A 72,089-nucleotide genomic window follows, 5' to 3' on the forward strand; every position below is an offset into this window, starting at 1 on the left:
TGAGCGCGAAGCGGCCGCCTGCTTCTCAGCCCTCCTAGGCTTCCCGCATGAACAGCTGATTCGCCGGAAGCCGGGGGGTGGGGCAGAGAAGCAGAGCGGGGCAGTGCGTTCAGGGGAGGAGGTGGAGTGGAGGTGAGCTGGGGCTGTGCTTGGGGCGTGGAGCTGCTGGTGGGTGCTCTGCACCCACCAAATTTTCCCTGTGGGTGCTCCAGCCCCAGAGCCCCCATGGAGTTGGAACCTAAGGCACCACTTTTAATGTGATCAGTGGTGGGAGCGGCTGCTCCCCCGCTCCCCCCTAGCTACGCTCCCCCGCCCCTAGGAGCCAGAGGGACCTGCCGGATGCTTCCTGGGAGCTGCCCCAGGTAAGCACCGCCGGGACTCCCCACCTCGCCCCCCGGCAGGTCCCTCTGGCTCTTAGGGGTGGGGTGGGCACTCACTACAGTGGCCCACGAGACCCTCCTGCCCAGTTCTGGGGGCCGTCAGGGGACAGGGGAGCGGGATGGATGGGGTAGGGGTCCAGGGCAGGGCGTCAAGGAACGCGGGGGGTTGGATGGGGCAGGAGTCCCCGGGGGCCGGAGGTGGGCCACGACCTCCTCGTGGGGTGAGGAGGGAACCGATTGTTAAGATTTTGGCAGCTCATCACTGATAGTATGCATTCACAATTTACCATAGTGGCTGGAGAGCTGACAGTCTTTGCATTAAATATGAAGGTTGGATCTTCTTCCTTTGTTTCTAGCATTCAGATGAATAATCTGAAAAGTTAACAAGTAATTCTCCCAGGTAGCCCTCCATTATGGCAGCTAAAGTCAGGAAAGATTGTTCAATATAAAGTTTATCAGTTGCATTATTTAAGACCAAAATCTGTCACACACATGAACTGCAATTTCAGATGAATTTTTAGAAGACTGTGAACATCAAGTTTCTGTCAAATGACTATTTAATGTTGATGAATTCTACCTACAATCACAGTAAGGAACCTGATTTTTTTGTGGTTTCTGAATGAAGTTTTGAACATCATATCTGGAAAATTCTCAATAGCTCATATCCTTTGAAGATTATTGCTAGACTTCAATTATCTTTATTTTAGCAGACTGTGAACAGCTCATTACTGAATTCCATTTCCATTGGGCTGGATCCCTGCAATACTGTGTTTGCTTGTCTACAAACACATTTAGTTTTAAACTTCAATTTCCTCCTATTTTCACTGCAAAGGAGTTATTAGTAAATTGAACCATAATGCACCATTATTTAGCACCTATACACTACTTGCCTTTGTAGGCAAGGATAGACTTTAGACTCTGCTAAGGAAGAATTTAAAAAGATTGTCATCTAAATAGAACAAAATAGCTATTGGTTAGCATCAAAACTTTTAAAGGTTTCAGAGTAACAGCCGTGTTAGTCTGTATTCGCAAAAAGAAAAGGAGGACTTGTGGCACCTTAGAGACTAACCAATTTATTTGAGCATGAGCTTTCGTGAGCTACAGCTCACTTCATCGGATGCATACTGTGGAAATTGCAGAAGACATTATATACACAGACACCATGAAACAATACCTCCTCCCACCCCACTCTCCTGCTGGTAATAGCTTATCTAAAGTGATCATCAAGTTGGGCCATTTCCAGCACAAATCCAGGTTTTCTCACCCTCCGCCCCCCCACAGACAAACTCACTCTCTTGCTGGTAATAGCCCATCCAAAGTGACCACTGTCTTCACAATGTGTATGATAATCAAGGTGGGCCATTTCCTGCAGAAATCATGATCACTTTAGATAAGCTATTACCAGCAGGAGAGTGGTGTGGGAGGAGGTATTGTTTCATGGTGTCTGTGTATATAATGTCTTCTGCAATTTCCACAGTATGCATCCGATGAAGTGAGCTGTAGCTCACGAAAGCTCATGCTCAAATAAATTGGTTAGTCTCTAAGGTGCCACAAGTCCTCCTTTTCTTTTTGCGAAAACTTTTAAAAAATCTTTTTATCTACCTGTTTTTGCCCAAAACATAAAATTAAAATGGTTCTAGATTTTTAAAGCAGATTGTGGATTAATCATTCAGTCCCTATTTAATATCAATGGATCTAATCCAATGATTACAATTAAACATGTCCTTATGTACTCTACTGGATCAGGATTTTAAAGCAAAATCCAGGTAAAGCACCTCATGAGATATTTTGGCTCACTACTTAATCTAAAAATGCTGTCTTTACACAATCCAGATATCCTTTCTGTGGACAGATACATTGCCCTTGGCATCCCTAGGCAGAAGTGCAATGTTGTCTTGTAGGCAATCCATGGTTACAGTTCACATTTAATATAACATTCAAAAGAGACTTTTAAAAAAATATCATTTTTTGCATTTTTTTTTGTGTCCTCTTACTTTTTGCCTGAATACTAATTTCTGTTTAATAAAAAATGCTTACCCCTTTAACTCAAAGGCATTTGGTTGAAAGGAAGCGACCAGCAGGTGGTTCACATAAAATTTCATTAGCCTCTCTTTTTGTACATCTTTGAATAAATTGCCTCATTTCTATGCAAATTGACATAGACCCTGTTTCCTGGCTAATTTTAGTCTAACATAATGTATATTTTAAAACACAATATCTAATTCTCCAAGATTTATGCAGCATGAAGAATTCATAATGAGTAAGAAGATACCCACCGTTACATAATCCTATTTAGATGCACACACAAAATGGGGCAACAGTTCAAATATGGAAAGTATGGAACTACCATCTGTGTGGAGAAAACTTTAGAAATCTTCATGAAAGAAATGGGTTTCAAGGACAGATATGTGAAGAACATGTTATAAAATAAGTTTCTCTGATGCAAACAAAAAACCATAAAGAACCAAAGAAATACCACCATAAACACAAAAATATAGTTAAACCAGAAAGCTAACCATGAACAAGGCCAAACACAACAACCAACGCAACTACAGGAGATCTTATAGATACTAGTGTTTAAGGGCTAAAAGCTCCCTTGGCCCAGGAAACATGTCTCCAGGCCAGAGAAGCAGAACCCCATGCAGAAATGCAATATTTCTTCCCCAATGCAATATTTCTTCCTCAATGCAAAAAGAAATGCAATATTTCTTCCTCAATCTCTCTTTACAATCAACTTCTATATGAATAAATGGAAGGTGTGGACACAGTCTGAGAGAGGGTGAAGTTGTACACACCCTGCTTCACTATTGAGGGTAGTGATGGTAGTGATAGGAAGGGGGTCAGTGAGACAGGCTGAGTATGTTTGGGACAGTGGGAGATGAAGCCAAAGGCTATAGAGGTATAGGGTGGACCAAGATGTCATATTTGCCATGAATATGGGGTAAATGAAGAAGGGGAGAAATTAGCTAAGATGGGGTGGGAGGAGCAACTTCAGTGATGGTGAGGGTGATGTTTGGTGATTCTTAAACATAAGTTCTAGGTTCCATGACACTTTACAATAGGAAGTGATACTGAGATGTGGAATTTGTATTCAACAGTAGTAACTCAAAAATTGAGATTGTAAGGCCTTTGCTTCTCTTCTTTGACTATCATTCATTATGTATATGTATAGTGCCTAGCACAAGGAGGCCCTGAAATGGGCTTAAGATGCTACCACAATAAATAACATGTTACTGTCTTGTGTGAAGAATTATCTAGTGTTCCATTAAACTCCTTCAGAAAGACAGACTCCCACTGTAGATAAATGACACTTTAAGGTGATCCCTATTGTATTTAATGTCACATAGCTTTTATAGTCAACAATTTTGACAGAATTTTTTGTTATAAAGTTTTAATGAGATAGACGCAAAAGGCCAAACGTTGCACTGAGTTGGAGTACATATGCTCCCGTTGAATTCACTGGGGTTGCACAAAGTATATGGCAGGGCAAAATTTGCTCCAGTGTTTAATTTTTTTTTCCAAATTTGTTTTATGAAGACACTTTGCTTGGAAGCTGCAGCATGACAATGAAGGTTAAATAATGTAGGAATTAGGAAATATGAGCTGCACATACCACTTCTGGGGAAGGATTAAGAGTCCGATCCAAGGCATCCATAGTGCTAGCGAGAACCCTAACCAAACTACACCAGATCCAAACCAAAGTGAAAGACCTGACATAAACCAAACCAAATGCTCTAGTTCTGAACCCCCTAGAATTCCAAAACCTAGGACCCACCCCCAGATCCAAATGTTGCATTTTAAGTCTATCTCTGCTGAAAACATGGTATGGCTAACAAAATATAAGAAAGGCCATTAAATGTAAATAGACACCGAATATGTCACATGTCAAAATGTGGGTTAGTTATTACAGAAAGAAATGGTAAATAGTTTGTCTGAGGTCAGGAACTAGAATAAAGTTTTGATCAATAGCATGCCAGATTTGATTCTATCATTTCACTATTCATGGCTCTGCTACTACATACAACAGCCAGGTGAGAGTTCAGAACAGCTGAGTTAATAAAGAGAGAGATTTTTTTTAAAATATATGACAGTCTTGCTGCTCTTAAGGTTTCTCTTGAATCATGTAACAAGAGATAATTTAAGAATACAAATTAATGACAGAATTATTAGCTTAAGGAATTGAAGGTTCGTGTTGTACAAATTCTTGTCTAGCTGCCTCTCTGTTAAATATGACAAATGGTAAAACTTAAAAGTGTGTGAGCAGCTGTTCATTATTCTATTTGTAATCTGTGGCATTTATTTTTACAAGATATTTGCAAGATATTTTTAAAACAATTAACAGAACAGCCTTTTAGCCAAGCAGTGTCATACATATGTATATTAAAAGGGAAAAGATTCACTCTTGCTTGACTTCAACTACCTTCTGTGGTGAGACTCACTATTTTTATTTAACATTTTTCGTAAATACAGATTATGAGAAAATTGCCATTTTAATCCATATGAACAAATTGTATATTCACAGTGGAGATGGGCCTGATCTATAAAATTCAAATGTACTCCTAGAACAGGATTTTAAATGCTCACAATTCAGAGGGTGAATCCCAGTGGCAAAACCTTAGTGTCGCAGGTTCTAATCCATTTAGGGCTGGTCAGAATTTTTCACATGAAAAAAATTTCCTGTTGGATAATGTGATTCTGTCAAAACTGATTTTTGTTGTGGGAAAATGTTGATTTATGTGAAATTAATTTATTTTTTCCAGGAATCAATCAGGAAAATTGAATGTTTTTGTTATGTCTATTCAAAATGAGAATTACTTTTTGGACTGTTGAATCATTTCATTTTGATAAAAATTGTCAACATTTTCTGTTTTTATATTTTGGATTCAATCTTTTCAGAATTTTCATTGAAAATATAGATATTTTGATTTTCTATTGCAAATTGCAGAGTTCAAATTTGGTTAATTTTTCGAAGACAGAAACAGCTTTAATGCGTCCTCTTCCCTGTGCAGTGGGCATTCTTGGTCTTAGAAGAAGTGTGATTAGAATGCATCTCTGGCTGAATTTTGTGCCTCTGGCCACTTGAAATTGTGTCCTCAGTATTGGTGTAGTGAAGGGAAGGTGTGGGGTGGCAAAATTCCACCTATGCCCCCCCAATCCTATATCAGCTGAACCCAAGGATCTGAACAAAGATGTTTAGATATAGGGCCAAAAGTTTTTAAAGGCCTCTAATTTTTCATCTGATAATTAATTAAGAGGTCCCTCTAATTTGTAAATGTGAAACACATTTGAATCTGCATTTCAAGTTGTTACAGGTTACATTTTCAAAATTAGCCTCGAAGTTTGGGTACCCCTATTCTTGGATATCTATTAGTAAAAGCCTAGGGATTGATTTGCAGCGCTGCTGAACATTCTTAATGAACATTCTAATCTGAGAATGTTGGACACCCAAAAATGAAGGTAACTATTCTATCTTCATATACTCAAGGTGTAACCCAATAATATTGCGTGCACATATCCAAAGACAGAACTTGGTACATAGCTTTTATTTCTACATTTTGTTCTTACAATGAGTCTTATGCTACCTTTCATACACAGATCCTGCATTGTAGTAATTTCTTTCATATGCAGTGCCATTGACCACTTTACTGATTGAATGGCAGTACTGAAGAATAATCAACGTTCAGTTGAAATTCCAGGATCCTAACAGTTAATAACTGATAGACAGCAATTGTGGAACTTTGGAAATATATCAACTATCAGGTAAACCATTTTCATGGTTCTCCATCCAATCATGCTATTTAACATTAGCAGTAGGGGCCCTAGCGTTTCAGACAAATATTGATTATTTGTCAGATTATGTTAATATGGTCAGTGTTATGGCAGATAAATATTTGTACTGCAGAATAACACTTGACAGCAAATACATGCATTTTGTTTAAGACATAAATGTCAATGAATTCATTTTTGGTGATTGACAAGGAAGTATACAGATCAATAAGATGCACCCTTCTCTAGCCATACTGGAAATGCAAGATACAGTATGTGATCAAATTGTCATTTTGTAATCAAGTCTCATTTGAAATCAGGAGAACTGAACCCTATATTTATGACTCAGATTCATTAGAGTTAAAATGAAGCTCTAGTTAATAATTTATCTCTTTGCATTATGGTACATTCAATTTAAGTATATTAAATGGTTCTTTAAAGACAGTTATCTATTTTAGCCATAAACATCTGCAATTACATTGATTCTATAACCTCCTTTAAAAGCTTGTTCCATTGCCTATTATTTCTATTTTTAAAAATCTATTAAATGAATGCAATCATTCATACTTAATATTCTTCTAACAGGTTTTTGAATTTTTGTAAGGGAATTCTTACGTACATATTTTGAAAGAAAAATATTTCAGAAATGATTGTCCAATGGTGGACCATACAGGAGGTGGACCATTCCAAAATGCACGAGGCGCTGGTGCATCTGGAGCCCTGTCTTCCTGTGTATGCTGTTCACTAAATAATGAGGGAGCTTGCCTCATTGCCTATACAGTATTGCATAATCTGGGCTATTTATTTCATTCATTAACTATGATGAATGAGGCAAGGTACAAAGTGAACAAAACCATGCTTTATTTATTTTACACCAGCTAACATGCACAGTGAATGAAAGATGGCTGCACGTCTGACCTCTAATCCTATTTTTTAGTTCCTCAGGAGGATTGTAGTGGCTTTGAACTAGAGATGGGGGAGTAACTGATTTTCAGTTTGTGGCAAGTCTGAAAAATTGAAAAAAAAATTGAATTAAACCCAATCTGAAATTGCTCTGATTTTGGTGAATTGAAAAAGTCCACAGCAAGTCTATTCTAGAGAAGGGGTTTGAACCTGAGCCTTCTACATCCCCAGCGAGTGTCCTAACTACCCTAATGTTGAAGAGGGAGAGACAACAGCACCACCACTTCCTACAGCCATTTTGTGACTGGCTGAAACTATTCATGTCAAATTTGCAATTAGTTTTGGGTCAACAAAAACTTTATTTTTCAATGAGTTATTTGTCTGAATTTTTTCCCCAAATTTTACTTTGTTTGGAGAGTGAGGGGGGGATCCCAGCTATAGTCTATTTCAACAATTATTTACATATCATCACTAGTTTTAATATTATCCTTTAATGTATTTGTGGTTCAAACTACATATCAAAACAGTGGATTCATATTTTTTTCCGATCCATCTTCCAAATAATTGAAAATACCAACTGGTATTGGACCTTGAACAGACTGTTGTGGGATACCATTCAGTGTCTTCTATGTATCCATGTTCTTTTTGGATTCCATCAATGAGTGCCTCCTCCCAATTTAACATATAATTAAATAATATTTATTCTCCATATATTTATATTTATGGAGCAGGGACTCTCTTACTCTGTGTCTACACAGCACCAAACATAGTGTTGCCAAGACCTTGACCAAGGACTATTGATGACAATAATGTTAAAAATAACTGTTGTGTCTTTTGCTCTTTACACAACAATATTAGTATGAAGAAGTCACTTGTGTATGATGGGTCCACATAACTATGTTTACTAAATATGCAAAACATGCAAATACTAGTTACATAGATATACTGTTGTTCTGGCTAGCTTCTAAAACATACAACACTGTGAATACCACAAGAGGTCTCACAAACTATTTAAAAGGATACTACCCAATTCCTATAAAATACAATAATAATAATTTTTGTCCCAGGTATGTCTATTTTCTGACAATTCTGTCTAAGCCACATTTTAAAATTTCCCTCATAAAAAGTTCCTCTTTAAAGTTAAGGCTTTCTAGTTCCCTGGTGTCATCCATTTTTCAAGGTCAGTTTCTGGCCTGCTGCTCTATAAACACACAGCCTTAATTTAAAAGGGGTTTGGGCTTCCAATAAGCGGTGAGTATGGAGTTACTATGATGCTGCCCAGCTCTGCCTCTTCCCATATAGGTGAAGTCCATGATTTTGTCCTCCACTGCCATATTGGAGAAAGGGTGACAGGTGAGAGTGGTAGTGGGAGGCAGTGTCCTCGAATGGCTAATATAAAGAGTTTTTCCTAATTCTAGGTAGGTGGGGGGCCGTAGGGGGAAATCCTAAAATTATGGTGCAGATCCTCAACTGGCATAAATTTGTACAGCTCCATTGATGCAGCAGAGGTTCTGGCAAAATGAGTTGTATTTGTCTCCTTAGTTCTCATTAAAATGAAATACATCAATTTTGGAGCTGAAAACATGTATGCAATTTAGGAAATATTTTACCATGAATACATAAGTAAATGGAAACACTGCCATATTCCTAAGTATATTATTGCAAATGTGTTGGTAATATTTTAAATGATTATTTAAAGGGGACTTTGATTTTACGCTTCATAACGAGTCTTGCATTGGAGGAATTTACTATGAATTTTATGGAGTTAGAACTCACCATTCTGCAAATTATTATTTGTGTTTAGTCTATCTAGGAACCCTCCTGGAAAGAATGTCTTTGATTTCTATAGATGATACAAAATAGAACCATACAACTATTCCAGTTCTTGAAGAAAGATGTTAGTTTAACTTGGTGTATTAGTGACTTAGCAATACCTCTTTTGGCAAAAGAACAGATACATTAATTACATTAAATCCTTTTTAGAAAAGAGTTGTACTTTATTACGTGTCCTACAGTAGTTAGCAGAAAAGGTATTAAACATTTAGTGCACTAATTATCAAATGTGATCACCAGTTAATAGGGAACTCAGAGTGGAAAAGAAGTAAAGTAGCATAATCATTAGAGTACATACACACACTAATGACAGCTTCTGTGAGAAGCCAGAAGTCTTAAAAAATTTAAGAAATTATGAAACATGACAAATCAAGATGCAGTTCACAGAGATTAGTTTCACAGGGAAAAAAGCTAGAATGGTTGTAATGGTAATAAAAAAAAGTCACAAAAACGTGCCTAATCCTGTATATTGCAGAAATAAACAAGACAAATTTATTCAGCAATCAGATGGATCACTGATGCCTCCTTGGTGGCTTACTATATTTATCTATTCATTTGACTTACAATGAGCACTTTGTAGCTCTCTATGAGCACTACATCAGAACTTTCCAACACATGGAGCATAACCTGCATGTTGCTTGTAAGGCATGGCCTGCTGGGTCACAGCCCACCAGCTGAGACTATAGAGAAAAAATATCCATCAAAATCCAGTGGTTGCTTGGATCTAGCATGAGTATAAGCAGAGGGAGTAGGGATCATTTAGCTCCCTTCCCTCTGCTCCTGTTGCAGCTCACTCCTGCTCCATAAGCAAACGCTTTTTATAGAATTTGAATCCAACTTTTTCTGGAATACATAGGGGTATTGCTCAAGGGTGCCAATTAATTTCCACAGAAACAAAGAATAAGCTCTAAACTATGCAGGTCACAGATGATAATGGGATTTCCTATGGCAAAAAAAATTAAATTTCTCCAAAATCAACTGGAGGCTATGGCAGTCTTGGGGCATAGGTGAAATACACTACATGTGAGAGGTAAGCATTATCAGGCAGCTGCCTTCTGTATGAGCTGAAGTATCTGAGTGAACTTTAAATGTAGCTCTAGGAAGAATGCATTGCAATGAACTACTGTAACCTGGTTAGCGTATATACCTGCGGTAAAGTCTATATTCTAGAGATTAACTGTCACAACCTCCGAATCAAGCACAGATGGCAAACAAGCAATCTCAACCATTGCTTCTACCAATACATCCCGAAACAGCTGAGGATCAGACTCCTAAGTTGTCAACATAATTAACAAAATTGTTCAGACACTACAAATTATTTTGCAAACACTTATGCATATGCATAACTTTATACATGGGAGTAATTCACCTTCCTCTGCAGCATGGGGCACGGGTCACTTGCTGGAGGATTCTCTGAAACTTGACATCTTTGAACCACGATTTGAGGACTTCAATAGCTCAGACATAAGTTAGGAGTTTGTTACAGAAGTTGGTGGGTGAGATTCCGTGGGCTGTGTTGTGCAGGAGGTCAGACTAGACGATCATAATGGTCCCTTCTGACCTTAAAGTCTATGATTCTATGAATTCTGATGTATGTAAAGTTAAGCATTGGCATAAATGTTGGCAGGATTGAAGCCGTATTAAAGTATTTTCGCAGATCTAAATACATCAGCACAGACACCTTGAACTTCACCCACTGCCAGAAAGAGATCGATCAAACTGACTAATCAAACCAGCATAATTACTGTTTCAAAACCAAACATGAAAACGAGTTTGAAGAAGTCAAGCGAATAAAGCTCAAGGGAATCTTTACTTTGCAACAACCTTCTCGATAATCTTCCCTAAGAAAGGGGGATGTGCAACAAGAGGAATGTAATCCAAGTGGTTTTATAAGTGTAGCAATACAAAAACTGATTATCTATGTTTAGAAGAAAATACAGTTCCTTCCATTATACGAAAATACCAGATTATTAAAATAGATTTGTTTATATTTATCTAAAAGCTTAAAGGATTTTAAAAGGTACATTGTGACTTTTTCACGAAAATTTAACAGATCTTCTGATAATGATGAAATTAATATGTAGTTTAAATAGATTATCCTTTTGTTTTGTTCTGTTTTCACTGAGATTCAAGTTCTTTTAAACCTAATGATTTCAGTAGTTGAATCATATTTCCATAAGCTAAGTATCCTCACACCTTCTTGTCAACTGTCTAAATGGGCCATCTTGATTATCACTACAAAAGTTTTTTTTCTCCTGATGATAATAGCTCATCTTAACTAATTAGCCTCTCACAGTCTGTATGGTAACTTCCAACTTATCTGTATATATATTGTGACAGGGCAAGGCCAGATGGCTATAGAAAAGTAGTGGGAGATAGATACATTAGCTCCAGGCTAAACAAATCCCCGGTACCAGGATAAGTGAAATGCCAGCTGCTCCAGGTCAATTAAGACACCTGGGGCCAATTAAGAACTTTCCAGAAGGCAGGGAGAATGCTAGATTGATTGGGACAACTGAAGCCAATCAGGGGCTGGCTGAAACTAGTTAAAAGCCTCCCAGTTAGTCAGGTAAGGGTGCATGTCCGGAGCTGTGGGAGGAAGTTGCGCTGTTGGAGAGGCTGAGTAGTACACACCATATCAGGCACAAGGAAGGAGGCCCTGAGGTAAGGGTGAAGTGGAGCTTGAGGAAGTGAGGGCTGCTGTGGGGGAAGTAGCCCAGGGAATTGTACTTGTCATGTTTCTAAAAGGTCAGCTACCATAGCTGATACTATTAGGGTCCCCGGGCTGGAGCCCGGAGTAGAGGGTGGGCCTGAGCTTCCCCCCTCACCCCCCCGCACCTTTGCCTCCTGATTAATCACTGAGACTGGGAGACAACAGAGACTGTGCAAGGAAGGATAACTTCTCCTTACCTCCCTCGCTGGCTTATGATGAAAATGGCTCAGTAGACTGTGACCCTTGTCTCTAGAGAGAGAAGGGTTACGTGGAGGGTCACAGTGAGCCTCTGAGGCTAGCGAAATCTGCCAGGAAACGTGGGACCCACGGCAGCAAGGACAGAGCTTTGTCACTATATATATATATATATATATATATATATATATATATATATATATATATATATATATATATCTTATGATATGTTCCATTCTATGCATCCGATGAAGTGAGCTGTAGCTCATGAAAGCTTATGCTCTAATAAATTTGTTAGTCTCTAAGGTGCCACAAGTACTCCTGTTCTTTTTGTGGATACAGACTAACACAGCTGCTACTCTGAAACCAGTAGTTGAGTCAGCTGCCTCATTAAACCAACTTCTTAGCTCAGATCATTTTAGGGTTTGCCAAGAGCATTCCTACTCAGCTGTGTCAGATTTGGCATCTATGGGTTCAGCTCTATGGGTTCAGCTAGAACAGGGACTATTCCTACACACCTCTATCACTTTAGATGGGATTGTCCAATATATAGAATCTTGTCCCTAGTCAGGCAAGTTGTCATAGGGAAGTAACTGTTTGTGCTCAAGTCTCACCACTGGACAAGTAAAACATTAGGATTGGCGTGCAAAGTGATTTTACTGAACACAAAATTAGATGGCAGGAGTACGTTGCTGGTGGCTAGGTCAGGTCAACATTTTTATTTTTTTGAAAATTTTCATTGACACCTCACCTTTTTATTTCAGATTTTGAAACAAGGGCTAAAACTTTCAAAGAATTGTTCGAATTTTTAATTGCTTTTTAAACCAACACTACTGGATGTGTTTGAGTGCTGAGGCCTAAATGAGCTGTTCCATGGTTGCCTTGTCAGAGACTTGGGAGCGGACCAGAAATCTGGCCCAAATGAAAATCCATGCCGCTCGAAGTGTAAATCTCTGTTAGGTTCTGTAATCTCTGTAAATCTCTCTAGGGCTCTCAATCAATCACAGTTCACTCAGTGATTAGTTCAAAACAAATTAATCACAATAAAAAAAATAAACATGATTAATTGCAGTTTTGATTGCCCTGTTAGTACTAATTACTGTTAAACATGGGAGACCAGAATTGCACCCAGCATTCCAGATGAGGTCTCACAAGCTAAGTTCCCTTGAAGCTGCATGGCCATGCGTATTAAGCCCCACACAGGTGCTCATGGCTGCCGCGGGGAGAGATGCCGCTCCTCACCGGCCCCAGCACAGATCTGCTGTAGGGGTGGGAGATGCCCCTCCTCACAGGCCCCGGTATGGACTTGCCACAGCTGAGATAGAGGCACCTCTCACAGCTGGCCCGAGCATGGACCTGCCCCGGACTTGCTGCAGCCAGGGTAGAGGAGCCCCTCCCTCAGCCTCGCCCAGACCCCGGAGCTGCCGGAGAGAGGAGCCCTTCCCTCGGCCCACCCCAGCACCACAGGAGTTACCGTAGCCAGGAAGAGGTGACTCTCCCCTAGCCGTAAGCTGCTGCAGTGAGAGAGAACCGGGGGAAGTCCTCTCCTCCCACTGCAGCCCCTAGGCAGTCTGCGCCCAAACCCCTCATCCCCAGCCCCACACCAGAGCCCTCACCCCCTGCACCCAACCCTCTGCCCTAGCCCTGAGCCCCCTCCCACACTCCAAACCCCTCATCACCAGCCCCACCCCAGAGCCTTGACCCCTAGATGGAGCCCTCACCCCCTGCACTCAACATTCTGCCCCAGCCCTGAGCCCCCTCCCTCACCCCAAACCCCTCCCTCTAATCCCTGACCCCACTCCAGAGCTCACACTCCCAGCCAGAGCCCTCATCCCCCTCACAAACCCCAACCCTCTGCCCCATCCCTGAGCCCCTCCCACACTCCAAACCCCTCAGCTCCACCCCCACCACATGAATTTTGTTACCTGCACCAATATTTGTTCACATAACAAAATTTATTCCACACATGGAGGTAAAAAATTAGAGATAACACTGCTCACAAGTGCCTTGTTCAGTGGTACCAACACTTCCCTATCTCAACTGGAAATACCTTGCCTGATGCATCCTAGGATAAAATTAGCCTTTTTCACATCTGCATCACATTGGCATCTCACAGTCATCAACCAATACACCCAGGTCTTACTCCTCCTCTTTTACTTCCAACTGATAAGTCTCCATGACCTTTCACTTTGCACTAGGGCTGACAATTAAGGATGAATTCACAGCTTGATTAACACGTAAACTTTTTTCATGAGTTAATTACACTCCAGAATCAGCGGGGAGACTGGAGCCTCAGACACAGCAGTCTGGGTGTGGGGAGGGCTGAAGCCCTGGACATGGAGCTCATGGTCAGCTGGGAAGCTGAAGCCCCAGCCTTGGAGTTCTGGGGAGGGGGGGTCTGGAGTCCCTACCCCCGTGCCTCAAGTAGGGCTGAAGCCTGGAGACCTGAGAGGGGCTGAAGGCTGGAACCCCAGTCCTGAGCAGGGCTGAAGTATACAGACACAAGGGGGACTGAAACCCCGAGCCCTGGAGGCAGGGGGTAAGGGGGCTAACACCCAGGGCTCCATGCCTCGAGGGGGGTTGAAGGCCAGAGCCCCTCACCCTGATGGGGGCTGAAGCCCTCATCCCAGGATCTCTTGAGGCAGTGGGGGAGATGAAGGTTGGAGCCCTGCAGGAGGATGAAGTCCAGAGCACAGTGCCCCAAGTGGGGGCAGGTGAAGCCCCAAGCCCCACAGGGCTGAAGGTAGGGGATCACAATTTTTCGGGGAGGGGGTCATGATTTTTTTTAAAGTGAAAATGGGGTTACAAGTGCAAAAACTTTGAGAAACACTGCTCTGAAGTTTTTTTGAATGCAGTTATGTAAAAAAAAACCCTAAAACCTACATTTGTAAGGTGCACTGTCACAATAAAGATATTGCACTATAGCACTTGTATGAGGTGAAATACTTTCTTTTGTTAACCTTTTTTACAGTATAAATATTTGTAATAAAAATAATGTAGAGTGAGCACTGTACACTTGGTATTCTGTGTTATAATTGTAATCAACATTGTGATGCTGCGCCCCATATTCTTCATAAAATATGGTTATAATATGAACATGGCATAACTAAGACAAGTTTTATATGAGATGGGTCATGTAAGGTATCATTGGAAAGGTTATGTTTTACTGAATATGATTATCCTCTTTGTATACATGTATTGTTTCTGTATCGGAAGTAAGGAATATTGACTGTGTAACAATTACAACTGTGTGTGTACTTGGGGGAATGCCCACCAGACAGTAGACAATCAGCCTGAATGGGCCATTTAAGAAGGACGATAGAACTCTGAAGTTACTAATCTCCCACTTTCCTGAGAAGCTTCCTGGGATGTTGCTTTGACGCTGCAGGGTCATGTCATGATGTCACCTGGTATGGAGTACCACCTTGGACACTGCTGATATTTTCCCACTGGAAACAAAGGAGTCCCACCTGATATAAATTCTATTTTAGGCTGGGAAGTGAGTCAATCAGCGCTCTTCTCCATTTGCTTCCCCGCCCAAGAAGGAAGGACCTGAAGAGAAAAAGGAACAGAGCTGGGGAAAGAGACAGGAGTCTAGCCTGTGAAGAGAAATAACTGGAACTCTAAGCTGCAGAAACTCTGCATCCTGCGTAAAACAACAATTAGGGTGAGAAATTACTAATTGTAATGTGTTTCTTTAGTGAATTAAACTTAGTTTGCGTGTTTTGTTTTATTTGCTCAGTAATCTGCTTTGTTCTGTTTACTTATTCCTTATAATCACTTAAAATTTACCTTTTTTGGTTAATAAATGTATTTCTTCTTTATACTAAAACCTAGTTTGTGCAATTTATATGTGGGGGGGGCAAAAAGTTGTGCATATCTTCCTCCACATTGAGGGAGGGGGTGATTTTTATAAGCTTGCATGGTAGAGATCTCTCTATACAGCGCAAGACAATGTAATTTTGGGTTTATGCTCCAGAATATGTGTACACAGGAGAACTGGGCATTCCCCTAGCTCAGCCCTCCCACAGAAAGCTAATAGCAGACTCTGTGTGATTCCGCAGCTGGGTGTGTCCCTACCTATGCGTCTGCTGGAAAGGGGCTTGAGAGCTGGTCACAGCAGCACAAAGTGAGGGAAACCCAGGCTGGTAGACCAGGTGGGCTCAGTGGGCCCCAGAATGTCTGGTGGCACCCCAAAAGGGGGGTCCAAACCATCACAAATATATTTGAAGCTTTGCCTTTACCTAGCACCTTCCTACAAAGGATCTCAAAACACTTCACAAACATGAATAAATTTAGCCTCTGCCCTTGACAATTTGGCAACTAGAGTCTACTGAATGGAATGGGCACAGAGGAGACTAAGCACTTAAGCAGAAGGAGCACTGCTACCTCTGCAACCTCTTCACTGCTTCTCTGCACCTTAGGCCCCAAGCACTGCAAATATTTGGGGACTTGACTAGAGACATCAGGGCTCTATTTATATGTACCCAAATACCACAACTTTGGGGTATATTTGGATCCACATAAAATCTGAATGGACATCAACAGTAAATAAACTGCAATAATGCCCATATTTTCCAAAGAGATTTTCAGTGCTCAACTTGAGGCATCTTAAAGGGGCCTGATGTTCAGAAAGTGCTGATCACCTAGGCTCAGAACCTCAAAGGCATCTAAATGGTCCAACTTTCACTGGGAGTTAGACTCCTAAGTAATTTTAAGGAACTGGGTCCTTCCCTATAAAATTCAGGCTCCTTTAAGAGAATTGAAATGGGGTACCCTAAAAATAAGGTGCCCAATAGTACTTGTTTTTTAGAAGTTAGACCTAAATTCTGAGGAGTACATTCTATTTTGAAACGTAACTAATTAGCAGTATTCCAAAGTATTATTAGTAACAGCCATTATTTTAATTTGACATTATCCTTTGAGATGTTCCTACCTATCGACACAACTCCAGTCTTAGAGGTAGATGACTCCCCTGGTCTGAGCTGAGGCACATTGTCATGGAGGCACAAGGAAGCTTGTATGACTGCAGCCTCTGTTGAACCTTTGATGTGGATAAACAGAAGACTTCAGACCTGTCAGCATAACACCTCTTCCACGTACTAAATTCCCTAATTAAAAAAAAAACAAAACCAGTGACTTCACAAACAGAAGATAAATGCCTAGAAAATAGCTTCCCTACATATTTTAGTTTCTCTGACCCATTTTACAGGAAGACAATGACTCCATGTGAAGTAGATCTTTAGTATTTCTGTCATGCTGATTAATGTAATTGGAGAAATATGGCCAAGCCTTGCCTTAGGAAGAAGCAAGTACAACCTTAATGAGTTTCCTTGATAAACAGCTAGCTTAAATAAAATAGGAACACAATTAAGTTTATTCAAATGTAAGACTAAATCCGAATGCTATAAACTATTGTTCAATGCACTGAAGTGTGAAGAATATGCTTTTATGCTGGCTGCAAAAAACATACATTTTTAACATGAAAGGTCTGGGATTGAATAAAGAAAGGAAGTTAAACAGATAAAAATAACTACTGCTGTTGGGTGTGGTTTTTTTTACTAACATGCATAATATAAAAATGTGAATGCACATGCATGCTAGAACACTTAGATATGAAATGATTTCTGCAAAAAATATTGTAAAAATCTCAAATGAATTATATGGCCAACTAAGTCCCTGATCCTCCAAGTGATGTCATGTGGGTGAACATCTCTACAGATATGATTTCAGCACAGCAGGAGGCATGAAATAGCTCTTATAGAAAGCAACAATGAAACAGATGAAAAGTTGATCATTGAACTAAAGACACAGAAATCCTTTTTACAGGCCAGTTTTGAAGACAAATGGAAAAAAATGTGCAGGAAACTCCCTGAGGTAATTAGGAGACAACCGTCTTCATCAAAGACCCATGGGTATACATGTAATGTCACCTTGATATGATAATGCACTCTAACACCTGAAAGATACATGAAGCATGCACAAGGTAATGCCTAGACATGGAAGCTGATTCTATTAGAGGGACTTAAAAAGCAGCTCCAGGACACAGCAAGAGTTAGTTAATTGATATCTGGGCAGCAAGAGCTGCTGGCAGGCCAGCCAAAGAGTGTTGAGAGAGGATCGCTTTTTAAGACATGCAAACTATTTACTTTTTTTCTCTTAGTTGGGAATGCCTTATCATGTTTAGCTTACGACAGGTGCAATTCTAGATATGTTCAGTAAATCATGTCTATATCTTTAATTCCATTAGCTCTATATTTTAATACACCTTGGTTTGGTTAACTTGGTACATCTTGGTTTGGGTAACTTTGCATAGATATCCCAAGAGAAACTATGAACTCCAGAGTTTCTGAAATCTGCATACCTCTTCTGATCTTATTTATATTTCTTTTATCATTGATAAATTTCAAGGCCAGAAGGGATTGCTGTGATCACCTAGTCTGACCTCATGTAAAACAGTCCAAAGAACCACCCCAAAAATAATTCCTAGAACATATATATTTTTGAAAAAAATCCAGTCTTGATTTAAACCTTGCTAGTGATGGAGAATCCGTCACAAACCTTGATGAATTGTTCCAGTGGTTAATTACTCCCGCTGTTGAAAATGTATGCCTTATTTCCAGTCTGCATTTATCTAGCTTCAACTTCCAGCCACTGGATCATGTTAAACCTTTCTCTCCTAGACTGAAAATCCATTTATTAAATATTTCTTCCCCATGCAGGTACTTATAGACTCTAATCAAGTTAAACCTTCTCTTTGTTAAACTAAATAGATTGATCTTCTTAAGTTATGTTTTCTAATCCTTTAATAATTCTCATGGCTCTTCTCTGAATGCTTTTCTATCATGTGATATCAAATCTGGGAAAAGAAACAATACCATATAATTTAAATGATGAGGCATCAATAATTCTGGATTTGGCCGTGGCTTTATGCAGTTGCACAGGAAGGTATGGGAGAAAGGTGTCAAATATCACCCCTGCATGGCCATGTGAGACCTTTTCACATTGCAGCTGTGAATGGGGAGGAAAGAGCATGGACTCTTTGTCCAGTAATTCTCCATCCTGAGCAAGTGACCAGTGTTCAAAAAGAACAGGAGTACTTGTGGCACCTTAGAGACTAACAAATTTATTAGAGCATAAGCTTTCGTGGGCTACAGCCCACTTCATTGGATGCATAGAATGGAACATATAGTAAGAAGATATATATGTATATACATACTGAGAAGGGGAAACAAAGGGTCTGTCTGTCTGTGTGATGCTTTTGCCAGGAACAAATCAGGAATGCAGCCTTACAACTCCTGTAAAGTTAGTAAGTAATCTAACTAGAACATGCTTTAGATTTTCTTTTGTTTAATGGCTGGTAAAATAAGCTGTGTCTTTTTGTAACTTAAGGTTTTGCCTAGAGGGATTCTCTATGTTTTGAATCTGATTACCCTGTAAGGTATTTAGCATCCTGATTTTACAGAGGTGATTCTTTTACTTTTTCTTTACTTAAAATTATTCAAGAACCTGATTGATTTTTCATTGTTCTTAAGATCCAAAGGTTTGGGTTTGTGTTCACCTGTACCAATGGGTGAGGATTCTTATCAAGCCTTCCCCAGGAAAGGCGGTGTAGGGCTTGGAGGGATATTTTGGGGGAAGACGTCTCCAAGTGGCTTTTTCCCTGTTCTTTGTTTAAAACACTTGGTGGTGGCAGCATACAGCTCAAGGACAAGGCAAAGTTTGTACCTTGGGGAAGTTTTGAACTTAAGCTGATAAGAATAAGCTTAGGGGATCTTTCATGCAGGTCCCCACATCTGTACCCTAGAGTTCAGAGTGGGGAAGCAACCTTGACATGGTGGCAGAGCGGTGGGATCATTTTGAACCAGAAGCACAGCAGGATTTTAAAAGGTTTTGTAAAAGGTGATTGCAGCTGTAGATTCTGTCTCTCTGCCTGGGGGACAGAGCAGCAGGCATAACAAAAGGATTTTTCTGTAGGCTGAGAAAACTATGAGAGAAAAAAGGTATCAGGTTACAGCATAGCACCATTTTACAAGCCAGGTTTCTTTTTGTTTTGTTTTCTTTCTAACTCTTGGGTGTAAAGTTAGTTAAAAACAGAGAGGTTAGGATGACAGAATGCAAAGTTCAACAGAAACTGGAATGAGCCAGATTTGAGGCTGAGGAGAGACAAAAGGTACGTGAAAGATGGATAGAATTCAGACAGATGGAAATGGAGGCAAAAGAAAAAGAAATGGAGGCAAAAGAAAATCTAACACATGTTCTAGCTAAATTACTTACTAACTTTACAGGAGTTGTAAGACTGCATTCTTGATCTGTTCCCAGCAAAACCATCACACAGACAGACCCTTTGTTCCCACCTCCTCCAGATTTGAAAGTATCTTGTCCCCTCATTGGTCATTTTGGGTCAGGTGCCAGCGAAGTTACCTTAGCTTCTTGACCCTTTACAGGTGAAAGGGTTTTGCCTCTGGCCAGGAGGGATTTTATAGCACTGTATACAGAAAGGTGGTTACCCTTCCCTTTATAGTTATGACATGCCCCTCAAATCACAGATAGTGTGAAACACTGGCTGTGATTTCTTCCTGGAGCTCTAGGAGAAAACAGAGTTAATAAGTCTAAATATACTAGTAACTGTATAAAGACTAACAATATTTTCCACATCTTAAGGACGATTTGGACCAGTTGATTCTGGGAAACTTTCACAGGAGAGTGCACCAGCCACTTTGTTAGAAGCTCCTGAAATGTGTTGTGTGTCAAAATCAAAATCTTGGAGAGCTAAACTCCACCAAATAAGTTTTTTTGTTATTTCCCTTGGTGGTATGAAGCCACTATAGCGCAGAATGGTCAGTTTGCAGGTGGAAATGCCTTCCCCAAATGTATGGGCATAGCTTTTCCAGAGCGTAGACAATGGCGTAACATTCCTTTTCACTGATTGACCAGTGGCTTTCCCTCTCAGACAGCTTCTTGCTGAGAAACATGACAGGATGGAACTCTTGATTCAGTCCTTCCTGCACTAAAATTGCTCCCACACCATGCTCGGACGCATCTGTGGTTACTAGGAACAGTTTGTCAAAGTCTGGAGCCCTTAGCACAGGGTCAGACATGAGTGTTGCTTTAAGCTGGTTAAAGGCCTCCTGGCACTCTTCAGTGACTGAACGGGCATACCACTCCATTGACACAGGTAATGCTCACCCAATTAGAGCCCAACCTTACCGGGTGTCTCTTCAAGCTAAAACTGCTATAGAACGGGAGATCCAGGATATGCTACAGATGGGTGTAATCTGCCCCTCTGGCAGTGCATGGGCATCTCCAGTGGTTCTAGTTCCCAAACCAGATGAGGAGATACGTTTTTGCGTGGACTACTGTAAGCTAAATGCTGTAACTTGCCCAGACAACTATCCAATGCTACGCACAGATGAACTATTGGAGAAACTGGGATGCGCACAGTTCATCTCTACCTTGGACTTAACCAAGGGGTACTGGCAGGTACCGCTAGATGAATCCGCCAAGGAAAGCTCAGCCTTCATCACACATGTCGGGCTGTATGAATTTAATGTGCTTCCTTTCGGGCTGCGGAATGCACCCGCCACCTTCCAAAAAGTTGTAGATGGTCTCCTAGTGGGATTGGGAGAATATGCAGTTGCCTACCTTGATGATGTGGCCATATTTTCGGATTCCTGGGCAGAACACCTGGAACATCTACAAAAAGTCTTCGAGCGCATAAGGGAAGCAGGACTAACTGTTAAAGCTAAGAAGTGTCAAATAGGCCTAAACAGAGTGACTTACCTTGGACACCAGGTGGGTCAAGGAACTATCAACCCCCTACAGGCCAAAGTAGATGCTATCCAAAAGTGGCCTGTCCCAAAGTCAAAGAAACAGGTCCAATCCTTCTTAGGCTTGACCGGATATTACAGGCGACTTGTACCGCAATACAGCCAAATCGCTGCCCCACAGACAGACCCTTTGTTCCCCCCCACACTCCAGATTTGAAAGTATCTTGTCTCCTCATTGGTCATTTTGGATCAGGTGCCAGCGAGGTTACCTTAGCTTCTTGACCCTTTACAGGTGAAAGGGTTTTGCCTCTGGCCAGGAGGGATTTTATAGCACTGTATACAGAAAGGTGGTTACCCTTCTCTTAATATTTATGACAGAGAGGATTACGTTACATCCTGTAAAAGTCTATAATAAAATATAAAAAGACCCTCTTACCTGCCAGAACAACGGGGGAGTGCAGGAGACATTGGAGGGGTACTTCTAACTGTAAGGCCTAATATTTCCTCAGTATCATCCTAAGGTAGCGAGTGCCCTTTATTAAGACTGAAGCAAGGTTCAGTTCAATGCCCACTAATGCCAGTAGGAGTTTTTCTGTTGACTTTAGTGTGGGTTGGTTCAGGATTGAAGTGAATAGCTGAAATAGTGACAAAAGTGAATAGTTTGCAAGCTGCCCATAGACTGAAATATGTTTATTTAAAAATTAATCAGAAAGTAAACAAAATGAAAATCCCGTTGAACCAAATGTTACCTGAACTCCAAACATGTTCAGTTCTTTAAAAATCTTTCGTATAGTTTCAGCTGAAGTTTGCAAGGGGCAAATATCTAATCTGAAACAGTTTGGTCATTCCAACCACTTAATAGTATTCAGCACCCAAAATAAAGCAGCTGCAACACTGGCCAATATAGTCCTTCATATTCTTTACCTATAAGATTCAATGTGCACGTTTGTCTTTTGATTCAGTAATGTTGATTTTCCTTTAATTTTTGAGATGCTTTCACAATAAAGAATTCTGAAGGGTATATATCTTTATGTTTTTTCTGTGTTCAAATGGTAGGAACTAATTACTTTTAACCTAATTAAGCTCTGATTCTCTCTTCAGAATTCTCCCCTTTCACCTCTCACAAAAGGCCAAAATTTTAATCATTCATCAAACTTGAATATGCATTTCTAAGTCTAAGTCATACATTTAATTATTATCTATTCTTTATTGAATTGTAACATCTTCTAAAATCAGTGTTGTATTGTATAGCTCATGCATAAGTTATAGAACCTCCTTCCCAAAACAATGAAATTATTATAGTTCTCAATCAGCTTCTCTGTTGTGAAAATGAATTAAAACAATATCCAGTTTTTTGCTCATGTCTTATTAACTCATAACTTGAAAGATAAGGGGGGTGAGATAATATCTTTTATAAGACCAACTTCTGTTGGTGAAAGAGATAAGCTTTCGAGCTACACAGAGCTCTTCTTCAGGTGTAGCCCGAAAGCTTGTCTCTCACCAACAGCAGTTGGTCCAATAAAAGATATTATTCACACAACTTGTCTCTCTAATATCCTGGGACCAACACTGCTACAATAAAAATCATAACTTGAAAATTACTTTTATAGGTACTTTGTTCTTATAAAACTAGCTTCTATGCAATAACACTGGAAGCTATGAATGAGAACACAAAACTGAGGTGTAGCAAAAGTTGAGAATTTCAACACTGCCAGGTAAAGTTCATGGAAAAGAATGGAACGACCATACAAGTTGACAGCAAGACTCTATTTGGGAATATATATGAGTTCAGTAGACAGATAAGTGGAAAGATTATTGGACAGGAACTTGTTAATGACAAGGAATGGAAGTGTGAGAAGAAACATTTCCTGCCTTTACACAGCAGCTGGAGAGATTCCAGGAACTCCCCAGCAACACCAGCTCATGTTACTAAAATATTGGAATTGAAAGACGATGAGGGCAGCCATTGTTTTTGGCACAGGAGGATCTGAATTCTGTCTGAATTCTACTTTTGCAGCAATGGAGTTCTGGCTGGGCCTGGTGTACAGACAGTGACAATCATAAAATACCCAAGTGACTCCAAATTTGTTACAGTACACATCTGGTTATCATATTATTAGAATAGGAAATTAAAGTTGTCTCCAAATACTGAAAGAGTATAAGCAGTAGATCAGAATCATGTTTTAGGCAGAGCAAGGAAGCATAACCAGTAATAACAAAGGGATTCCCTGGAACAAACTTCCACAGGAGATTAGACTAAGCCAAAATCTGACTATTAGAACACTCTGCAGAATCTTACTCTTTCAGAAACCAGGATGATATTACATCATTACAACATCCCTCTCTCTATCCCCTTAAATAAGAATATTAAAAAAAAAAAAAAAAACTTACACTATGCAAAGCTTTCTATTATCCAAACAGGGAGAAGAGTGAGGAACTCCAAGCAGCTCAATGGAGACTTCACTCCTTGACAGTTTATTTTAAAAGGAACTAATTGATGATGGGCAGCAGTATAAAACACTAAAATAAATGTGATACAATTAAAAATAGGAAATTGAAACTAAATATCAGGAAAAACCCGATGATGATGATCTCTGTTAGAATGTAGAAGTATCCTCCGAGGAATTTGTGGATGGCTGATCACTAAGGATAGCTAAAACTGTTTAAAATGTATTACGGGGAATATTTCTTGCTTAGGTGGAGAAATTGACTGGATGGCTTAATAGTTTGGAGAAAAACAATCTCTATCTTCTATTGCAACCCAGGGAAAAGAGAGCAGGGAGTTCACTGCTTGGTGAACTCATTATGCTTTTGTAGGGCACTCACTCAAGTATGGGATTTTTCAAATGTTCACATATGTTGCTGCATCCTGATAAACACAGGACATTGTTGCGTGAGAATCCTTGCCAAGATGTTCTAAAAGGGAACTAGTTCAGTTTTAGTAATATACATAATTTGTGACTCCGATATAGGTCCAATCATCATAGTCATGATGGAGGGATGGCTAGGCCAAACCTTAGCAGCACTTCAATCCAATGAGCCAGGTCATGATGTCCGGAGCAGAGTGTTGAGCCCACCCAGACTGCGGGACAGAAACCACAGGAGCCACCATTGTGGGATGTGCATCACCCTCTTGTCCCATCCGTTCAAACCTAATGGCCCATTGCCACCTCAGTTGCAAAACTGGCTCCACCATTTCCTCTTCCCACCTCTCCTCTACTGCAGCATGGTTGCACAGATATTTCCCTCTTTCCAATGATTTTTTTCCCCACATTGTAGCTGTCTTCTCTGTATGGACAATCTTCCCACATAAGTAGCAGATTGTGCTGCTGTGGTGGTTTGGACTAAGAGAAAGGGAGGGAAATGTTACAGACACCAAAAATACACATTTTCTTTTTCAGGCTGCATGCCCTTGGTGCAAGTGAATTACAATAGCCCAAGTCTCTTCCCTTTTCTCAGTCGCAGTTCTGCTAATAGTACGGATGCATACAAATGCTTCTAGACTCGAGGGAACTTTCTACTTTCATCTCCTACTATTTTAATCTGATCCTTAGTGTCTTGAACTTTGCTTTGCAATTACTGTACTCTGGCTATGACATGTTTCCTTCGTCATTCACCAATACATAATCCTCTCCCCTCATCAATATTAGAGAGACTGAAGTGAAAAGAGAAAACTCACCTGTACAAGAAAATTGAGAGGAAGAGTGGTCCGGGGCTTAAAACACAGGAGTGATATTTAAACAGTTTGGCCTGTGTTCCTGGTTTTGCCACTGTCTTGCTCTGTGGCTTTGTATAAGCCACTTAATCTTTCTATCCTTCAGTTTCATTCTCTGAATAATGGAGGAGATACTTACCTCACAGGGGAGTTGTGGGGCTTACTTTATTGGAGTTTAGAGGCTATTGGACAGCCATGTTCTGTATAGCTATGTCTACGCTGCAACTTAAAACCCACAGCTGGCCTGTGCCAGCTGACTCAGGCTCGTAGGGCTCAGACTAAGGGGCTGTTTAATTGCGGTGTTGACGTTCAGGCTTGGGTTGGAGCCTGGCTGTAGGGATGGGACGGTCCAAAGGCTCAGGCTGCAGTCCAAACCCAAATGTCTACACCACAATTAAACAGACCCTTAGCCCGAACCCACAAACTTGAGTCAGTTGCATGGGCCAGCCACGGGTATCTTGTAACAGTGTAAACTGACCCTCTGGTCCTATAGATAGCCCTTTTAGATATGTAACTTTCACACTTGATATGAAAATTACAGAACCATTATTTTTCAGCGATACTGTTAAATTGCCAGAAACGGCACTGGCAGTATTAAAATGGGCAACTGGTATCACCCAGTATAATTAGGATTGCAAACCGATAAAAGATAAAAAAATAGGAAAAAAATAGCCAAGATATATATATATATATATATATATATATATATAGGGCTGATATGGTCTGACTTTTTCTATGCTTGATCTTTGCCTAAAGGTGATTTTATTTTCCTTTTTAAGTTTGTTCAAAGTCCCTTCAAAATTTGTTTTGAGTTATGAGAGTGGAAAAAACATTTAATTCCCTTTGCAAAAATTATCTCAACCACATTACTCTGAACAAGGCTACAGCAAAAACATCTGAAGTTTGAAACTCGAAAAGGACATAATCCTTGCTGGTGATTCTTGGATTGGTTCAGGTTGAAGAATAAAATAAGAAGAAATTTAAAACAACACTTCTGGGTATGCTAAATTTTTATCTTTAAAATTTTCATAGAATCATAGAATGGTAAGGCTGGAAGGGACACTGAGAGGTCATCTAGTCGAGCCCCCTCCACTTAGACAGGACCAACTATACCTAGACCATTCCTGATAGCTGTTTGTCTAACCTGTTCTTAAAAACCTCCAGTGATGGGGATTCCAGAAACTCTCTTGGAAGTCTACTCTAGTGTTTAACTATCCTTATAGTTTGAAAGATTTTTTTTCTAATATCTAACCTAAATCTCCCAGGCAGGAGATTAACCTGATTACTTCTTGTCCTACCTTGAGAGGACATGGAGAACAATTAATTGCAGTCCTCTTTATAACAGCCCCTAACAGATCTGAAGACTATTATGAGGTTCCTGATCCGTCTTCTTTTCTTACAGCTAAACATGCCCAGTTTTTTAAAATCTTTCCTCAATTGTCACATTTTCAAACCTTTCATCATTTTTGTTGCTCTTCTCTGGAATCTCTCCAACCTGTCCCTATCTTTTTAAAAATATGGCACACAGAGTCATGTGACCCAGCTGAGTCATCACCAATGCCAAGTAGAGTGGGACAATTACCTCTTGTGTCTTACATATGATATTCCTGTAAATACACCCCAGAACAATATTAGCCTTCTTTCCAACTTCATCACATTGTTGACATATTCTATTAGTGAGCCACTATAAACTTCAAATACTTTTAATCAGTAGTACTGTCTAACCTGTTATTCCCCATTTTGTAGTTGTGCATTTGATTTGTTTTTCCTAAGTGTAGTACTTTTCACTTGCCGTTATTGAATTTTATCTTGTTGATTTCAGACCGATTCTCCAATTTATCAAGGTCATTTTGAATTCTAATCTTGTCCTCAAAACTACTTGCAACCCCTCCCAGCACAATGTCATTCACAAATTTTATAAGTGAACTTTCCAATCCATTATTAGAGTCATTGATGAAAATATTGATTAGTTCTAGATCCAGGACACACCCTTTCTGGACTCCACCACCTACATTCTTCCCATTTAATGATGAACCATTGACAACTACCTTTTAAATACAGTCTTCCAATCAATTTTCCACCTACTTTATAGTAATTTCATCTAGTCCACATTTTCTTAGTTTGTGTATAAGAATGTCATGTGGGACTCTCAAATGCCTTGGGAAAATCAAGATATATTATGTCTACAGCTTCCCCCGACCTACATAGTCAGTAAATCAGTAATCCTGTCAAAGAAGGCAATTATGCTGGTTTTGCATAAATTGTTCTTGACAAATCCACAGTGGCTATTATTTATAACCCCATTATTTTATAGATGCATACAAACTGATTGAAGTTAGGCAGTCTGGTCTATAATTCCTCAAGTCCTTCTTTTTTCCCCTTTTTAAAGATAGGTACTATGTTTGCCGTCTCCCTCTAGGCCAGTGGTGGGCAACTGCCCATCAGGGTAATCTGCTGGTGGGCCGCCAGTTTGTTTACATTTGCACGGCCGTCCGCAGCTCCCAGTGGCCACAGTTCTCCATTCCCAGCCAATGGTCTCTCCCATTCTCCATAAGTTCTCAAAGATAATTGCTAATGGTTCTAAGATAAAACCTAATAAAGCCCCATCCTTACTGGAAACCTCATAGCACACATTCAGCCTGCCAGCCTGGGAGGTATGTGTGTTTCCCTTCAAGCTGCTGTCAGGGCAGTATACATGAGGGATAAATTGGGATTGCCATTGAAATACATAAATTGAAATTCTCCAGAGTGATATTCCTTCCAATGAGTTAATGTTGATTTTGAGGATTTGACTTTGCATTTCCTGCATTTTTGTGATTTTACTCATGAAAACTGAATGTAACATAGCTTGTCCCTAGTCCTTTTACAGGTGTATCATGTGGGCAGAGTTTCATGACCGGGACATGGGCAGTTTGACCTAGTGGTTAGAGCTGGAGTCAGGCCAGTGCAGAGGCCAGGAGGTCAGAGTCAGTGCTTACTTTGTAATGAAAGAAGTGCCAGGGGTCAAACAATTAGGGTAAGGCTCATGCAATTTTTTTTACAATCATAACTGATGGGACAAACCCAGAGGTGCAAGGCCTAGGAACTGCCAAGCCTAGAGGTGCCAGGGCTCAGCCCTGGCAAGGCCTGGCACAAATTAAGCACTGGTCAGAGTCTAAGACAGGCCTGAGGGCAGACCAAAAGTCAGGTGTCAGGAGGCAGACAGGATCAGGTTACTGGGATGTCAGAGTTTGAGACAGGCCAGAGGGCAAATCAAGAACCAGGCAACAGGAGGCAGGTGGGGTCAGGTTACCAGGTTACAAACAGTGATTAAATAGTGGAGTCAAGCAGAAACCAGGGTCAGAAGCCGGAGTCTAGGGTCTATCTCAGGCAGGGTCTGGAACAGAGACAGGCAGACAGTCCATGTTGTTGCTCAGAGAGCTCTCCTTCATGGAATCCTGGTATAAGTAGTGCTACCAGTCAATCAGTGGGCTGTAAGGGGCTACCACTTGGGTCCTATTGGGCAGTACTTCCTGCTGAGTCCTGCCTCACAGGATCCTCCCATAGGAGCCTAACCTAAGCCTCCAGTGGTTATGCAGAGGCATCAGCAGCTCAGAACCCAGTACTTCCAACCCTGCAGGCCCTTACAGGGAGAGAGGAAGAAGCATCCCAGCCTGTTGCAAAACCTGCATAACGTTCCTGAAAACTGCAGATCCTGGACTTTGGAGAAGGTGCTGTTGAGTAAAATTTCAAAACTCTATCAAGGCTGGCGATCTGAATTTACAAGTTTCTGGTTGGTTTTTTGCTACCTTTGGTTTTTGTTTTGTTTTGCTTTGTTTCTTTGCTTTCAGACTAACATGTCTTTCAATAGCTAACCTAATACATTTCTTGAACATTCTGTGATAGACTCCTGTGGAGTGTTATTGATTAATGTTCAATTTAGGCCTGATCCTGGACCATTGAAATCAATGGGAATTTTACCACAGTGGCAGCAGAAGCTGATATTCATTTTGATATTCTGTACAGGTTAATTTGTTTTGTGTACACTTCCAGTTTAAATATTGAACTTTGTTACATGGCTGATTTTTTTAAGGATCAACTTTAGACAGGATTTGAGCCAGAGTAAGCATCCCTCCCTTCATTACAATTAAGTTGTTTAACATATAGAGTATCAGATAGAGCCAAGGGACAGTGAATTTTTCTTTGCAATTCGTATTTTTTCTTTCCATTCGACTCCTTGGTATTTCTATTGCCATTTAATCATTTTAAGCTGCTGAAGTCATGGGCTTTGTAAGAAGCTGAAGAAATAGGCTGCCTGGACATATACACACACAGACTCTTGCAATTGATTGGAATTGATTTTTTGTATGTGTAATATTTGTGGTAGCAAAAACTCCATCAGACACAAATACCTAAACAAGAAGATGCAATGACTCACAGGGCTGGCTCAGGTGCATATCCTGCACAAAGGGAAAGATTCACTCCTCCTTGCACAAAGCCTGGTTACTTATGTTTTGTGCAGGGAACTAAGCAACCAGCGGGGAAACTTTCTAAATCTGTGGATAGTCTGCAAGGCTAAAACACTGCTCTGGAGGGGCTTGGGGGCATTCACCAATCCTAATTTTCCCTCCCCTCAAACCTTTACAAGCTTATGGATTCAGAGCCAGTGTAACAACGACACAGGTGGGATTGAACCTGGGATCTCTGGAGCTTAGTGCATGAGCCTCTACGGCATGAGCTAAAAGCCAACTGCCTGTTAGCTAAGGCTGCAGAGCAGACTAATTTTATCTCTCTCTCAAAGTGGTCTCGGTGCCACTAGATGAGACACAACACCACCCCCAGAAGGTGTGTGGGTTACACCAGCGCAAGCTTTTCCATGGTATATGAAGTGTACAGAGAACTTGCTTTGTGGCTGCTACTCTATGAACGGATTTAAGAGGTGCAAAGGAACCTTGGATGTTCCACCTTTATTAGTACAAATTAGGGCTTCAAGTGATTAAAAAAATCACACTGTTAATAATAGAATACCATTTATTAAAATATTTTGGATGTTTTCTACATTTTTAAATATATTGATTTCAATTATAACACAGAATACAAAGTGTACAGTGCTCACTTTATATTTATTTTTATTGCAAATATTTTCACTGTTAAAAAACAAAAGAAATAGTATTTTTCAATTCACCTAATACAAGTACTGTAGTACAATCTCTTTATCATAAAAATTGAACTTACAAACATAGACTTATGTACAAAGAAAACTGCATTCAAAAAATAGAACAATGTAAAACTTTAGAGCTTACAAGTCCACTCAGTCCTATTTCTTGTTCAGCCATTCGCTCAGACAAACACGTTTGTTTATATATGCAGGAGATAATGCTGCTTCTTGTTCACAATGTCACCTGAAAGTGAGAACAGGTGTTCGCATGGCACTGTTGTAGCTGGCGTCACAAGATATTTACATGCCAGATGCACTAAAGATTCATATGTCCCTTCATTCTTCAACCACCATTCCAGAGGACATGTGTCTGTGCTGATGATGGGTTCCGCTTAATAACAATCCAAAGCAGGGCGGACCGACACACAGTCATTTTCATCATCTGAGTCAGATGCCACCAGCAGAAGGCTGATTTTCTTTTTTGGTGGTTCAGGTTCTGTAGTTTCCGCATCATAGTGTTGCACTTTTAAGACTTCTGAAAGCATGCTCCACACCTCATTCCTCTCAGATTTTGGAAGACACTTCAGATTCTTAACTCTTGGATCGAGTGCTGTAGCTATCTTTAGAAATCTCACATCGGTACCTTCTTTGCATTTTGTTAAATCTGCAGAGAAAGTGTTTTTAAAATGAACAACATGCGCTGGGTCATCATCCGAGACTGCTATAACATAAAATATATGGCAGAATGTGGGTAAAATAGAGCCAGAGACATACAATTCTCCCCCAAGGAATTCAGTCACAAATTTAATTCACACATTATTTTTTTAATGAGCATCATCAGATGGAAGAATGTCCTCTGGAATGCTGGCCCAAGCATGAAGGGGCATACGAATCTTTAGCATATCTGGCACATAAATACCTCGCAATACCAGCTACAAAAGTCCCATGTGAATGCCTGTTCTCACTTTCTGGTGACATTGTAAATAAGAAGAGGGCTGCATTGTCTCCTGTAAATGTAAACAAACTTGTTTGTTTTAGCAATTGGCTGAAAAAGAAGTAGGACTGAGTGGACTTGTAGGCTCTAAAGTTTTGCATATTTTTGTTTTTGAGTGCAGCTATGTAACAAAAAAAGTCTACATCTGTAAGTTTCACTTTCACAATAAAGCTATTGCACTACAGTACTTGTAGGAGGAGAATTGAAAAATATTGTTTCTTTTGTTTATAATTTTTACAGTGCGATTATTTGTAAACAAAAATAATATGAACAGTGTACACTTTGTATTCTGTGTTGTAATTGAAATAAATATATTTGAAAATGTAGAAAAACATCCAAAAATATTTAATAAATTTCAATTGGTATTCTATTGTTTAACAGTGTGATTAAAACTGTGATTAATCATGATTAAAAAATTAATCACAAGTATTTTGTTTTAGTTAGTCGCGTGAGTTAACAGCGATTAATCGACAGCCCTAGTACAAATCTGTCCATAAGTGACGGAACTGCTCATCTCCCAGCATGCTCAAGCCCTTTCTGACTAAAAATTAGGTGGTTGTTTCTTTAAGAAACAGTCACATGTATAACAGATCAACAAACTGATATCCAGAACCTTGTTTTATGTTTTTCTTATGGTGCAATGCACCACATTAGACTGCTTATAGCCTTTGCTACTATCCATGGAGAGTACAGTGGTTCCCTTAGTGACTTTTATTCATTCTTTGTCACGAAAACCTCATCTTCTTATGCTTGGCATTTCCATCAGAAAGAACATTAAAAACAATACATTGGATTCTCAAATACACTACTTTAATTTTTCACTTGTGAAACTCCACTGAGTCCAATCAAATTACACCAACATAAAATTGGAGTAATACAGTGAAGAACCAGGCCCAAAGTATTGTTTGCCAGGAAATGGAGTCATTAAGATTTAGATAAACTCTCCAAATGTGCTCTCAGAAAACATCCATAGTAGTGTACATCCCACTTTGCAGCAGTGCCACTATGCTGGAGGGAAAAGAAACATTTTTTAAATGTGAAAACAGTTTTTTTTTTCTTACTTCAGCTTGGTTGAATACTACATTTTACTGATATTCACCCAGTGGATGAAGTATCTAAATTTTACCTTTAATCTTCATCACAGTAAGCTTTGTTCCAGGCTGTGATAAAGAACTATCCATCTATCCAAATTTGGATACTGTGTTCATCATTAGAGTATCTGATTACCTCTTGGCAGGCATAAAAACCACAACTATTATCTGTTTTCTCATTCTGTCTTTTTCAGCACCCACCCTTCATTGCAGTTGCAATAACGGCTTTGGAGTTATGATTTGCTGTGGTGTATGGTTGAGAATATCAGTTGGAACAAACTAACAAACTTATTAGAGCTGCCACTCAACCCTGCTGAATAGCTACTTATACTCAAGGAGATGACAGCATTAATGCATAAGTGTTCTATCATCCTTCTATCTATGTTCAATTACTGACCCCTATCATCATAGTATTTAAGTGCCTCATTAACACCACACCTTCTCTGTGTTACTGTTGGTGAGAGAGATGAGCTTTTGAGCTTACACAGAGATCTTCATCTGGTCTGTGTACGCTCAAAAGCTTGTCTCTCTCACCGACAGAGGTTGGTCCAATAAAACATCATGTCTCACCCACCGAGTCTCTCTAATATCCTGAGACAAACACCACTAGAACAAGACTGCAATGTCCATATTATGGCATTAGTACTGAATGACCTTGGACCAGATTCTGATCTCACACCAGTTTTACTCCAACAGAGTTATGCCTGGTTAATATGGATGTAAGTAAGATCAGAAATAGGCCTCCTAATATTGTTTTCTTTTCACATTCCCCAGTCACATGCAATACTAAATTTTGACTCCTAGCTATTCCACTTATTGATCCACAAAAATCTAGCTATTATGTATAAAAGCAATGTTATTGCTTAAGTGGAACCTAATAGATGGGAAACTTTTGGGGAGATGGGCACTTATGGGGATGATAATGCAGAGATTTTAAATGATAAAAAGGGATTTTGTTTTGTTTTGTTTGATTGTCAACAAAATGAAACTCTTAGAATAAAATTACCCTTAATTCAATACAACATTGTAATGACATTTAACAAGAAGTCCAAAACAATTTCATAAGACAGAAAGAAATATTTTGTACTGTTGGACAGATTTTTACATAATATTTTCTATTGACTTTCAAAACAATGGGAGGACTGACATTAAGCGAGAAAAGGATTATAGTATGGTGTGTTACTGTTCTACTTCCAGTAGCCTTCTCCCCTTCCCCCATTCAATAACAAGTTGTGTTGAATCAGTCAGTTCAGTTAATGATAGATGGTAGTAAAACGGAGGTCTGCCCTTTAAGGTTGATATTCTTTGTGAGAAAAAATGATACTTAAAACCATTTCTTTACGTTAAAAGAACTGCGTCATACTGCAAAGAATGGAGGGGAGAAAGCATGGCAATAAGCAGCTAGTCAGTTAGTTCTTATACACCCCTTGCCTGGGGAAATGTAAAAACAAATGAGTGTATCTGCTCAATATCCTTCAAGTAATGAGAGTGTCATTTGAGTTCTTGGTCTGCGGAGAATATAACTTGAGCAAATGAAGAAGGTTAAGAAAATCTTCAACAAAAGAAATACTAGCTGTTTTAAAAGCCTGCTGTGTGGTGGTGTTTATACCCAGACTGTGCAACCCTTACTCATGCAAGCAATCCCTTTAGCTTAATGAGACAACTTGCATGAGTTAATGCAGCTCATCACCTTCTCTACAACTTCCACTATCAGGTCCTAAACTATCAGGTCCTACATTTAGGGCCACTTTCAGATCTAATACCAGGGCAGATCTGGAATATCTGTACTAAAATCAACCTTTATTCCAGTTTTACACTGTTGTAAATGAGAGCACTGACTCACAATCATCAGGACTGGAGACAATTGGTTGACTGCTCATCAATGATGGTGCCCCAGCGACGAATGTGGTTATGGGAGTGATGATGATGATGGTGATGACGAAACGAGAGCACAGTCCTGCCCTTAATATTGTGTGATGCTGATACCTCTAAGTAAACAGCATGATTTGACTGAGAAACTCATTGCTCTTCTATAGCTAGGCATAGGTAGAACTTCTTTTTTGTGTCTCATGGAAACAGCACAAACATGAAAGAGCAGGCGGCATAGAGCAGCGTTCACATTGCACTACCCGTTAGTACCTGGCCCAAACCAGGAAAGCTAATGATCCAACCAGTGGACCAAATTTGATGATGAATCTTGGTCACATGCCATCTGAGGTACATTGTGCATACGCTAAGAAGAATGGCAAGAGCAGAAACTCTGAATTGGTGTCACTACTGCTGCAAAATCTCTCCATTAAAGTCTCAGTCCAATCCAAGTTTTCATTTAGGTCTCACTTAGAGACTTTGAAGTTTTAACAGAGATAAGATTTTATGGCAGTTTTTGGAAAATAGAATGTCACTTTTTTTTTAATGCATTGATTTTAATGATAACGCCTGTCTAAATTACCTCTTAGCTCTTTAGTTATAGAAGAGCTTTGTAATCTGGTGAGCTCACTGATTATTATCTTCTCTCCCTGTATAACTGGATCCTCATAACTGTGATCTTTCTCTCTCTTTGCCCTCTCCCCCATCCATTGCAATTCCATAATTTGAAGGTTGAAGATTTCTGACAAAATTACAGAAACTAAAATTTACCTTTCTTTCATAATAACCTTCCTTCTCTCTCTGCCTCTCTTCTCCCAAAATAGACAAATACTTTTTTGAAACAAACAAACAAAACAATGAAAAGAGAAACCCAACCAAAAAACAGGAAATGGTAGTTTGTTCTAGTTAAAAATAATTATTCTCAGTATTTCTCAAAGGGTTTGTTCTACCTGAAAACAAGTTCCGTCTTCAATCGCCATATGCCATGACACATGGAACTTACCACACAGCAAATGGAACAGTTCTCCTTGCATCCGCATTGACACTGACCCACCAGGATCAAAATCAGCAGTCCACATCAGGGCTAACTCTCAATCACAAACACTCTCTCTAGCATCAGGAATCTTTACTAGGACCAGAATCTTCATCTCCCAACACACCAATTGGGCCTACTTGCACACACATGCCAACATCACTACTTCCCCTGCTCCCTGACCCCCAAAATGAGCATGGAGAGAACCTCTTCCACACCAGGGCCAGCACTACTCCACACTCCTAGCAAGGTCAGCACCCTTGTCACTCCCTCACCATGACTATTACCATCTTTGATGGGGTCAGCCAGGACCACTTGTACTTGGGTGGGAGTGAAGAATGAGGCTGGCTACGTGGCTGGCTGCATTGGAATTTGGTTCTCAGAAAGGGGAATCTGGACAGTTATGTTAGTTGTGACCTGTGTTTGTATCTGGACTATGTATCTGTATCTGGACTGTGAAACACCAGTGCATCATGTATTTATGTTTAAAATGTAAGGCTTGGTCTATGCTAGAAAATTAGGTCAGTTTAACTATGTTAGTCAGAGGTGTGAAAAATCCATACCCCTGAGCGACACAGTTAAATCAACCTAAATCGCTATGTAGACAGTGCTAGCTTCTTCTTTCAACCTAACTATCACCTCTCAGAGAGGTGAATTACCTATGCTGATGGGAGAACCCCTCCTATTCTCAGAGGTAGTGTCTACACTGAAACACTACAGCTGTGGCACTGCAGCATTGCAGCTATGCCACTGTAGCATTTTAAGTGTTGACAAGCCCTAAGTTCTCCAAATGTGACATGTTGTCTAAATGTGCTGTATATCTCTCAAGAGAGGATTGAAGATATGATAAAGACCTACTACTGCTTCTAGCTAATGGAGACAGCTCCTGGAGTTGTAGTGGTAGAGACCTGTGTTCTGGAATTGAAAGGCTCAAGGTTTCCACCCCATTAAGGAGCTATGGTGTGGGATTATTACAATAGCAACATACAGGGTAAAAAACAAGCAAAAATCCACCACAAGGATACATAATTATATACATTATATTTGGTATCTTAGAAGTGCTATGCAGCCCCTTGAAAGGTATTATCAGAGGATTTTGAATCTCCAAGTTAACTCAAAAAGCCTGTAATTTTTACAACATGTGGTTTCAAAAGCAATGGGTGCTATAATTCCCTTTGTCTTTTGGGACCATGAAGAATATACAGTAGATTTCCCATTCAAACTGAAAGTGTTCACCAATAAATATTTTAATACATATCTGTTACAATAATTATGTAGCTCCTTGTTAATTAATATATCCTATATAGCTCTCTGAGGGATACTTCTGTATTCGCTTCAGAGCAATTCTGCATCAGATTGATAATTCAATTTAGAACTTTGCAACATAGTTTCTAACTACTCCAATTGAAGCAAGATGCCAATAAGCATGGCTTAGTTTTCTAAAAGCATGATAGCTATAGCACCTGTTAGTTGTCCCAAGATTATTTTTTATCATTGTCTGTGTAGAAAAATAGTTTTGGAAGGCTGGTAGTTTATAATGTCACTGAAAATAGAAAAGGAGTACATCTCTACAGTCACAAAAAAGGAGATCAATTTAAGCTTTCTACAGAAGATGCCTTTTCCCAGGTGGTCAATTGCACTTGTCATCTGTTATTTTGGAAAATGCACAGGATTTAATAGATGAGGTATATCAAACTAACTACATTAGGAACATACCAGCTGTCAATATGGCTTCAGCCCAACAGCATCTTTTGGGAAAAGCAGATTCTGAAATGCAGACAGTATACTATTAGTCTGATAGAATGATTATAAGTTCCACCATCTGTTGCATATTTCACAATTAATTGTGATTTGTATCAACAAATATTTTCAAAAAATTTATATTTTCTCTTTTATATGAGAAACAATAAAGCATAACATCAACACATTATATCAAGTAATGACATACCAATGCTGGAGCTAAATCAGATATGTTTCAGGATGGTGTTACAAGGTAGCTATCCAGGGTATGTACTAATTATAGAAAATAGATCTAAAAATATCAGTGTTAGAACACAAAAATTACAAGATGGAATTATTTATTTGTCTTAAAAATCTTTACAACACTGCTTTTCAAAGCTATACCATTGTGTCTGGCTCAGTCATATACAATTCATGTTTAACTTTTCAGAGTTCATTTTAGAGTAAGTTTAATTATACCCATGTGTTTAACAATAAATGTAAAGGCTAAAAAGTTTACAAATCACTCTAGAACCACATGCATTACATAGAAATGTTTTCCTTGTAAGATCAAATCTCCAATTGCTGCATTTAATTCATAACATCATGAACACATTTCGAGTTGGGTGACAGATGAAAATAGACAAAATTCCATGAAATACAGCTCCAGATGATGTTTAAATTTTAAAGAGTGAACCTTAAGTAAAAACTTATAATGTTTAAGGTTTGTCTCTTGGCCTGTCAGTGCTCTATCCTGGTCTTTTCATTGTTGTTCTTGTTGTTTTGTCTAACATGATCCCCATCTGTTGCTAAGTGAAAGGCCTGGTTCTAGTCCCAGCTACAATTCTGCAATCTTGGAGTGCTGCCTGCAGCATTGACGGTCTCTGTACAGTGCTGTGGGTCTGGTCTGCTGAGTTCATTTAAAAATGTTATAAGACTTTGGTAGAAACAACTTCATTGAAGGAGGAGTCTAGATCTATAGCCAATAATATCAAAAAGATATTCGAACAAATGGCATGAGGGAAAAACTAAAAAAAGACTGGTATAAATTAGAAGTTTAATAAGACCTTTACCAAGTAGTATTTGACTAGTTTACAGTTATTCATGACTTTCAGACAACTTCTGATAGAATGGGATTGTGCACCACCAGTCTCTTAAAATAATGTTTTCCATTGGCCACTAATTCCAATAAAATAACAATTTAGCATGAAGACAAAACCAGAAGCAAACTTGACCATATACAATAGTAACCAGCCAGACGTTACAGCAAAAGAAATAAAAATAGTTTTCCAAAAGCCTTAGCCATGGTGGATAGAACAGTTTTATGAAAGTTGCTATGCCACTACAGAACCCCTCAGAAATTTGTGATCATTAAGAGCTCCTATGAAAATATGACATGCCAAGTAAAACGTAACAGTGGACTAAGCCATTCAAGATTACTACAGGCATCAGACAAGGGTGCTTTTTTGTCTTTTTGCTGGTAGTGGAGTGGGTAATTATAGAATTGTAGGACTGGAAGGAACCTCAAGAGGTCATCTAGTCCAATCCCTTGCACTCATGGCAGTACTAAATATTATCTAAACTATCCCTAACAGGCGTTTCTCTAAACTGCTCTTAAAAATCTCCAATGATGGAGAATCCACAATCTCCCTAGGAAATTTATTACTACCCTGACAGGAAATTTTTCCTACTGTCCAACCTACATCTCCCATGCTGCAATTTAAGCCCATTGCTTCTTATCCTATCCTCAGAGGCTAAGAAGAATTTTTTTCTCCCTCCTCCTTTTTTGTATTTGAAAACTGTTATCATGTCCCCTTCCAGTCTCCTCTTCTCCAGACTAAACAAACCTATTTTTTCCCAGTCTTCCCTCATTGGTAATTTTGTCTAGACCTTTAATAATTTTTGTGGCTCTTCCTTGGATTTCTCCAATTTGTCCACATCTTTCCTGAAATTTGGCACCCACAACTGGACACAATATTCCATCTGCGGCATAATCTGTGTGGAGTAGAGTGGAATAATTACTTCTCTTTTCTTGCTTACAACACTCCTGTTAATACATCCCAGAATATTTTCTTTTTTTGCAGTAGTGTTACACCATTGACTCATATTGAGCTTCTGATCCACTATGACCCCTAGATCCCTTTCTGAAGTACTACTTGCTAGGCAATCATTTACCATTTTCAATGTGTGCAACTGATTGTTCGTTCTTAAGTGGAGTACTTTGCATTCATCCTTATTGAATTTCATACTTTCTAAATGCTCCTATGAAGAGGATTAACTTTGCCAGTTTTCCTGAAGAGCAAGAAACATAGGCTACATCAGTCATAGTTTGGGGCAGAGAGCAAACTCCAACCTCAAAGGTTCCCTTGCAGATGACATCCCGCTAGCAGCCCCCTCTTATGCCAACACAGCTCCATATCAGGTGCTAGCACTGATCTCAACTTCAACACTATGGCACAGTCTCTCAGGAAAGTAGGTCCAAGTCATGAGGGTTTTATAGATTGTTTTAAAACAAATCAGGTGCCACCCATTAATCTATAGGCAACCAGTGCATACCATGGGATGTTCTGATATAAATCTCTCAATCTCTCGTGTTGAAGCTGGATGAATAATTGAACAGTCATTGAAAGAGGGAACTGGATCTTGAGACTCCCAGGTAGGTGACCTAACCACCAGCTATAAAACTATTCTTTTTCTTTGACTATTTCAGTATTTATCCAAATTGGAAAGCTTCAACAGGAAGGACTGAGTGAGCCTCATATCAAAATATCCCATAGCCAGTGGTTAGGGCACTCTCTTTAGGGGCGGGAGATCCCCATTCAACTTCTTTCTCCCCATCAACCAGAAGTGGGAATTGAATCTGGGTCTCCCACATCCCAGATGAGTGATCTAGCCACTAGGTCAACAGTTATAAGGCAGGCACTACTGCATCCTCCTCATCCAACTGCATTTTGAATGTGGTCTGATCCAGTAGGAATGCTCAGAGAATGCTCACCAGAATGGGCCCTGAAGGCTAATATCTTTCCAGGTTTGTGGATTGTGGGGGTTTAGGCATGAGCTAAGTATCCAGATGCCTAGAGTTAGACAGCAGTGCAAATTCCCAGAGGCAGAAACTTAGGTACCCAGGGACATTTTATAGTGAAAATGTAGGCACCAATTAAGTTTAGGTGCCTACAGGTTTAGGCAGCAGCCAAGCAGGTTTTTAGGTGCCTAAATCTGGCGTTTAGGTATCTAGGCTCCTTTGTGGATCTGTGCTGAAGCCAGCTTATATATGTATATATGCACACACACACACACACACACACATTAGTAGAAACTCTGTGTTGTTGCATGGGTGTGGCATTTGGGCCAAGTAATCCACTATCTGTGCAGTCTCCCTCATACAACCAATGAAATTGTTGCTTGCAAGTTAACTGTAGAGTAGTGGTCATGATTGCTTGAGTTACTTCTGAAAGTGCAATGGACTAAGGCTCTTTGCATGACAATAGATACATGGTTTCCTGTTGCTGTACACTACACAGGTGTAAAGTCAAAATGGCTGAGGACCTAACAATTGGAGGGTAAGAATATGTGAATCTCAGTAATGACTGAATCTGGTGATTTCTTAACAAAAAGAGCTCTCAGTCATGCTTATAGCTGTTTCCATCACTTCACATTGAGTCATCAGATATTCTAGGGTTCTGAGTGACACACAGAGTGACAATCGTTGAATCTTACTATTGGGCTTAATTTCCTTCTACTTGCTGAGCTAGTGGGTTTACTCCTTTAGTTCACTGAGTAAACACTTTTGTTTTTTGGATCCAAAGCCCATGTGAGTTCCATTTTAGAGGCTATATGAATTTTGAGGGGATAGTCAGCTGACCGCCTTTGGTTTCTGAATACACATTGCCACTGTTCATTACAAATACACAGCACATTTTGTCAAGAAAGGAAGACAGCACATATCACAAATGTATTGCCAAGGTTATGATGCTGGCAGACAATCAAAAAGCTCCATTTGTGTTCAGTGCTATAAAGCCATTTCATAATATTGATTATTAAACTACATTAAGAACTAAAAGCCCTTATATGGATATTTATGTTTAGGAGAAAACATTTATAGATGATATTGAACAATTTTATATCCCAATGACAAATACTATGGATAATATACTTGATAAGCAGATCTCCTCCCGAGATGCTCTGTTCTGTGAAGGCATTTTGAAGATAGTATTGCATTCTTTTATTATAATTATTATGCATTTAAAATTGTACTTGAATTCCTGGTCATTATAAATGATAAATGAATTGAGAGGAGATTCATTGCTTGACAAGGCGCTTCTCCATCCCCACACAAGCTTTAGAGATCAAAGTCATTTGTTGATAACATTTTCATGATGATTACATTAATCTGATCCTTTTGGATGCATATAACAGATTTCTGCAGACATTCACACTGAGAATGAAGGTGTGGCCACCTGCTATGAAGTGGTTCCAGCTTCCTCACTTTATAGTTGCACCTGCTGTCAGTAACTATTCTGTGTTCCACATTTCTGGTTTTCTTCCCTCATCAAACAGAAGCTCCAACAATGTCCTCTTTAGCTCATTATTTTACCCATCTTTCTCCCTAGAGTCACCATTCTCATTTTACCTCTGGCATTTACATGCGGCCCACTGAATCCCATTACTATGCCTCATCTCCATCTTCACACATGTACCATTCTAGTTACTTTGCATAGAAAGTACAGAGTGTACTTCTTGAGAGACTCTGCACCAGTGCAAGGGTCCATAGTAGCAGATTTTGATGCAAGATCAGGGCCTTAATTAGAATCTGTTTACAAAATGACCCATTAAATTGAGCCCTGTGCTACCTTATTGCCTCTTACTAGCCACCTGCTAACTCACTCTCTATTCCTAGATCTCTAGCCTGATGTCTCAAAGGGCTATTTCTAACGCAACTTGGTCCTTTTCCCTTTTTTCTTGCTTATTTTCCATTGAAATAGCTGAACCTAATTACCTTACTTGCCTATCCATTAATTATACCATGAGTGGTTATTGATCCTCTTTATACTTCTCACCAGTATCACTGCCAGCCATCAGGGCTCCTGATTCTAAAGGTTCCCATAACTTAGATCCTCAGAGGTGCAGCAAAGCACATTTCTCATGGTAAATCTCAGCCTCTTAGTGCCTTCTCCTTCTTCCCTATCTCACCGTGATTCTAGCATTATGTTCCTATGTAAGAACTGCCCTGGTCACACTCACAACTCTTTCCTTGTGTCTCCTTCTGTAGCTACAGCACCAATTTATACCACAGTCATTCCTTTAATTAGTCAGTAGCAGCTCAATTTTCAGCATGAAACACAAGTTTAATGTCTTTTAGAGAAGTTGTAAAACCAGGGTCCTGGTCACTCATGGTAATTAAAGATCCTATGATATTTCTTTGCAAGAGCAGAAGTGTCCTGCTGCTGTACTGGCCAAATTCCAATTTTAGGAATGGATTATGCTGTCATTTAAAATCTTGCAGTTTCAAGTAGATATGTTATTCATCTTGACTTCCTTTCCTAAGTTACTGTGTAGTGCTGCCGTATGTTGTTAAGACTTGTTGAGTTTCACGCCAGTAGTGAAATATTTCATATTACATTATACATTTTACATGATAACTTGCAAAGCATTTTTAGTCCTTATGAATAAAAGACACTCTGCAAATATAAGTTAATATGTACAATTAACTTGCTTCGCTGCCATCCAAATGGAAAAAATACTTATACTGTAGGGCTCTAGCAACACTTATTCTGGTGCTTTCTGACACCCCAGACTGCCTTCAACTTCAGTAGCAGATGCTAACTAGAAAGAGCCCATGGGAAAGAAAAACAAAACACAGAACCTATGGAATTTGTGAAAGACAGAACTGGAAGCCACTGATGGACATATATGTAGTATACATTCTTTTGGTCTCCAAATAGCTCTGAACATTGACAAAAATCCTGTTTGCCCTCATTTGTTTGACTTCTTTTCCAAATGCCTTTGTTTTATGAAGAGGCATGTGGGTGAAAAAACTTCATAGAGGGAAACGCTGTGTAAGCAAATAGAGGTGTCTTGTTTGTTGCATATGTAGAATCACAGAATATCCGGGTTGCAAGGGCTGTCAGAAGGTCACAACCCTCAATTTTTTTTTTTTTTTATTTTTTGCCCCAGATCTCTAAATGGCCCCCTCAGGGATTGAACTCACAACCCTGGCTTGAGCAGGCTAATGCTCAAACCACTGAGCTATCCCTCCCCCTTTGATGTAGCTTCCAGTGCGTTACTCCAAGTCCTACAGACAGTGAATCCTCTATCTTCCTTATTTCTATAGTTCTGTTGTGGGATGCACTGTCTCTTCCCCTACAACTCACCTCTTCTATGCACTGCTATTACTGTTGCTCCAGTAGGTGAACACAGAGTTGTTTAGTTCCAGTATAAAATATTTTTACACTATGGAGAACTAAGTTAGGATACTGTAATCATTCCAAGTAGTCAGGTAAATTTAAAGTGAAGAAGTGGATTATTTCATCTTAGGAAAGAAAATAAGGTGAAAAAAGATTAATTTATCAGAAAACATTGTATTTCATCCCTGTTGATATACTGTAATTTAAAAGCAACTACACCAACAGGGGTCTGTACTTGATTTGCTGCAGTAAATGTCTTACTCACACGGGTTCGCAGAATGTGCTCCTTGTTGTGTTTCTAGCCCACGCCATTTATTTCAGGTCTTTCAGGGCGGTAATAGGCCCCATTTAACTTAACTCGTAACACTGTACTATTCTTGTACTCCATGCTCGCTGTGTTTCTTGGCAAGAAAATCAGGAGGCTGTGAATATGAGGGGACATAAAAACATAAGACTGGCCATTCTAATTCAGACCAATGGTCCGTCTATCCCAGTATCCTGAAGTGAGCTGTAGCTCACGAAAGCTCATGCTCAAATAAATTGGTTAGTCTCTAAGGTGCCACAAGTACTCCTTTTCTTTTTGCGAATACAGACTAACACGGCTGTTACTCTGAAACCTGTCTTCCGACAGTAGTCAATGCTAGATGCTTCAGAGGGAGTGGACAGAATAGGGCAATTTATGAAGTGATCCATGCCTGTCATCCAGTCTTAGCTTCTCGCAGTTAAAGTTCTAGAGACCCTCCTCCCACCAACATGGGGTTGTTTTCCTGACCATCTTGGCTAATAGCCATTCGTAGACCTATCTTCCATGAACGTATCTAATTCTTTTCTGAACACAGTTATAATTTTGGCCTTCACAACATCTCCTGGCAACGAGTTCCACAGGCTGACTCTGTGCTGTGTGAAGAAATACTTCCTTATGATTGTTTTAAACCTGCTCCCTCTTAATTTCATTGGGTGACCCTCATTCATATGTGATGAGAAGGGGTAAAAAACAGTTCCGTATTCACTTTCTTCATATCAGTCATTATTTTATAGACCTCTATCATATCATCCTTCAGTTATCTCTCTGCAAGCTGAACAGTACCAATCTTTTTAATCTCTCATCATATGGAAGTTGTTCCACACCCCTAATCATTTTTATTTTTCTTCTCTGTATATTTTCCAATTCTAATATATCTTTTTGAGTTGAGGCAAACAGAATTGTATGCAGGATTCAAGGTGTGGGCATACCATGGATTGATCTAGTTATATTATGATATGACCATTATAATATCTCCTGGGCTGGCACTTCTGTGTCTCAAGTTGCCTTTCAACCAAGAAGAAATAGTCTCTCTGTTAAAAGGCTCCTTCCATGTAAAAGAAAAAAACTATTTGAAAATGTCCATTACTTCTGATGGCTAGTGTAAATCAGACAGAGGCTAAAGACCTGTGGATAGAGACTTCCCACCAATTTGTATCCCAAGCTATATATATGCCTCTGTCATGCTTCCAAACAGTCAGGAGTCTCCCCCACCCCATGCATTAGTAGCATACTTGCGCAACTGCCATTCTGCCACTAGCTTTCTGCAGGTGCCTGCCCTGCTTTTTGTGATCTCTCTGTTTGTCACCCCCTCTTGTGGGCTCAGGGCAATTGTGCTAATTGGAATAGCATTAATTCAGTATTTTCCAGCCTAAGTAACCTCCACAATGTTTAGGGGACATCATGTGGAGCACAGCTCTGTGGTATGCTCCACTCCAGAATTTCTACAAATCTATATGCATTCCATGGGATACAGAGTAAGTCCGGCCACAGCCATTGCACTTTGGGTGCTATGACTCATGCAGCAAGTTCCTACAAACTCTGTCCCTTTGCACTGAGTAAGAGAATGGAGCATATGATCCAGAAACAATAGCTCATATATCTGCTATTTAACTTCCCAGCTGGTCTGAAAACATTGTGATACCAGCACCTCACACTATTTACACATTTCTATGTCTGGTCCTGGCTGGAATTAGGAAGTGGTCAATCGTGAAAATGAAAACCAACATACAGTCTGAAGGCTAGCTGAACAACTCTGGATTTGAAAAGTGGCTCAGTTTGGGACTGACTTGAGTTTAGATAATGATTTGTGTCAGTTCTTACTTTTTCCCAAACCAGTTTGCCTGAATTCTTGCCACTCCTTGTCCTGCCTCCCCGCCTCCCAGTATGCCCTTCCCTGCCTTTGACCCATATATCACATTGCCCGAAAAAATGAAACTGTTATCACTGCACATGATTGCACATGGGCTGATGATTAAAGGAAGTGTATTTTTAAAAGAAGAAGCATGTTATAAATTGTTTACTACTGCTCCTTTAACTACTTCTGGAAGGTGGAAATTATCCACAAAATTGGTACAGAACAGGCACCACTCATATGCACTCTTTCATATTGCCCCACAGCAGCAGCATGCTTCAAGCCTCCATGGAGTCTCCATGGACATTGACTTCTGATCAGCCAGTACCAATGTGGGACGGTTGTGAACCAAACACATATATATTTGGTTATTCTTAATCCTCCATAGCCTATTAGCAACCATCCATCCTGGGCACAGTAGTGTGAGGGAGTCAATTATGATTATCTGCTTCTTTGTCCCTGTCCCAGTGCAAGTTAGTGTAGCCTGGGGGCTGTGTCAGTTTGTGCCAGTTAGGTATGATCTCTTAGGGAACAAACACCAGCTGGGCATAGCCAGAGCACACCATGCTCTTGCCACTCCTTGTCCTGCCCCCACCCTCCCTGTATGCCCTTCTCTGCCTTTGACATGCCACATGTGCCATGGCTTCAGGGAGAGTGCCAGAGGACCCTGCTCCATGAGCTTTTTGCCTGCTGGAAAGTCTTGCACAGGGGACTTACAGGTTGTTTACATTCCCTTTGTCTCATTGAGGGACCTGGGTCAGGCAATGTGCTCTATAATGTCTGATCAATGCTTTGATGCACTAACAAATGTCTCATTTCAAATGGTTGTGACTCTCAATTCTCATTTTTTTATTTCTAAAGTTTCAGCTATTGTCCACATTGAAAGTTGCAGAGCTAGCTGCAAGCTGGGCACAAAACTTTTCTAACTGAAATTCTGTATAAGTACAGTATCCTTTGCCTGGTTTACAAAGTCACATTTATGAGAATAGTACTGCAAATTAATGAAAAACTAATTGCTATTTGTAGAAACCTCATTATATATATTCACTTGAATAATTTGTGTAAATGACATGTTAAAAATTTGAATGTGAAGTAGCATATTATTCATTAGTTTAAGTTACTATAAAGCTAATTAGATAATATTCCATACACTTTTAGTGAATACATTGTATATACACAGTGACAATTCTGATCATATGAAGAGATTTTTTTTGAAAGCCTGGTTATACCTTTAATGAAGTGTTGAAGCATTATTTATCTATTTTATTTATACAGGATGTGATTTATCTGTTTCCTGGAAACTGTTCTATGATGAGTCAATAATTTTCAATGGAGATCTTAGGGATATCATCAGTATGTCAAGAATTGAAATTATAAAGATGTCTGACACACCTAAATAAGGTCTCTTTAGTATTGATGATGGCAGCTGGAATAGAGCTGTCGGATCCAAATTTATGAAAAGCACTTCAGAGGGTAGTGGAACTACACTTTAAATATATAATAAACTCTCCTCAAAGATGAAGAACAAGCTGATGCTGCTGCACTGACAAAGCAAATAGGTTGCTGCTTTTGTCATATTAGAGCTGGCTGCTGTAACTGGAATGGCCCCACCAACACTGTAGATATATCTGTGGAAATGGAAGTAGATATGAGAACACTCACATACAAACACAACGAAAAGAAAAGAAAAGAAAAGAAAAGAAAAGCTCATTTCAAATTAATAAGCTCTTCCAGGGTTAAAAAGGAAGCATAATATACATGATACACTGAATGAGGGCAGCTCTGATAAAACAGAAAGGCTACATTTAGCCTACAGCTACATGTTTGAGTTGAAAGGTGAGCAGTGCATCCTCCTCCTGACACAGATAGAATGATACAGCCTGTACTATCTTTTATGGACTTTACTGAAACAGGCTTACCACCAAACTCAGTTAATAACTCCAGTAATGGACACCAAGAAAGTGGCAAATAAATAGGTTAAATTTCTCTAGTAATACATATTATTTTATATTTTAAAACTAAGCCACTACTATTTTCTGACCATTCCCTTGTGCACAGTACATCACATGCAAGGGAAAAAAGAGTATAAATATCTAACATGTATATATCAACTGAGTTAGCAAACCTGCTGATATTTAATTTGTATGAAATGACAAAGCAATTGCTCATTTTTTTTCTGTTGTACAAGTCTTTAGTGTCTATGACATGAGTATCTGAGCTTTTCATTTCCTCAAGGTTAAATTTAAGTTTCCGTCAGGCATGTCAGCTAGTGATTGACCCTATCCATCTGCCTATTCAAGTTCTTATCTCGGTGCTCACTAGCATAGTATCTGAGACCATCTACATTTGATCTGGGAGGTGTGACTGCTAGCTTGCCTAGAGGTGCTCAAGCTAGCGTCTAAAAATAGCACTGTGTCTGCAGTGGTACAGGGGCCCCTCGGGCCAGCTGCCCTGTGTATAATACCACCTGACCCCTGGATACATACCTGCGCAGGCACATTTCTGTGTGGTAGTATGGGGGTAAAGCTTGGGTGGGGAGTGGGTTTTTCATTTAACTTTGAATAGTGAATTCCGTTTTTCTTAAATATGACCTTGTTCATTGGTGATTTTGCAGAAACAGAGACAACCAGAAAAAGAAGAGGTTTATACACCAACCTGCCTAAGCAAATACTATAGAAAGTATTCTCATACTAGCACTAAAATTGAGTTTACCAGCATTGAAAAATTACCTGGATTTGCAGCATGGTAAAAGTTTGTATATATTTTGAGCCCTCTTGAGGAAACAACAATATGACAGTCCTCCAAAAGATCTATCATAGATTAGAAACTAGTTTGATAGAAAGTAAGATAGAAAACAAAGGTGTATGAATAAGTGGGAAATTTTCAACAAGAAGAGAGGTTAATGATGAGATGCCCCAAGGATTTATTTGTTCGTCATTTATTTAGATTTAACTACAACACAAAATGACACTTCTATGAGCTCAAGGCTCCACATGACATTAATTCAAAAATAATTACTGAGACAAAACAGCAATAAATCTCGTCTCCCATCACCAAATAATAATTCCCACTTAGAAACTCCTGCCTCTCACATTACCACCAAGAAAAAGCAAAAAGGATATTTATCAATGATCTGCAGTAGGGTTGCAAACAATGAGGTGGCAAAATTTGCCTGTGACAAAATGAGTTTGTTTCGTCAAGACTAGAGAGGACTGTGAGAACCTCAGAATTCCAGCACAGTAAGGCAAATAGCCAGCACAATGACAGATGAAGTTCAATGTAGACAAGTGCAAGGTAATGCACATTAGAGTGATTTAAACTATTGATACACATTTAATGGTTTCTAAATTGGCTAGAGCTCTGATTCTGCAAACTGTTCCAAAACAGACACTGGATTGGATCTCAACCTAAGTTCCATTCCCATATTTTCCAACTGTCATGCAAGGTAATCACATCACCTCTCATTCCTCAGTTTCTCCTTCTGTAAAATGGTCATATCACCTGATACTCAATGCTATACCAGGATGACCAGCCAGCCACAGAATGAATTCTTAAAAACACATAGATATTTATTACTCCAGTTGCATTCAACCCCATTTTCCCACATATTTTAGTGAATAGTATGTCCAAAGCCTTTTTACTTCAGAGGAGTCCATAGTCTCTTCAAATAGGCAAACCCTAGCCTATGTGTCCAAAGACTCCCAAGTCCAGTGCTTTCTTTCTCTGGTACTACCTCTCCTCACACCCCTCTCTGGTGCTGTTTCTCCTTACACAAAAGGAGGTGGATGAGGCTGTATTTTATAGGTTCCAGATCCTCACACTCACAGCATGGTGTGTTAAAATTATACTAATTGCTCCCCTCTCTTTCTATCAGCAGGACACGCCCCACCAGGTACCAGGAACAATGCGCAGAGACAGACAGGCCAACTTTCTAAAGCCTGTTTCCTGGGAAGGCCAGCTTCTCACAGAGCTTGGGTTTTCCTTTTTTTCCTCCTTTTTTCACCAGTGACAGTTTACTCTGTCCCAGGTGATAATGATTTTTGCCTCCTTTGTAAACTATTTGAGATCTGCAAATGAAGAAACACTAGGTACATAAGATCCAAGTATTATTGTCTCTTCTCACCATCTCCTTGTGTGCTTGCACAGGGGCAGCCAGCACCTAGCCTTATGTGTCATTCTTTTACTTAACTACTAATCCTCCTTACAGAATAGAAGATATATTATTAGATTATTTCTATTAGAGAGCACTGGTTCAAAAGGAAAATATTAACTACCACTCACAGTAATACAAGCTCTACAGACACTGGCTTATCCAGAGGTACACTGAACCCACTTGGTGTAATAAAACTGAGATTGAGACTGGCTTTAGATTTAACAGTTATAGGAACAATGTCTAAGGCCCTGATCCTTCAAACTGCTCAGTGTGAATGGACTTCACATGGGCTCCAGTATCTACCAAGACCCAGTAATTTGCAGGATCAGGGTCTGAGTTCCTGACAGGAAGAACTTTTGCTAGAATAACATTCTCAATAGTGCTGTTTAGAGAAACTGACACAACAAAACATTTTGTTTCTGACTATGGGATTCATATAATTGTGAGCAGCAGAACATCCACAGGCATCCAACCATTCACTCACATAGCCAAACCCCAAAGTGCATGAGAGCCAGGATTGCAATTAAACTTCTTCAGGTCCTATATTTACGTGGTTCTAAAGATGCCTTGGATCGCTCATCTCAGCTTTACAAAAACTGAATAGGCAGCTGACAGGAGTGGTTTTGTACCATCCTATACACAAAGGACCACTGATTTATTCCTATTAAAGCCACATTTCAAAATGTTGAACAGTCACATTAATCTGATGTCTCAGGGTTATTCATTATAATAGTCTGTCATCAGCATCTAATGTGATCTTAACAACTTCCTTAGTTTAATTTCCATTTTTCAATACTCGTGGGCTCTATTATAAAGTCCAGTTGCAAAGGTGGCCGGGGGTAGCCCTGTTAAACCCTTAAAGAGTAAATAAGTGGGAAATGAGTTAGCTAAATGTAATTATGAACCCTTAGGTTAACTCTATAATTCTATAATTTTCATCATGTCAGAAACAAGGAATTGGATTTTTTTTAAAAATACATATCGGCGAGGCCAGGCAGAAAAAGTTGCACTTGTGCGGCCTCTGCTATGTGATAACAGAGAACTTCATTCTCCAGAACTGTTAATTTGGCAACTTTCAGGAGCACTACACCCAGGTACCAGTTTATATATAGATACATATATAACAGAATACCTTGCACACAGAGTTATTTCATTAACATCATTTAACACTAGCTGAGGATCTGGCACCTAATTTTAAGGACTGAAGAAAAATCAAAGTCTAGTATTTTTCATTAAAATAATATCATGAAAAATTATAATAATATAGGTCAAATTCAAATGCTATCCTAGGACAGGAAGAATGATCAGGTGCTTATCGCACTAGTCTGGGTTTGGAGAGCCCTTGTTCAAATTCCTGCTTTGCCATAGCTTTTATGTGTGCCTGAGTTCCCCATGCATAAAATGGGAATAATAACACTTCCACACAAGGAAACAAATACACTACCATTTGTGAGGTGTTCAGATATGATGGATAATGGGGGCCAGATGAGTCCTTTCAAAGGATAAGAACATTAATTGTATTTTAAAATAATAATAATTATGAACCTCAGTTCTTAAAAAAATGAGGACAGCCACCTTATGGTACAACATTTTGCATTTCAAACTAAGATTCTTGTACAATTGTATAGAGATGGGAAAATCTATGTGGGTTAAAACAAAATTCATCTAAATTTTGGCATGAAATGTGAAATGAAACTTTTTTTTTAAGAATCAGAGAATGTTGCTTAAGCTTTTTTTTAATGTGTGTTTGGTTTGTTTGGGGGTTTGCTTTGTAGTGTACAGAGTGTGGTCTAGGGATTACAGCAGGCAACTGCAAGTTCAAATGCCTGGGGTGAAATTTTGGCTTCACTGAAGTCAATGATAAAACTCCCATTGACTTCAGTGGGGCCAGAATTTCATACCTGTTTCTTTTTCCTCAGTTTTGCCATTGATTTACTGTAAAGTCTCTTGCAAATCACTTCAATTCCATGTACTTCAATTTTGCACATCTATGAAATGGATATATGCTAATCTATCCAACTTCCTATCATTTTAAAAGTATTTTGAGCACATTGGAAGACAATTGCTGCATAGTATCAATGCACAGATACCACAGAAAAGCCAGCAGTTACCAACAGAAGTGCCAGAGAAACCACAAATATTTCCCTGAGCATAGAAGCATAAGCATAAGGAAATACTTGGGGTATTTCAGATACCGCTGTCTGGTTACTATTAGTAAATGCTGACTCTTTAAGAATGGCCACCATATTGATATTCTTTCATTCTTTACATTTCTTAATTCCTGTCAGGAGAGGAGCTATAAAGGCAAAAATACCTCTAGAAAGGCTGTTATTGTAGCACTAAAAGTCAGTACAATGACATGTTTTTTCTTCCAGACTTTATGGAAACTGTAAATAAAAAAGAGAATTGTTTAAATAGATAAATGGAACTGGGAGCTCATGTTCCTTTTTAAGTACCTTTACTGATACTTAAACTGTTTTACAACAGTTTTAATTTAATTGAACAATTTACACAACATGATAACAAGCAGAGATGTGCCAGGAATGCTATGTTTATATTGGCCACCAGTTGGATTTTTGTTTTGTGAAACCAAAAATAGGGATGGTTTACTTGGCTCCTAATTAATAGACAATAGATAAAAGGTACCTGAACCACCAACTTTCCAATTTTGCGCCCTCTCTATGTCAGTGGCAAATAATGTACATATTGAGGGTTACATACTTCATAGCATCTGTAGTACAATCACATTGCTCACATCAGAGATTCCCTACACCCCCATAACCAGGGACTCTGTATGTCCCTCATGGCAGGAACGCTATGTGTGCCCTCATTCTCCCCTCCCCAAATACCAGAGGTCTATCTTTGTCTCCCCTCATGCCAGGGTCTCTTTGTTCCCACCCATTTCCCCCCTTCCACCCCATGGCAAGATCTCTGCTTCCCCCTCTCCATCTCCATGCTTCCCCTTGGATCCCCTCTTTCCCCTCCCTAACTCCACTTCTCCCAAATCTGGGTCCATCCGTCCATGCCCATCCAACCAGTTCCCCCACTCTAGGTCCCTGATTCCCTCATCACTACCACTCCCCACACCCCCATTCTGTTGTAGGTCTCTGATTTGCCCCCCATTTGCCCCTTCCCCCCTCTAGATATCTGCTTTCCTGCATTGCCAAGTCCACTTCCCTTCCCACGCAGGCACTGCTCACTGGGTCCCTCCTTCCCCCTCTGCCATCTGCCCCTACTCTTCCCTGGGTTCCTCCTTCTCTAACAACACTACTCGTCCCCAGTCCTCTCCGATTCTGCTTCTCTCCTTCTCCGAATCTCCATTTCCCCCAGCCACTGCTTTCCTCCCTACAAACCAGCCCTGAAAGGATCTCTTCTTTCTGTTACAGTCCAGGTCATGTACAATGTCCCCAGACAGCAAGTTCAGTTGCTGCTTCTGATGTGTGTAGGAGGCAACAGAGACTCCACAGCTGCAACACACGCAGCCTGATTTTCCTGTGACTCAAGCTTTTCCAGGGTACCCTGAAATCAATAGGCTTATGCCCGTTGACGGACTTGATCAGCTGTGTCTTTGGAAAGTTATCGAGTCACAGACAACCAGAGAAATGCTTTCAAGTTAAGTGCGGGGCCCTGATTTCTTAGCCAACAAATAATCCATAATGAATTCCACATTATCTAGAGATGCGGCTCAGTAGCTACTTGCGTCAGTTATAGCAACCATTGTACTATTTTTTATTCACATCATTTACTTGCGTTTAAGACTAAAACATGAAGCATGAGTTTTAAAGAGAGTATAAGCCTTGTGAAACAGCTGACTGTCAGAGAGACCGTCTTAGTCAGAATGTCTCCCTGGTTCAAAACCTGTGCTTCTGTTTGCAACCAAGTGCTGCTAATTTTTTCTAAGACACAATTTTTTTTTTCAAAATTCAAGCTTCATAACTTCTCAGTAAGTGAACAGGGACATTTGAATAGCACAAGAGGAGCTTACTATGGGGTTGTAAGGGGGCTCTAATGCCTGTTGTAAAATAGGACTGAGATAACTTGGGAACTGAATTCCAACTGTAAAGAGATAAAGGGGTAGATATATAGATCCCTGGCATTTTGTTTAACATGCATGGTTTTTAAAAGCAGCTGTTCACCATGAAAGTATATTATTTAACTCTTCTTGAAGAGTGGAATTGAAAACTAGCTATAGTATTGCTGTACTTGACACCAACCAGAAATTACACTAGTAAGCTTGCAAGCATAAGACCCATGAACCAATTTTTCAGATTCCTGATGTTTAGACAGATGTGATAAGCATCCACAGCTGTGTGTTCATCCATAGATTCATAGCTACTAAGGTCAGAAGGGCCATTATGATCATCTAGTCTGACCTCCTGCACAACGCAGGCCACAGAATCTCACCCACCCAGTCCTGCGATAAACCTCCCACCTATGCCTGAGGTATTGAAGTCCTCAAATCGTGGTTTACAGACTTCAAGGAGCAGACAATCCTTCAGCAAGTGACCCATGCCCCATGCTACGGAGGAAGGCGAAAAACTTCCAGAGCCTCTGCCAATCTGCCCTGGAGGAAAATTCCTTCCTGACCCCAAATATGGCTAAACCCTGAGCATATGGGCAAGATTCATCAGCCAGATACTACATAAAATTCTTTCCTGGGTAATTCAGATCCCACCCCATCTAACATCCCATCACAGGCCATTAGGCCTATTTTCCATGAATATTTAAAGATCAATTAATTGCCAAAATCATGTTATCTCATCATACCATCTCCTCCATAAACTTATCAAGTTTAATCTTAAAGCTAGACAGATCTTTTGCCCCCACTGCTTCCCTTGGAAGGATATTCCAAAACTTCACTCCTCTGATGGTTAGAAACCTTCGTCTAATTTCAAGTCTAAACTTCCCGGTGGCCAGTTTATATGCATTAGTTCTTGTGTCCACATTGGTACTGAGCTTAAATAATTCCTCTCCCTCTCCAGTATTTATCCCTCTGATATATTTATAGAGAGCAATCGTATCTCCCCTCAATCTTCTTTTAGTTAGGCTAAACAAGCCAAGCTCCTTGAGTCTCCTTTCATAAGACAAGTTTTCCATTCCTCGGATCATCCCAGTAGCCCTTCTCTGTACCTGTTCCAGTTTGTATTCATCCTTCTTAAACATGGGAGACCAGAACTGCACACATTATTCCAGGTGAGGTCTCACCAGTGCCTTGTATAACGGTACTAAAACCTCCTTATCCCTACCGGAAATACCTCTCCTGATGCATCCCAAGACCGCATTAGCTTTTTTCACAGCCATATCACATTTGCGGCTCATAGTCATCCTATGATCAACCAATACTCCAAGGTCCTTCTCCTCCTCCGTTACTTCTAATTGATGCGTCCCCAGCTTATAACTAAAATTCTTGTTATTAATCCCTAAATGCATAACCTTACACTTCTCACTATTAAATTTCAATCCTATTACTATTACTCCAGTTTACAAGGTCATCCGGATCCTCCTGCATGATATCCCGGTACTTCTCTAAATTGGCAATACCTCCCAGCTTTGTATCATCTGCAAATTTTATTAGCACACTCCCACTTTTTGTGCCCAGGTCAGTAATAAAAAGATTAAATAAGATTCGTCCCAAAACTGAACCTTGAGGAACTCCACTGGTAACCTCCCTCCAGCCTGACAGTTCACCTTTCAGTAGGACCCGTTGTAGTCTCCCCTTTAACCAATTCCTTATCCACCTTTCAATTTTCATATTGATCCCCATCTTTTCCAATTTAACTAATAATTCCCCATGTGGCACGGTATCAAACGCCTTACTGAAATCTAGGTAAATTAGATCCACTGTGTTTCCTTTGTCTAAAAAAATCTGTTACTTTCTCAAAGAAGGAGATCAGGTTGGTTTGGCACGATCTACCTTTTGTAAAACCATGTTGTATTTTGTCCCATTTACCATTGACTTCAATGTCCTTAACTACTTTCTCCTTCAAAATTTTTTCCAAGACCTTGCATACTACAAATGTCAAACTAACAGGCCTGTAGTTACCCGGATCACTTTTTTTCCTTTTCTTAAAAATAGGAACTATGTTAGCAATTCTCCAATCATACGGTACAACTCCTGAGTTTACAGATTCATTAAAAATTCTTGCTAATGGGCTTGAATTTCGGATGCCAATTCCTTTAATATTCTTGGATGAAGATTATCTAGACCCCTTGATTTAGTCCCATTAAGCTGTTTGAGTTTCGCTTCTACCTCAGATATGGTAATATCTACCTCCATATCCTCATTCCCATTTGTCATGCTACCATTATCCCTAAGATCCAGACTTACCCTTTGAAACTTTGGGGATGCTTTTTGCAAAAACAGCACCTCAATTGTACCCATAACATTTGTGCATGCAGATGAAAATAGGAAATGAAGTGCACAATGCATTTGTGCATATGTGCACGCATACCTTGTGAGTCCAGTTTCAACTGGAAATTAGAACTTGAAAATTTACCCATTCAATATATGGCAAACAATTTACATTTCATCTCTGTGTGCAAGGAGTTACATAAGTAAATCCTTGTCCCTCTTGAAACGTGAAAAGGATATGTTCACATCTTAAGCATAGATGTTCAAAGCTAGTAACCACATTTTTTCACTAAGATTTTTAAAAAAATGAATGAAAAGCATCATATCAAACCATAAAAGAGGAAAATATTACCTTAATCAAAAACTGAGTTAAATCAGACAAAAAACCAGTCCAATAATACTATGACAGGAGGAAAAACACAATGCTGGGCATCATTTTGATTCATATAAAGCTTCCATTTTAACCTCTTCATTTGCAAGTTAATTGGAATACCACATAAAAAAGTAAATGATCAGCTCTCAAAAATATCAACATATCACTGTCAAAATCTGAATAACTGAGGGATTGACTCTACAACTGTTGTTCATGCTGTCTTACTTATGGTTCTATTAAGTGTGAACAAGGATTGCACAATCAGGGAAATTCACAGATTCATAGATTCCAAGGCTAGAAGGAACCCCTGTGATCACCTAGTCTGCCCTCCCATATACGCCATAGAACTTCCTCAAAATAATTGTGAGAGCATATCTTTGAGAAAAAAAAAATCCCTATTTGATTTAAAAATTGTCAGTGATGGAGAATCCACCACAAACCTTGGTAAAGAGTTCCAATAGCCCATTACTCTCATTGATTTTAAAAAATGCCTAATTGTTGCCAGCAAGTCATGCAAACTTCTCCTGGTCTTTCATCACCTTTATTTTTCTTCTATATGGAGTCTCTTAGGGCTTTCTAGCCACTTCTCTTTGACTTCTCCAGGGGACATTTTTATGGTCTGGTCCACCATCCCAGTTCTTTTAGGGTCAGTGGGTCCAGTCTCTTTTAATTTCCTATTCAATATATGCTGGGTACCTATCTGCTCATTTTGAAACAGCGAGGCTGGAAACACTCCTATTCCTGCTGTCACTCCTGTTTTACTCCTCCTTCTTGAACTCTAGGGTAGAAAGATATCACACAATACACTTAACCTGAGAAAATCCGTTTTCTCACATGAGTGTTATTAGCTAACATACATTTTCTGACTTCCTATTAAATTCAGATTAGTTGTATGGCTAAATTTCCATAGTTATCTTTAAATATGTATAAGAGTTAAAATATTAGCTATGCATGTAACTAAATTTTAAACACCCACAAGCTGATTCAATTTTTGAACAGAAATACCATGTAATTCCCATGAAAAGCAGCTTTATATTAACCTAACTTTTAAAAAAATGCCTTTAGAAATAATTCTTGCAACAGCAAAGTATACCATCTTCACTGTGAGTTTCATCTGGTTCCAAATACATATTGCTTACCTGTGCTGGGGCAGCTGCAGGCTATGACCTACAAGGTGAACCCATTTCACTCATGGACGGTCATGAGCTGATTAATGGCAGAGATTGTTAATGTTTATCTCCATAAGAGCAAAATTTCAACCACCCAAAATGAAGCTGTGGTTATACTCTTGCTCAAAAAGCCATCAATTCACGTTAAAGACTGCCATCTATAATCCTCCTTCAAACATTGCTTACTGGAGAAGGCTATTGAGAGGGTGAAAACATAGCCAATTAAGGTTCACTTCATTTTTTTCTGACTCCCTTCAGGATTAGAATTCAAAACAATCTTAAAATTTGGAGAATTAGTCTAAAGTCAAGAGGATAAATTTGAGTAAAGACAAGTGCAAAGTACTATGCTTAAGAAAGAAAAAAAACCTCAAGTGAACTACAAAATGGGGAAAAACTGGCTCGGCAGTAGCACTGCTGAAAAGGATCTGGGGGTTATAGTGGATCACAAATTGAATATGATCCAACAAAGTATGCAATTGTGGAAAAGGCTAATATCATTGTGGGGTGTATTAACAGGAGTGCTATATGTAATACACAAGAGAACACACTGACCCATTTTAGTCAGCACTGATAAGGCCTCAGCTGGTGTATTGTATCCATTTCTGGGCACCACACTTTAAGAAAGATGTGGACTATCTGGAAAAATTCCAGAGGAGAGCAACAAAAGTGATAAGTTTGGAAAACCTGATTTATAAGGAAAGGATTTATAAAAACTAGGCATGTTAATCTGGAGAAAAGGCTGAGTCTTCACATAAGTTAAGGGCTGTTATAAAAAAGACGGTGATCAATTGTTCTCCCAGTTCATAGATGGTAAAACAAGTAGCAGTGGTCTTAATCTGCAGCAAGTGACATATAGGTTAGATATTAGGAAAACCTTTCTAACTATAAGGCTACTTAACATCTGGAGTATGCTTCCAATGAACTTTGTGGAATCCCCAACATTGTATGTTTTTAAAAAAAAGTTAGAAAAACACCAGTTGTGGATGGTGTAGGTATAGTTGGTCCTGCCTCTCTGCAGGGGGCTGGACTAAAAGACCTTTTGAGGTCCTTCCCAGCTCGCCATTTCTATGCTTCTGTGATTATTAATCTGGTTTAAGGTCTGGGAAACATACACAGAGAATATTAATATCTTGAATGATTATTCTCTTCTGGCAATGGTCAAGTGTCCCAACTGAGTAAGTAAGATATAACAGTAGCCTTAGATAAAATTGATCATAACATATTGCTGTGGAGTATAGAGGGGTGTATGAGGTCATCCTTCACATACTCATTTCCTTCTTTTTTGAGTGAGTTCACAGTGCGGAGTTTGAGAGACCATTGTGTCATTCTTCTTGCTTAATGCTTCTGTGCAGTTAGTAGGGGAGATTCTGAGTCTTTTGGAGATACAATATCACTAATTACAGTAAAGATACTATATTGTGTGTGTGCTTAATATCAGTCTATTTTCATCAGATCTGAACTGTACAAATTCCTTGCTTTCTCAAAGTCTATCCAATATAGAGAGCTAGATCGGAATTAAATGGCTCAGACACCACCTGAAAAGGATGCTGGTGATGCTGGCTTGAAGGGAAGCAACTAGAGGAAAGGATATAATAAGGATATAATATGTATCCTGACATAGTTATTCATTGCATTATTGTCAAGGTTCCTCCCCCACTCTGAACTCTAGGGTACAGATGTGGGGACCTGCATGAAAAACCTCCTAAGCTTATCTTTACCAGCTTAGGTCAAAACTTCCCCAAGGTACAAAATATTCCACCCTTTTGTCCTTGGATTGGCCGCTACCACCACCAAACAAATACTGGTTACTGGGGAAGAGCTGTTTGGACACGTCTTTCCCCCCAAAATACTTCCCAAAACCTTGCACCCCACTTCCTGGACAAGGTTTGGTAAAAAGCCTCACCAATTTGCCTAGGTGACTACAGACCCAGACCCTTGGATCTTAAGAACAATGAACAATCCTCCCAACACTTGCACCCCCCCTTTCCAGGGAAATGTTGGATAAAAAGCCTCACCAATTTGCATAGGTGACCACAGACCCAAACCCTTGGATCTGAGAACAATGAAAAAGCATTCAGTTTTCTTACAAAGAGACTTTTAATAGAAAAAGAAGTAAATAGAAATTTAAAAAAATCCCCCCTGTAAAGTCAGGATGGTAGATACCTTACAGGGTAATTAGATTCAAAACATAGAGAACCCCTTTAGGCAAAAACCTTAAGTTACAAAAAAGATACACAGACAGAAATAGTTATTCTATTCAGCACAATTCTTTTCTCAGCCATTTAAAGAAATCATAATCTAACACGTACCTAGCTAGATTACTTACTAAAAGTTCTAAGACTCCATTCCTGGTCTATCCCCGGCAAAGACAAAATATAGACAGACCCACATACCCTTTGTTTCTCTCCCTCCTCCCAGCTTTTGAAAGTATCTTGTCTCCTCATTGGTCATTTTGGTCAGGTGCCAGCAAGGTCACCTTTAGCTTTTTAACCCTTTACAGGTGAGAGGAGATTTCCTCTGGCCAGGAGGGATTTTAAAGGGGTTTACCCTTCCCTTTATATTTATGACAATTATAATCTCCTGGTCAGACTGCTGCAACAATCTCTTCTTGTGGTTACCTCTGAAGATAATTCAGAAACTTCAGCTAGAGCAGCAGACCATCAATTTTATAGAGTGAGCTCATGAGAAAATATCGCGCCTATGTTCCTATGATCTGTACTACCAGTAGTTTCCCATCTATTTCTGCATGCAGCTCACGATGCTGGTTCTAATCTATAATCCAACATGATCTGAGATGCAGTTGAAAATAAGATGAGGTGCTCTCATTGACATCCCTTACATGTGCACATTTGTAGGCGTGAGGAAGGGAATTCTGAGTGGAGTGCCCTCACCTCTAGAACTGTCTCCCGGTGAGGCACCAGAACATTGGAGGATTAACTTTCAGATAAATGTGCAAGACATATTTGTAGAAATATATTTGTTTTATTTATTTTTGGTTGGAGCGATATATAGAAAGGAGCTTCTCAATAGCAGATTTTCCAGCTGTTCCAGAGAGCTTAAAACAACTATTTTTTACTTTCTTTTTCTGGTTAACCTCATACATATTTTTGAAGACAGATGTAATTTTTTCATAAAAGGAGAAACTGAATTACCACACATAATTTTTGTATCATCTTGACAAGAGATGCCACTTGCTCTATTTTTAGTTATCCTTTCCAAACCCTCTTTGAACAAAGTCTTTGGGATATATTCCTGCTACAATTTAGTATGGTCAATATTTTATTTTAACAGCCATATTTTCCCTCAAAAATGCATCAAGTTCTGATATCAAAGGTATTTGATATTGATACCAAATAAATGGATGGAGACATGTTTTGTCTTATTTAAAAAAAAAATCCACTGCCCCATAGCACTCAGCTGCAGTGGATACTCGGCTGAACAGTATTTGTTTAAGAAGAAGCATAAGGCAGCAGGATTCAACGGTATTACCTACATTTTTGAAAGACAATTTAAGAATTCTATTCATAGGGTGTCATCTTAGTTTTTTCAATATATATGCTGGAGCCATGACACAAGCAATGGACACTTTGGCCCAAAGAGCTAGAGCTACATGTCAGTTCCATCCCATTGCTAAGTAGGAGCCATACATGACTATTTGTACAGGAGTTAAAGACAACAACTTTAGTTGCCTTGTAATTTATAAAAATATCTAAACTACTGCAAGCTTAAAGAAAAAAATAAACATTTGTAGTTTGCTGCAGGCCTAATGGCGATAAAGGAAGTAAAACTGTATCATCCATGTAAAATAAGAGAGTAATGTAAGTCATTACACAGCTGTAGATAGAAATAAAACAAGAAATATCTCATAACACTTGTACTTATATGCTATTAAACTTCAATTTCTATGTAAATGATAAGAAACCTGCATGAGGTAGTTACAGATGTGGAAACATGCAGCACTGAAGAATTTGTGAGGAAACAATATAGCAAACCAGTTCCCAAACCTAAATACTTCAATTACTGGACAATAAAGTCTAGCACAGTCAAAGTCATATCAAAATGCCTCTCTTAAATACAACATGTCGTAGGTCCACAGTACTCACAAGTCTTTTTGTTGTTCTTTGCAGTCTGTCAGGTTTTACCCTCTTTCTGTTTGCCACTTGTCTATGAATAAATTATGGGTCTGATTTTCAGAGAAGCTGAGCACCTGTAGCTCCCAGTGAAGTCAATGGGAAATACAGGTCTCAACTTTTCTGAAAATCAGGCCCTATGTTAGAGATCAATTTGTCCAATGTTTGTAGTTCTTCAGTGAATACTTTCATGATCATATATTTGGACTTGATTATTCAATTTGTAGGCTGACTAGATTCCTAAATCACATCATCTGGGTTTTGTTGCTTGTTTGAGGATACTTTACCTTTATAAACAGGAGTGCCTGAAGAACTCAAAGATGCACTGAATGTTTTGAGGACAGGATGTGAAGCATTTTAGACAGAAACATGATAGGAAAGAAACAAATGTTTCCTGTCCTAATTTGCATAAGAAACACAATTACCTCTGGCTATACATGAACTCCATATTTAGATATTCTACATGTAAAGGAAAATATAACCATAGGGCCAGGTCTACCCTACAGACCTATATCAGTATAACTACGTCATTCATGGGTGTAAATCCACACCCCAGAGAGACGTAGTTATACTGACCTAATCCCCCATGTAGACAGCACTATGTTGACAGGAGAGCTTCTCCCATTGACACAGCTACTGCCTCTTAGAGAGGCAGATTAACTACACCAATGGGGGAAGCTCTCCTGTCGGTGTAGTAGTGTCTTCACTAGAACACTACAGCTGATGCATCATACAGGTAGACAAGCCCTAAACAAAGGATGTGGAAAAGGAGGGTTGGAATAAATATTAGTCACTCTCCAGTAGGTGAATCATATACATTTTGATAACTGAGCTACAGTGAGATAGGAGGAGTAAACAGACAGGAGTGGAAGGCAATAGTGGGAAGTAAAGGTGATAAAAATGTCTAGAGGAAAATATATGATGAGATCCTTCACATGATCTGAGCTGACGTAGTGGCAAACTGCTCTCTACATGGTCAGAATAGGATTTTGTGCTACATTATGCATTGTTCTGTCCTACTGCAGTGTAGATGACTCATGCCTGCTGCTTTTACCTCTCAGGTTGTTTTCCTCTGCATTGCTGTTATTGTGAGCACTTGCCATCATTTTCTGTTAAAGACTGGATTAGAGTGATTGTTCCACCAGTGATGATAATTATTTCACCACAGGCTGTGAATTATGTTTTTCTAAATAAGTATATCAGAAATCAGGCGGCATTTATTGCTTCTTTGGTGGCTTTTTGGATAGCTTCTTACTCATTTGTTGACCTCTCCTATAGACCAAGAAGACCTTTCCTCCAGTGCTTTATTATCCAGAGATGGTGTGTGTGTGTTGGGACTGTCCCCTTAAATTTCAGACTGGAGGTAAGCACTGCCTTCCTTTAGCATAGGAGTGGAGAGAAACATTCACCACTTCTTACATTGGTGAGGGAATTTACTTTGTTTTATTTAGTCTCTACTTTTTAATCTTTTATTTTTCTTGCATACTGTACCAATGGTTAAGCTTGCTTTTTTGTGTTCATAATTAAAAAACACAATGAAAGGAAATGTGCCTATTGATTAGTGAATAACACATTCTGCCTAATATTGGTATTAAAACGCAATCTAAAAATACAAACTATGGCCCTGATCCTACAAATACTTACTATGCTATATATGTTCTAATATAACCTCATCACCATAATATCTGAGCACCCTCCAGTATTGCATAAAGTAATGTGACTTACATCTGTTACATGGGGTTCATTCTTTCTCTCATTGTTTCCCCATGGAGAGAATTGTGTGCACAGGGTAGTGTGTTAATTTGAGAGATTTTTTTAAAACGTATGTGTTGCTATGTGTTCATATTAGAAAAGGCAAGGTCAAAGAAGTGCACCTTGTACTCGAAGCATAAGGGATCAGGTTTGTGTTGACCCTTATATGTTTAACTTTTACTGCTGTGAGTAGTCCTATTGATTTCAGTGGAATTACTCATGGTAGTAAAGTTAGGAGCTGTGTAAGCGTTTGCAGGATTGGGGCCTAAGTTTCTGAAAAGTTCCTATAGAGCAGTAACTACTTCTCAAGGACAGTATATTTTACTATGCTTCATATGCATGTGTACAGTAGCAAGCATGAAAAACAGAAATTGTTGAAATTTAAAAAAAACCTGTATATTTTGCTGATTTTTTTGTGAAAAATGTTTGGAAAACTTTTTTTGAAATATCTTTCCAATTGTTTTCTGTTTATTTTACAGCTGATAGAGTGCTTGACATATCTTGAAAACTCAAAATTTTAAACAAATTGTTTCAAAATTAATTGCTATATTACATGAATGAAAACATTTACTGGGTAAACTATTTTACAAGAATTTGACACAGGCTTTTTGGCATAGAACTCCTCCCCTCACTTCTTTTCTTTCCTCCCACTTGCCATTTTCCCCCTCATTATTTCCTGCCTTTATTTTTCCTTTTCATTTATAATTATTAAAAACTAGAAAAAAAAACAAGAAAACCATTTAACCACAATAAATGCAATAAATCAGTTTTAAATTAATCCCACCTCTCAACCTGATGCCTGACAATAATTACAGACAGTGCAAAAACATCTTGACCAACTTCACTAACATGTCCACTGAAGTGAAAAAGTTCTGATGTTAGCAGATGTAGTTTGAACTCAGAGAAATGTGGATTTTGACTCCTTTTTTTTTAGTTTGTGTTGAATATTTCATAAAACCCTAGTACGGCAGCACACTGGTGTGTAAAATCACTCATGATTTGGAGAGAACAGAAATGTCCAAACACAACGAATGGATAATAGATACAATTTCTGCCTTAGCTCTAAATTTATAGTCTATTTTTTTTGTTAAAGCTAGACGTTTAATGTTATTTTAATGTTGCTTTTCCGCAAGAATATATATCAGTGACAAGAGAGTGTACAAAATACCACTTTAACATAAGGGCCTGTTGAACATATTGCTCCTAATAAAAGAGTCATGCAATCACTCCTAATAAAATATTGATGGTTTCATAAAAGAATTAAAGAAATGAGATATGGTACAATGTCTTAAATATTCCATTAGTGGTAATATCCTTTTTTGTGGGTTATTGTTAAAAATCATATGCTAAAGAATGGATTATCACATCTCCATTTCATTGTGCTTTTTACTGATTACTTCATTATAGCATTTTACTATTGTTGACAGTTATTTTTTTTAATAATGTCAATGATATTTGATTGTTGGTTCTTGGAAAATAATTTCTATGCACACAAGGACATTTAGTGACCTTTTTAATATATTTTTTCTGCTTGCAATGTAAAGGTTGTAGTATTTAGTTTAGAAATTATAGGACCAAATATGATATCATTGTATCTTTCATGTGCAACACCAGTGATTACTATAAATTATAAGGTATTACAATATAGCAAAATAAAAAAGAAAGTACTTTTGCATGAGCAGTAATAAATTCAGATGACCCTCAAAGTTACATTAAACTTTAAGCAGCTTCAGGTCTTCCTCTGCTCCTAATAATGGAAGATGTTGGGAGCTCACAAGTCTTTTGAGAATCGGGATACTTATTTAGGTGCCCAAATGTAAATTTAAAAGCCTAAATTTAGGCATTTGTGTTCAAAAATCTTGGCCTTTACCCAAATTTACCTCTACTGAGGCTTTGGCTTTACTGGTAATCTTTCTGTCTATACACACCTCTTCCTACGTGTCTCCCCATGTTTCAGTACTCCTAGGATTTTCCTCTGCCCCTGAAACAGAGTACAACCTCTTTTGTTTCCTGGTTGTAGCTAACTAAATACACCTAAAATTCTATTGCAGGGTTTAAGCAGATTATAACAAGATGTCTCAACTGAGGTATCCTGCATCTGATTGCAGGGTACCAAAATCTCCATCCTGTTGCATACCATTTCTCTTAGAGCAATGCCTAGGTTGTGCTCTCTTTTTGTTTTTCCCCCTCCAAGCCATTCAATACCCAAAGTCCTGTGCTGCTACCAAAGGATTTAGTTTCCTTGCTCTCTGCTACAATTACCTTTTTCAGTCCACGGACAAGTTCCAAGATCCCGGGATGGGCCACTGCAGCACAGGAGGGGCTAAAAGTTTGCCCTGTCTCCCACAAAACAACTGGACAGGATAATGATTGGGATACTCCCCACTCAGAGTCAGCACACCTGACACCTTACTCAGAAGTAGATTGTAGTTTAGGTATATGCCCTGAGGTAATTGTGGACACAGTTGATCAGAATAAGTTCTGATCTCATGCTTGAAGCAACTCAGCTCAAGTCCAATAGGACAGATATGAGTCCTCCACCTATCTGCATGGGCATAATGCAACCTCTGAAAGATCAGACCTCAACAGGAGCACAGATGTTGTTACAAAAAGGTATGCTATTTTTGTATATACCCCTGTCACTTTCAAATAATTCCCCAACTCAATAATTCAATATCAATAAAACCATTAGAGCTTACTATACCATCAGTTACTTCATCTATATCATCTATCTCTACTTCATAAATATCAAAAGCCTAAAGAAAAACTCATCAGAATGCAGTATCATTTTTTCGTTAAACAAAACGTGGGAATTACTGCATAAGAATTATTAAAACAATTCACAACAAACTTCAAATAGCAAAATTCACTGAAAAATTGCAATGCTGCATTAACTAAATATCACTGTATGTCTCCTTTCATCATTTCAATCCAAGTATATACTGGTATTCTAAATTTGTGCTCATCACATAACGTGATAATGATAGGCACTACAATTCAGAACATGAACATTAATCTGAGAATCTTTGTGAAGGTAGTGAGATCACTTTAATCTGCCTAACTCTACCCCGTACAATGAGAGTAGTACAAAGTCTAATAGAGAAACAAATTATTGTGCATCGCATCCAATTTTTGCCTCACTATATCAGAAGTCACATAAAAAAATCAGCATAATCTAATAATGGCAAAATAATGAAAATCTGGTTGTTCATCTATCTCAGTAAATGTTTTTCAAAAGCAGCTAAATGGAATATTTTCTATGTGGAATCTGAAAGTGAAGTGCATGTTGTATATTTTATACAGTTATATACTGGAATGTAATCAGTGTTATCTTACAAACATATTTCTATATATGTGGAATTAAAGAATCAACATAGGACTCATTTTTATTACCCTGCCATACGCTCTGTCTGTATAATATTTTTCTAATGGAATATATATTTTTCTTTCCTGGAAATTTATTAAGGAATTATGGACATTTAGTATCAAACAGTTTTTTCCCCAAGAACCTGGAAGGAGATATCAAATGATAAGCACTTGCAAGTCAGAAGCAACTTCAAAATGCTTTGCAAGTAACGTATTTATAACCAGGGAAAGTAAACATTTTCAGTTGCCCCTAGGGTGGAGGGAACAGTAGCATGTTTTTGGACTCTTGCTAGAAATTTCTAGGTTTGGAAAGGTGCAATGGCCCTTCCCAGCAGCACTCCTAAAACTCCTCAAAATGGAAAGGATCACTGAGTTCCCCCAAGGGCCCAGGCAGAGATAGTAAGGAGGGTTTGTTGAGCGCCGTTGTAGGAATGAAACAGGAGAAGGGATTTTCCCTTGGAGGTCTGAGTTAGCTGAGCACAAGCTTTCAAGTACAGTTGAGAGACATTACTAACATTTTGAGACCTGAACTATAGGTCTCAAATGCTGTTATAAACCCAACCCTTTAGGCCAGATCCTCATCTGGTTTAAAATGCCAAATTCTTATTGACATCAATTTTAAAAAAAATATTCACAGCCATTCATTTTTATGCATCACACACATATCCTGGCAATAACTTCAGTTTCCTGTCATATGTAATTCTACTACTTCATACAAGTACTTATTGGTCATGAGATCCTCAGCTATTGTAAACTGATGTGTGACCGCTGACTTCCATACATCCTCTTAAAGATACAGCACTTTTTAAAATATCCTTTTATATTCCTACCCAACTGCAAGATTGCATATTTCACCATTATTCAAAATTATTCTAAAACTGAGCTTTAATTGAACTAAGTTAAATTTCCACCAGCTGAAGATAATGATTAAGATTTTTCCCCAAAATATGCAAGCTCTGCTCAGATGTAATGGAGAGGGGGTCCACCAGGCAGGATTTATGGAGCCCTATTCAGTATTATTAAACTGGTGCCCCTATGCCCGATGGCAGCCCGGGCTCGCATATGTATTTTAGATAAGGGTGGTGTTTTGAAGGATTTATTTAAAAAACTATGTCTGAAGGTCGAAGCATTTAAGTCGAAAGATGAATACTCAGATTGTGCATCTAAAAATCTATGCAAGGATTTTTTAGAGATGTGATTTAATAATCTTCAGCAACACACTAATGAAATATTTTTAAAGCAAATTTTAAACTAAGGTCCTGTAGACTAACTTGTTCCGAGTAAATATTACAGTAATGCACAACTGTTTTTGTCAGTAAATTCAGAAACTGACAGAATGTTCCTGGGGCTTGGCAAATGCCTGTTAAAGGGCTTCATTACCACTTGAATGGCTCTTTAACAGTTTCAGTGTTGTGCTAATAGGTTTGGCAGGCTGGAAGGCTTTTTCACTTTTAAGTACTAGATCCCCTCCAGAGGAAGACTCACCAGGCTGCAGCAGCCAGCTGTGGTGGGAGCCTGCAGGAAGGGTCAGAACAGGGATAGGAACAGCAGGGAAGGTAGACACTAGGACCCAGGGGTGCCCCAAATTTTCAGGTGCCTTATGCAGCCAAGTACATTGCCTATGCCTAAGGACAGCCCTGCCACCATGAGGTCCCTAATACTCCACCACTCAGACCTGTATTGTGTATTGAAAACTGTATTAAAAGTATAAGCTATTACTTGAAATGCTGAGGTTTTCCTAGTTCTGCTTGCAAGCAGGGGACTCAGTATGGATGTATGCGATCTGGGCCCAGCAGAGTCAGTCTACAGACAGACCCCACAGAGAAAGATCGAGTGAAATTTTTCCATTCTGTTTTAGGGAACAGCCTGCTTTGTTTCTCTTTGGTTTGAGTTTCAGAATTCCATTCTGAATTCTAAGAAATAAAGTACTATCACATTGAAACCTTCCAGCAAGTGCATTTTATGTTTTTAGATAACTTCTCTGTGTGTATACTGTAAAATAACACCCTGGCATGAACTAAAACTTGTAGGAGAGCAGTTTTCATTTATACTAGGATCCTTATGGTCCTTATAGTAGTGGAGAATCTGGTGTAGCAAAGCTCTGCACTATCCTGCCATCTCCCCATCCTACCAATGCCTCACACTTAGGATGTCCCTGACACACACTCTTCTCTCTTCATTATCAGGGATAGTGTTCTTGATGGCTTGTAGTCCATCTTTGTGTGGAATGTTGGTGTAGAGGGCTTCTACATCCATAGTGGCCAGGGTGGTGTTATCAGGAAGATCACCGATGGATTGTAGTTTCCTCAGGAAGTCAGTGGTGTCTCGAAGGTAGCTGGGAGTGCTGGTAGCGTAGGGCCTGAGGAGGGAGTCTACCCCCAGCTACCTTCGAGACACCACTGACTGCCTGAGGAAACTACAATCCATTGGTGATCTTCCTGATAACACCATCCTGGCCACTATGGATGTAGAAGCCCTCTACACCAACATTCCACACAAAGATGGACTACAAGCCGTCAAGAACACTATCCCCGATAATGTCACGGCTAACCTGGTGGCTGAACTTTGTGACTTCGTCCTTACCCATAACTATTTTACATTTGGGGACAAATGTATACCTTCAGATCAGCGGCACTGCTATGGGTACCCTCATGGCCCCACAGTATGCCAACATTTTTATGGCTGACTTAGAACAACGCTTCCTCAGCTCTCGTCCCCTAATGCCCCTACTCTACTTGCGCTATATTGATGACATCTTCATCATCTGGACCCATGGAAAAGAAGCCCTTGAGGAATTCCACCATGATTTCAACAATTTCCATCCCACCATCAACCTCAGCCTGGTCCAGTCCACACAAGAGATCCACTTCCTGGACACTACAGTGCTAATAAACGATGGTCACATAAACACCACCCTATACCGGAAACCTACTGCCGCTATTCCTACCTACATGCCTCCAGCTTTCACCCTGACCACACCACACGATCCATCGTCTACAGCCAAGCTCTGCGATACAACCGCATTTGCTCCAACCCCTCAGACAGAGACAAACACCTACAAGATCTCTATCAAGCATTCTTACAACTACAATACCCACCTGCGGAAGTGAAGAAACAGATTGATAGAGCCAGAAGAGTTCCCAGAAGTCACCTACTACAGGACAGGCCTAACAAAGAAAATAACAGAACGCCACTAGCCGTCACCTTCAGCCCCCAAATAAAACCCTCCAACGCATTATTAAGGATCTACAACCTATCCTGAAGGATGACCCAACACTCTCACAAATCTTGGGAGACAGGCCAGTCCTTGCCTACAGACAGCCCCCCAACCTGAAGCAAATACTCACCAGCAACCACATACCACACAACAGAACCACTAACCCAGGAACCTATCCTTGCAACAAAGCCCGTTGCCAACTGTGCCCACATATCTCTTCAGGGGACACCATCACAGGGCCTAATAACATCAGCCACACTATCAGAGGCTCGTTCACCTGCACATCCACCAATATATATATGTGATATATGCCATCATGTGCCAGCAATGCCCCTCTGCCATGTACATTGGTCAAACTGGACAGTCTCTACGTAAAAGAATAAATGGACACAAATCAGATGTCAAGAATTATAACATTCATCAACCAGTCGGAGAACACTTCAGTCTCTCTGGTCACGCAATTACAGACATGAAAGTTGCGATATTACAACAAAAAAACTTCAAATCCAGACTCCAGCGAGAAACTGTTGAATTGGAATTCATTTGCAAATTGGATACAATTAACTTAGGCTTGAATAGAGACTGGGAGTGGCTAAGTCATTATGCAAGGTAACCTATTTCCCCTTGTTTTTTCCTACCACCCCCCCTGCCCCCCCCCACCCCCCCGTTCCTCAGACGTTCTTGTTAAACCCTGGATTTGTGCTGGAAATGGCCCACCTTGATTATCATACACATTGTAAGGAGAGTGGTCACTTTAGATAAGCTATTACCAGCAGGAGAGTGGGTTTGTGTGGGGGGGCGGGGGAGGGGTGAGAAAACCTGGATTTGTGCTGGAAATGGCCCAACATGATTATCATACACATTGTAAGGAGAGTGATCACTTTAGATAAGCTATTACCAGCAGGAGAGTGGGGTGGGGGGAGGTATTTTTTCATGCTTTGGGTGTATAAAAAGATCTTCTACACTTTCCACAGTATGCATCCGATGAAGTGAGCTGTAGCTCACGAAAGCTTATGCTCAAATAAATTGGTTAGTCTCTAAGGTGCCACAAGTACTCCTTTTTCTTTTTAAAGATAATAGTTTGATTAAGGGAAATTATTTTTAATCAAAGAGGGGTGAGGAATTACCCTTGCAGTGTACAGCACATGCCAGCTAATGGGGAGAGCTGACTGGATGATGAGGAAAATTTAAATTACAGATAATTTCCTCCTATAAAAGCACATGGCAGAACAGCAAGCGGGGGCATCTCTTACAAGAGTTTAGCCACTACCCTAGTTAATATGGGAGCAATACATCAACGGGATTTCGTCACCACACACCAGGGTAAACTGTTGTAACTGAGCGAGACTCAGGCTCTTGATTTAACAGCAGAGGCAATCAATTGCTTGCAGGATTTTCCCATTTTTGGATGAGATGATTTTTCTGGGCTGAGGCTACTGGTTTGTACATCCTATTTACTATGCATAGATACTATGGTAAAACATGCTTTAGAAATACTGATAAAGGGACTGGTATGCATTATAATTCAGTTTTTAAATTTATAATCACGTATTATCTTAGACACACATTTGCTAGAGGGCAGAGTTAAGGCTCTTCATTTTACCTGACTTTCATATTTTCTGACTTCAAACTTAACTTAAATATATACTGTGAAATTGGCAGTGTGAAGACATTTATCATTCTACATTGTGAGGGTGATATCTACATATCCTGGGTTACTGTTATGTATGTTTTTTAGCAGCTTATACACACCTGCCTTGTTTTTTCTTTTGTTGAATTTTAGCTGCTTTCAATTTCAAACTTAGTTTCCAGTGTACCAAATCAAAGAATGACATCCTACTTTGAGCAAGGGGTTGGACTAGATGACCTCCTGAGGTCTGTTCAAACCCTAATCTTCTATGA

Source organism: Natator depressus, chromosome 3 (genome assembly GCF_965152275.1).
Source record: "Natator depressus isolate rNatDep1 chromosome 3, rNatDep2.hap1, whole genome shotgun sequence".
Lineage (NCBI taxonomy): Eukaryota > Metazoa > Chordata > Testudines > Cheloniidae > Natator > Natator depressus.